General features: G+C 45.4%; 2 protein-coding genes and 1 pseudogene across 2 annotated transcripts; 2 read left to right on the forward strand and 1 right to left on the reverse strand.

Annotated features, from left to right (window-relative positions):
- The first annotated feature begins 30,947 nt into the window (after positions 1-30,947).
- Positions 30,948-35,529, forward strand: LOC127317061 (probable polyamine transporter At3g13620). The gene is made up of 2 exons (XM_051347586.2): positions 30,948-31,931; positions 34,811-35,529. The coding sequence occupies exons 1-2, from the start codon at positions 30,989-30,991 to the stop codon at positions 35,380-35,382; spliced, it is 1,515 nt and encodes a 504-aa protein (XP_051203546.1). The 5' UTR covers positions 30,948-30,988; the 3' UTR covers positions 35,383-35,529.
- A 50-nt stretch (positions 35,530-35,579) lies between these two features.
- LOC127315915 (glucan endo-1,3-beta-glucosidase 4-like) lies at positions 35,580-39,117 on the reverse strand (annotated as a pseudogene).
- A 1,209-nt stretch (positions 39,118-40,326) lies between these two features.
- Positions 40,327-41,669, forward strand: LOC127317060 (uncharacterized). The gene is made up of 2 exons (XM_051347585.2): positions 40,327-40,757; positions 40,828-41,669. Exons 1-2 carry the CDS (start codon positions 40,634-40,636, stop codon positions 41,475-41,477), a joined length of 774 nt encoding a protein of 257 aa, XP_051203545.1. The 5' UTR covers positions 40,327-40,633; the 3' UTR covers positions 41,478-41,669.
- Positions 41,670-72,089: the final 30,420 nt, after the last annotated feature.

Consider the following 72,089-nt stretch of genomic DNA (forward strand, 5'->3'; position numbering starts at 1 on the left):
TCTTGCTGGTTGGGCTCCAAGTCAGCCGACAACGTGATCGTGGCGGATGATTTTCCGACTGGCGCGGACGACTATTTGGTCACCACTTCAGCCGGCTTGTGCGGCATCGGCAGGAACCGGTCCTTGTTGGCTCGCTCGTGCGGGCTCGGCGTAGGCGGCTTCTGGATTACCCCGCTGCTGACGCAAGAAACCTCCATGGCGAATGGTATCAGCGGGTCTCGGCGCTTCGGGCAGTGCATCTCGTTGTAAGTTCTCCCAGTGAAATAGCCTGAAGTTTCACGATGGCCGCCGCGCCTGGCTTGTGCAGGATCGGCGCAGGCGACTTCTTTTGGATGACTGCTTCGGCTGCGTTGGAGATCGGCAGTTCCATGCCGGCAAAACGTTCGGGAGGCCAGCGGAAATCCCACAGATTGGATTGGATCTTGCCGCTAGGGTTTATGGAATAAAGAACAACCAACGTTCAACCAACAAATCAATCTCGGCGCATCGCCAACTCCTTCGTCTCGAGGGTTTCTACCGGTAAGCAACATGCTGCCTAGATCGCATCTTGCGATCTAGGCAGCACAAGCTCCACGTTGTTCATGCGTTGCTCGTACTGAAGCCTTGTTGATGGCGAGCAGCGTAGTTATCATAGATGTGTTAGGGTTAGCATAGTTCTTCGCGTAACATGCTATCGTAGTGCAACCCTTGCATGTCTAGCCGCCCTCACACCTATCTTAGGTGTGGGGGCGGCACCCCGCTTGATCATCATTTAGTAGATCTGATCCGTTGCGATTGCTCCTTGTTCTACAAGGATTAGTTTAATATCTGCAATAGTTAGGCCTTACAAAGGGGTGGAGGATCCAGCGGCACGTAGGGTGTCGTTCGCTGGCCCTAAACAGGATGTTCCGGGGATCAACCTTGTGTTGGTTTTTAGGCCTTGTTTAGGATCGGCTTACGATCACCGTGCGTGGCCGCGAGGCCCAATCCTGAGTAGGATGATCCGATTATGCGGTGAAAACCCTAAATCGTCGTAGATCTCATTAGCTTTATCTTGATCAAGCAGGACCACCATATATTCGTGCACCTCGTACGAATCATGGGTGGATCGGCTCCTTGAGCCGATTCACAGGATAACCTGAGAGCCGATCGAGGCTCGTATTTAATGTTTACGTGTGTGCCATGCAGGAAACTAAGCGAGGCATCTCCATCACCTTCCTGACCAGGTATAGGTCAGGTGGCACGCCCTTGCATCAGCATCAGACGTGTGACCAGAACGCTTTGCGAGCCGTCGCTCGGAGGGACCTCAGCCAGCCGCAACTCTAGGTTGTTCCCGGCTCTACGGTGTTGCCCGTCGCTGCCCGCCGGTGGGTTTCTGACGACAACACATTCTGGCACGCCCGGTGGGACCAGCTTCTACATCAACCACATCGCCATCTACATCTGAGATGGCGAACGGCACGCCAGTCACGTACGAGGATCTGACGGACGAGCTCAAGAAGAAGTATGACGAGATCAAAGTCATCCTCGAAACCGACCTCATCGGCTCTTTCCACAGAACCCGTTCACATGGCATCAAGTGGAAGGGGTTCTCGCCTAATGGTGCACTGGATGGGATAGACCTCTCTGCCCCGTCGGAAGAACGCACCAGGTCCCTGCGGAAGGAGATCAACTACTTGGTGGCTCACTCGCTACACCGCCACTCTGAGAACCTGGTCAACACGTTGGAGCGTGTCGCTCTTCGCGTGATCCAGGAGATCATGAGGCACCAGTACTCGCCGTCAGGACCAGCTCTCGGGACGCATCAAGGAGAGTTGCCACTCTAGTCCCGTCCACCGCTGCCATATGCGTTGGCAGCACCAGAAGTGCCGGCTACACCGGCATTCGTCGTCTACAAGATCGGTGGTGACCCTAGTGACTACCAGCTCTTGCCTGAGGCGCCTAAGGAGATCCCTCACGGGTACACGTGCACGTATGTGCCAGATTGTGGTAACTGGGCACTCACAAACCAGGCCACCGCATCAGGGACTTCTGGGAAAACAGGAGGGACGTCAACAACAGAGCTTGAGAAGCAGACGTGGCTGACTAAATATGCCACCCCGACGAACCTCCAGAGCTCAGCTCCTGCAGTTGGCTCAGAGCTGGAAAAGCAAGCATGGCTGGCTAAGTACGCCACCCCGGCGAATCTTCAGAATTCAACTCCTGCAGCTAGCACAGCGGATCAGATCGCACCATGCGAGAGACCAGTTCGGCATGGTGCCGAAAAGAAGGGCCATCGGCTATTCCAAGCCGTACCCCGACGACTACGAGATGATCCCGCTACCACCTAAATATCGGCTCCCTGACTTCTCCAAATTCAGTGGATCAGATGGTTCCAGCTCCATCGAGCACGTGGGCCGATATTTGGCGCAACTAGGACCGGCTTTAGTGTCGGATCAACTACGCGTGAGGCTCTTCTCACAGTCCCTCACGGGATCGGCTTTCGGATGGTACACCTCTTTGCCACCAGACTCCATCCGGACTTGGAAGCAGTTGGAAGAGCAGTTCCATATGCAGTACCATTCAGAGGCTTCCGAGTCTGGCATTGCCGATCTAGCACAACTACGTCAGAAGCGCGGAGAAACTGTGACAGAATACATCCAGCGCTTCAGGAATCTTAGGAACCGATGTTATTCGGTTCGTATAACTGAAAAAGAAGCAGTCGAGTTGGCAGTAGCAGGCCTTGCAACACAGCTCAAGGACATGGCCTCCCAAGCAGATTATCCCTCACTGGCGCACATGGTTCAAAAACTATCGGCATATGAACAGCGCCACCTGGACCTGTACCAAGACAAGTTCAAGCGTGCAGTAGTCCTGGTTGATGCAGAGGAAGACGAAGTTCCTGCGGGAGACCAAGAGGTAGCAGTGGCTGAATGGACTCGGGGAGGAACCCCCGTATCCTGCAAATGGGTAAAGCCACCAGGCCCGCCCAGGGGATTTGATTTTGACGTGACCAAGACTGAGCAAATCTTCGACCTCCTGCTCAAGGAGAAACAGTTGACGATTCCGGTAGGTCTCAAATTCCCCACGGTGCAAGAGCTGAACGGAAAGCCATACTGCAAATGGCACAACTCGCTCTCCCATGCCACCAACGACTGCAGGGTATGGCATCAGCACATCCAAGCGGCGATAGAAAAAGGGCGTCTAATTTTCAACCAATACGCCATGAAGGTCGACACCCAGCCCTTCCCCGCCGTTAACATGGTAGAGTGCACTTACCCTGAAGGTTGCCAGCCAGGACCCTCGTTCAGCATCAACATGGTAGGACCTGGGAACCACTCTGGCAAAGATGGAGACGAGGGCAGCTGCTCTCATAGCAAGGACACAGAAGAGGCCGCTCCACGCGATCGGCTCCGTCATGATGGCAAGCGCTACGTCACAGAGGGAGAAGTGAAGAACATGAGATATCAAAGACCCCTCTCTGATCACCTCCTCAACAAGTATGTGAGTCAGTATGACCAACGCCGACGATCCAGCGATGATGATGAGAGAGATCGTCTGGCTAGAGAAGCCAGGAGACATCGTCGGCACGATCGCGATGAGGAGGAGCACGAGCGCCATGCCACGGAAAAATCAAGGGAGCAAGACGACAACGACAGGCACTGGGACTGCCCCTTCTTCAGACACTGCTGGGATTCAGGAATGAGCCGATTGCCCACAATCGGCAATTGCCCAGAATGCAACAAGAAGAAGAAGGAGGCAGCCAACGTGTCTGTGTTCAAGCGCTTAGGGCCTCTCCCGCCACAAAGCAAACGCGCTGAGTCCCCTCGCTGGGCAGATCTCAAGGATTCAGAAGACGAGGGACAAGAAGAGGAAGAAGACAGGTACCACCGGCCAAGGTGGTGCCCTGATGGACTCAGCCGTTCACAAAAGCGCAGGGTTCAGCGATTGCGCGGCCTGGAGGAAGCCGAAAGGTTATACTTGCATACGTTAAGGAAGGCACGACCTGATCTGGCTGCGAAAGTTCAGCGAACCCTGGACGAAGAGGGTCGTCCACGGAAAATGGAGTGGCGCCCCAAGCAAAGGAAAGCCGATGATGAAACATCGGCTGGCACAAACATGGTGTTCATCCTCCCTTCGGAGTTCAGTGCTCCAGGATTAGACGAGGCACCTGTTGCACAACTTGATTGTGGCCCGAGGCCGGTTATCTTTGAGAAGCCACGAGAAAGAAGCTACAGACATCTGAAGGCCTTGTATTTGCGAGGTTATATCGATGGGAGGCCTGTAAATAAGATGCTGGTGGACACCGGAGCGGCAGTCAACATCATGCCGTACTCTATGCTACGTCGGCTGGGACGCTCTAGCTCAGATCTAATCAAGACCAACGTGACATTGAGCGATTTCAACGGCCAAGCGTCTGACGCACAAGGTGTTCTGAACGTGGATCTGACCGTAGGAAGGAAAACTATCCCTACAACGTTCTTCATCGTCGATAGCACGAGCACTTATGCTGTTCTGCTAGGAAGAGATTGGATCCACGCCAACTGCTGCATTCCCTCCACGATGCACCAATGCATAATACAGTGGGATGGAGATGAGGTAGAAGTCGTCCAGGCCGATGATTCAGCCGAAATTTCAACGGCTGGCATGAATGCATGGGAAGCAGCAGGCCAAGAACCCCTCTCAGGTATCAATTTGGACGACTGCGAGCGCATCGACGTGACGAAGGGGAGGGTTAAGCTGGTTTTATCCACTGGCCTGACCATGTAGCTGAGGCAACGCAATGAGCAAACGCGGCGAGGCTGATCCTTGTGATCGGACCCAAAAATTGTGAAGGAGCATTACAGAACCTTCAGCCAGCGCTCCAATCAATATGGAGGCCGATTCCAGCAATCGGCCAAAATTATCCTAATCACATGTTCTGCCTGTATGCAACGTCAATCTACTGGGCAGCGGCCACATCGGCAGATGAAAGTCAGCACGAATCCTCGCGGAGCCGACGTGCAAGTGCAATGCCCTAGCTAACCATAAAAGCCGATATCTGCAGTCACCTGGCAGATTCGGCTCGGGGGGCATATAGTCAGATAGACATGCATGTGTAGCAAACATGTGTACAATGAAACATTAGGGGCCGATTAGAGAGAAATCGGCCAGTAAAAAAAAAAATTCATAACAGACAGCCGATGCAAGGGCATCGACTTTAGAATTATACGAGGATTTTCACCAAGGGGATCTCCACCAAGTCTAGTTCAGCTATCGAGGATTTCCAACCTTTGATACTAGTTTAGCCGTGTTGACAGAAGGGATATATCGGCTTTCTAAAGGAGAAAGGTGATCGGCTTTGGCGCATCTTCTCTGACATTCTCGCCTCGAGTAAGGCTCGGGGGGCAGCAGGCCTGGTGGATACTCTGTTTAAGAGCCGATGGGGGTACCATCGGCTGGTCTTTCATCGCCACCTTCTTCACAAATGACGAGTATTAAAGAAGACCATTAGGTTTGGTTGGAAGAATTCAAAGACCTCCCTGAAGGATCTATATTATCCACCAGATTTCAAGATCATCGGTTGAAGAATGGAAGGGCGAATTTTTAAAGGACTGATGCATTGCTATCGGCTCATTACGCATTGGCAAAGGGGACAAATCGGCAAGGTCAGTAGAAGAGGAAATCGGCTAAATTGAACTCAAAGGAAATCGGCAAGATCAAATTGGGGAAAAGTTCTTCATTGATAGATTTCTTACATAAAGAGCTGATTGCTCTCAAAAGGAGGTACTAGGGGATACATTGCCCCATCTACTACTACTGGTCCTATGCTAGAGGTCCTATCTATGGGCCGTCGCTGCCCTCGTCGTCGCCGTCGTCGCCGCTGTCGGCGCTGCTCCCGGCGGGCTCGTCGTCGCTCCAATGGCCGCCGACCGGGCCTTCATCGTCCTCGTCCTCTTCGTCAGCGTCGTCGTCGTCGCTGTCGAAGTCGCTGAGGTTCCCCGGCTAGGGGCAGAACCGCTTGGCCGGTGGCTCGTCGGAGGAGGTGTCGTCCTCCTCCTCCTCCTCTTCTTCCTCCTCCACCTCCTCGGAAGAGGTGAAGTCGCAGGAGAAGCGGTCGTCGTCGCTCTCCTCCTCCGTTTCTCCGCTGGCGAGGAAGCGGAGGTCGCTCTCCCCGTCGGTCAGGGACTTGTCATCCTCCGACCAGATGGAGAAGTCATGGCTAGACTCCTCCCCGGCCTCAATGGCGCGGCGGGTGTTGGCTGCGTGGACCTCCGCCGGGTTCGGCTCCGGTGTCGGCTCGCGAGAGGAAGAGGACGGGATGGAGAGATCCGATGAAGCAGAGGAGGAAGAAGGCATGGTGGCACAGGAGGGCTTTTGGAGTGCTAGTGCGAAGAAGATACGGAAATAAACTGTGCGGAGCGGTTAAATAAAGGGGATATAGTGGAAATTCAATGCCACAGCAGTTTCCGAGGAAGTGGTGCCTAAAAAAAAACTGCCAGGTCACGCGGAGAAGTTGAGAAGGCAAGGCATCATGATGACGGATACTGCGACGGTTCTGCCACGACATGACCCGACGAGGAAAAGCAGAGTGATTTTGGAATTACCAATTCCAAAACCAGGGGGGCATGTGTTATCACCAGAATTTGACCGAGTCAGAGGTGGGCCGCGATCAAGATGAAGTTAAAGAATTTATACATGGAAGAAATACGTGAATCGGCCTTATGTACCAAGTTGGGCGAATTGCCCGTGTATCTGTAACATATTAGGATACGTGTCGGTTAGTTAGAGTTTTACCCGTGCACGGTTAGGTGCACGCCTAAATTAGAAAGTCCCCTGGACTATAAATATGTATCTAGGGTTTATGGAATAAAGAACAACCAACGTTCAACCAACAAATCAATCTCGGCGCATCGCCAACTCCTTCGTCTCGAGGGTTTCTACCGGTAAGCAACATGCTGCCTAGATCGCATCTTGCGATCTAGGCAGCACAAGCTCCACGTTGTTCATGCGTTGCTAAATGCTGAAGCCTTGTTGATGGCGAGCAGCGTAGTTATCATAGATGTGTTAGGGTTAGCATAGTTCTTCGCGTAACATGCTATCGTAGTGCAACCCTTGCATGTCTAGCCGCCCTCACACCTATCTTAGGTGTGGGGGCGGCACCCCGCTTGATCATCATTTAGTAGATCTGATCCGTTGCGATTGCTCCTTGTTCTACAAGGATTAGTTTAATATCTGCAATAGTTAGGCCTTACAAAGGGGTGGAGGATCCAGCGGCACGTAGGGTGTCGTTCGCTGGCCCTAAACAGGATGTTCCGGGGATCAACCTTGTGTTGGTTTTTAGGCCTTGTTTAGGATCGGCTTACGATCACCGTGCGTGGCCGCGAGGCCCAATCCTGAGTAGGATGATCCGATTATGCGGTGAAAACCCTAAATCGTCGTAGATCTCATTAGCTTTATCTTGATCAAGCAGGACCACCATATATTCGTGCACCTCGTACGAATCATGGGTGGATCGGCTCCTTGAGCCGATTCACAGGATAACCTGAGAGCCGATCGAGGCTCGTATTTAATGTTTACGTGTGTGCCATGCAGGAAACTAAGCGAGGCATCTCCATCACCTTCCTGACCAGGTATAGGTCAGGTGGCACGCCCTTGCATCAGCATCGGACGTGTGACCAGAACGCTTTGCGGGCCGTCGCTCGGAGGGACCTCAGCCAGCCGCAGCTCTAGGTTGTTCCCGGCTCTACGGTGTTGCCCGTCGCTGCCCGCCGGTGGGTTTCTGACGACAACACCAGAACAACAACAATGGCCGCCTCTACCACATGACTGCCACTGAAGCTCAGGAAGCACCCCAGACCATGCCAAGTATGTCTTCCTGTTAATAAAATGCTCAATCTCTCTTAGGAACCTAACTTTTCTTAAAATCTCGGGACGAGATTTGTTTAAGGGGGAAGGGTTTGTAACATCCCAAAATTTCAAAACAAAACAAATGAATTTCTCTATTTCCAAATTTTGGAACTAACAAAAACTTTTATTCAATTAAGTTTGATACATAATGATCTTGCTTAATTCTTGTGCTTTTGCCATGATTGCTTGTTAAAGTATTTTGAAATGATCTTAAACCCTAAACCTCACCCCTCTTTTCATCATCCTAGTAAAATAAAATAAAAGGAAATTAAATAAGAAAAAGGCATATGTGCCTATGGCTATATTTATAAATCTTTACCCTAGAACTTTCTACTTTGTTTAGAGGTTTGGAAAACCTTCATACACCTTACCTAGTACTTATCAAACCTAATCCAAGTTGTTTCCAAAGAAAATAAAAAGAAACTAAAAATGCCATAGAGGCATATGAGAGTAAAATAGCAAATATGTGAATTTAAGAATATTGACCCTAATACATGTTGTGAATGGTTGGATCACTCCTATATACCATTTCAACCCTCAACCACACCAATTGGGTCAAGCCAAGTCAAATTAAAACTCAAATGCAACATATGCATAGAGGCATATGTGACACATAGCCATAATACCCAAATCTTTCCCTATGACTTTAAACCTTGACCAAATGATGTGAAACCATCTCTAAACCTAATCTAATGCTAAATTAACCCTAACCCATGCCCAAGTAAAGCAAGAGGAACAATTTACAAGAATAATAAAATTTGACACATCACCTCTTATGGGTTATGGCCATTTTTGCAAATCTTTGAACTGGACTATTTGGAATGGTTTTAATAGTTTGTAAATGTTTCTAAACTAATAAGAATCACATTTGCGTCAAGAAAAGTCAAATCAAAAAGAGAGAAATCAAATAGGGAGAAAATCCCATTTTCACTCACATACACACTTAGCCAATTTTGCAAATCTTCAATCAAGGCCACTTTGGCTTGTGCCATTGTTTGCAAAACACTTATATATCAATAACACATCCATTTGAATCAAAGAAACCCAAATCAAAGCAAAGAAGAATTCAAATGCAACTTATATATGATAATGGTCATATGGCCACTTTATAATATCTTACCCACTTGGAGCCCTTCTATTAAGAAATTTTCAAACCAAACCCTGCCAACTCTTTGCACCTCATCCAAGACCTCATCAAGATGAACATTTTTAGTGTTGACCACTTTGACCAAAGCTTTGACCATTGCTCTAATTATTCAAGCCAAGATGCCACCTTGAAACAAATTCTAGATTTCCTCCACTATTTGAATTTTCACAAAACCTCTCCAAATTTCAAACCAATGCCACACATTGTTGCCCAACATCATTTAGAACACAACCATGCAGCCATTTGTCCAAAATTACACACAAGGGAGGTCATTGCTTTGGAGATGAGAAGTACACATAAAGTGAAAAGGGGGTACAATTCACTTTAATCATCACTTTCTCACTTTCTCTCTCTCTCTCTCTTTCCATCATTGATAGTACACCATTGTACTCTGAAAGCACCTCAATGAAGTGACACCACCTTGGCCATGATCACCACCTCAAGCATGCCACTCATTTGCATGTACCACATATGCTTTTCACTTTAATCAATGGTGCACACCTCTAGCCCTCTCCCACCTTGCACCCTGTGTAAAATACCATCATCACACCTCAACCAAGCTTGCAGCACTCATAGACCAAGAAAATGATGCAAAGAGGACCATGCCAAGCCCATGCCATTGATGTAGACCTCACCATGCCACCACTTGTCCTCCTCCTTCTCTGAAGCCTATATAAACCCCGCCCCTCGCCTTGGACAGCCTCACAACACCCAGCACCATCCCTTTCCTCCTCCTAGCGCCTCCCTCTCGCCCTCCTCGCAGCTCACCGGAGCAAAAGCTCACCGGCGGCATCCCTCAAAAACCGCCCAGTTTTTCATCACCATAGCCACCGAGCCCTACACCAAAGTTGTAGCCCTTGAAAATACCTTTCCAACGCACCTAACCACACCTCAATCCGAGCTCCGAGGTGAGAGATATGGCCCCCGCAAGCTTGCAGCATCGGGAGGAAGACGACGGCCCAGCGCCGTCGGATCGTCATCCGACGATCTGCGCGCTCCATGCGTGCCCGACGTGCATGCGCCATGCACGCCAGGCCCGGGCAGCAGCTGGGCCGGCCCACTTCGTTTCCCGCCCCCGTTTGATTTCAAATTTCGTTTAATTCTTTTTCAGTTAAATTGCTATCAGATGCTTTGCTAGAAATCAAATATCTCCAAATCTACTTGGCCATTTTTAGTGAATTTCATATGGTTGGAAAGCCTGTGAAATTATCTATCGAATGCCACTGGATTCAAACCAATATCTGTTGTAGAATTAAAGTAGAAAAATAAACAAGACATGGACTTTTCTGATTTAGAATAATTATTAAAAATCAACCCTTTTGAATTTTGAGGTGATTCCACCTCTCATAATTCAAATTTCACAAACTCTAATTGTTTATGTAAAAATATGATATAGGTACTGTGTATGATCATGGGCTAGAAGCAAAATATTGGCTATGTAGTCAATAACTAGCCCATTTAAACCATTTCAAAAATAGTATTTAAATTATATGAGGTATAGCATCTCATTTAAATATTTATTCCAAGTGATTCAATGTGAGGTAATGTCATTAGTCTTCATGACCCCATAGGATTCTTCTTGAGAATATTAAATCACCTCAATAGTAGTTTTTAAATTAGTTACAACTATGTGTTAAATCATATGAGAGGTATTCCTCTCATTTAAATCTTGTTCTCAAGTAATTCAACATGAGGTAGTGACCATGGTCTATATAATCTCATATTGAGTTATTTGGTGACATTAAATCACTACCATGTTAGTATTAAATTGCATGAGGTATGGAACCTCATTTAAATCATTTTCTCAAATGATAAGTATGAAGAGGTTGACTTTGGTCAACCTAGGTCATATATTACTCATAAGAGAAATTAAATCCTAATAAGATAATGAGAGGAAATTATTTCTCTAAGTAATTAAAAGTAACACCTAAGTTAGTATGAGAGGAAATTATTTTTCTTAAATAAGAAAAACACATCCACCAACTTAATAGTAATGTGTGATGCTAGTTTAAGTTGTGTGAATCATGTGTGTGCTTAGTTTAGTAAATAAGTTTGGTATGATGATTGTGTACCCCGTATTCGTATTTTAGACGCTAGGACCGGAGACTATCAGGAGGAGGAGGTCTTCTACCAAGAGGAAGGAGAAGAGAACTTTGACCACCACCTCAACCAAGGCAAGATAATACTCTTGCAAAGTGCAAAGCTCACCATGAGCAAGGCATCCCCCATTTATTTTATGTTCATGATCCTATTTCCCAGTTTTACTTTACAAGCTTTACTTACTTTTGTTTTATCAAAGTATTTCTTGATTTATGTTTCACTTGGTTAGTAGTGGATTAGTACAAAAGTATCAAGGTTAGCCTAGAAGCAAAGCAAATTACTTAGCACCCCTCATACTTAGATGCTAGTGCTAAACCCTAAAAGTGACGACTCTAGTTGGGAACTTGTGAATTGAAATGACTTTGAAAACCTTGGAATGATGAGTCATTCTATTGAAAGATTTTCAAGGTGAATATGACTGGTGAATGACTTGGTGAATTTTACAAAACTGATGGTTGGGTTCGGATGCGATACCATTCCAATTTTACAAGTACCCCCACAATACCTGAATCTGGGTAAGGCTTAGCTGGAAATTTATGTGTCTTAGTATGGGTTCCCTCTAAAACAAGCGTCATCGGGGTTATGCCGGAGGCTGCCTCTACAACAAAAGGAATGATGTGAAATGACGTGAAATGAGGTGAATGTCCGGCCCAAGCCCTGTGTAGTTCCCAGGCTGACTGTTTGTCTTCACTGGGAGGCCAAGCTCATGGGGAGAGGTGCCTATACTAGGGTATGTAAATGAAAGGTTAGGATTGGTAGTTCGCGTACTGCGTACGATAAATCAGGGCCAGTTACCCCTGACGAACTATTGCAATTGTTGTGGGCACAAGTGTACAACCTCTGCAGAGTTTAACCTATTCGAATAGCCGCGTCCGCGGTTATGGACAGTTGGAAAGGCCATACTGTTCCGTCATCAGAAATTTTCTAAAAATATGAATGGTGACTTGTGATTTGAATTGAAAGGTGACTTTGACTTTGAATCACAACTGAGTTGTGGGAATGACACTAATGTTCCCACTTGAGTTAGTTAAATGAAGAGGCTTTGATTATTAAAGTGCTTATGAAATAAAACTGGCTTTATGCAAATAAAACTAGAGCTTAGAACCCCCTTACTATAGTTGATAGTGTTTACCTTAGTATTAGTTTGCGAGTACTTTAAAGTACTCATGGCTGTGTCCCTGGCTATTCAAATGGCCAGACTATGAAGACGAGTACCAGAACCCGGAAGAAGGACAGCAGGACGTCTACGACAACTAGGATCACTCCTGACGTCAACAGTTGCCTGTGGAATAGATGGACTACTACTACGCTATTTCGCTTCCGCTATGTGTTATGTAATGGATCATTAGAACTTCTATTATTGTAATGAGACTGGATCATGTGATCCTTTATTTGTAAGACGATTATGTGTTCTAATAAATGATGTGTTGTGATATCAATCTATTATGTCTCGCAAAAACAATATTCCTGGGATTGCGAGGAATGGCATAATAGGCATCTGGACTTAAAAATCCGGGTGTTGACAAGTGGCCCCCTGACCTATCTCCTCCACCTACTTAAAGCCTTCGTCGCGAAACCCCCAGTACCGAGAGCCACGATACGGAAAACCTTCCAGAGACGCCGCCGCCGCCAATCCCATCTCGGGGGATTCAGGGGATCGCCTCCGGCACCCTTCCGTAGAGGGGAATCATCTCCCGGAGGACTCTTCACCGCCATGGTCGCCTCCGGAGTGATGAGTGAGTAGTTCACCCCTGGACCATGGGTCCATAGCAGTAGCTAGATGGTCGTCTTCTCCTAATTGTGCTATCATTGTTGGATCTTGTGAGCTGCCTAACATGATCAAGATCATCTATCTGTAATGCTATATGTTGTGTTTGTTGGGATCCGATGGATAGAGAATACTATGTTATGTGGATTATCAATCTATTACCTATGTGTTGTTTATGATCTTGCATGCTCTCCGTTATTAGTAGAGGCTCTGGCCAAGTTTTTACTCTTAACTCCAAGAGGGAGTATTTATGCTCGATAGTGGGTTCATGTCTCCATTAAATCTGGGGGAGTGACAGCAACCCCTAAGGTTGTGGATGTGTTGTTGCCACTAGGGATAAAACATTGATGCTATGTCCGAGGATGTAGTTATTGATTACATTACGCACCATACTTAATGCAATTGTCTGTTGTTTGCAACTTAATACTGGAAGGGGTTCGGATGATAACCTGAAGGTGGACTTTTTAGGCATAGATGCATGCTGGATAGCGGTCTATGTACTTTGTCGTAATGCCCAATTAAATCTCACAATACTCATCATATCATGTATGTGCATTGTCATGCCCTCTCTATTTGTCAATTGCCCAACTGTAATTTTTTCACCCAACATGCTATTTATCTTATGGGAGAGACACCTCTAGTGAACTGTGGACCCCGGTCCATTCTTTTAATCGAATACAATCTACTGCAATACTTGTTCTACTGTTTTCTGCAAACAATCATCATCTACACTATACATCTAATCCTTTGTTACAGCAAGCCGGTGAGATTGACAACCTCACTGTTTCGTTGGGGCAAAGTACTTTGGTTGTGTTGTGCAGGTTCCACGTTGGCGCCGGAATCCCTGGTGTTGCACCGCACTACATCTCGCCGCCATCAACCTTCAATGTGCTTCTTGGCTCCTACTGGTTCGATAAACCTTGGTTTCTTACTGAGGGAAAACTTGCCGATGTACGCATCACACCTTCCTCTTGGGGTTCCCAACGGACGCGTGCTTTACGCGTATCAAAAGGGTTATCCACCACCTCGATGCTTGCGATGGTAGCACACGGGTATGCGCGCGAGTCTTCCTCCACTTCTTCTTCATCTTCTTCCTTGACGCTCTCGTCCACCTCTTCCCACTCGGGATCTTGAGTATCCTCATCCGGAAACCCCTTGCCCTTGTTCTTGGAGACCATGGTGCTTCTAGATTGAAAACAGATCCTGGCAGAAACAGCTCGAAACAAAACACGTCGAGAAAACGATATACGGACCTCCAGGGGTCCGGGAGATTATATAGCAGGAATTTTCATGGCAAAAGGAAAGTACCAGGTCGAACCAGAGTCGGAGAGAGGCGACGAGGTGGCCAGCTCATAGGGCGGCGCGGCCAGGCTGGGGCCCGCGCCGGCCTATGAGGGTACGCCCTCGTGCGTCTCCTCCACTCCGTTTCAATCTCGTAATTTTTCATATTTTCCAAAAACAGCAAAAACATTGTTCGGAAAGTAAATTGCGAACTTTTTATTACCAGTACTGTTACCTATTCAAAGTCGAGTTCTGGCGGACTGTCAATTTGACCTTTAATGAAAGCCTCCGGTGTTTCCACTCGAATGACATCAACATCTACGTTGTAAGAATCACCTGAGATATAATGCTTGAGTCTTTGTCCATTCACCACTTGTGTGGCATTGCCTTGGAGAGAGCTAATTTTAATTGCTCCTGAACGATACACCTCCTCAACAACATATGGTCCTTCCCATTTCGAGAGTAATTTCCCTGCAAAGAATCTGAGACGAGACCGATACAACAGGACTTTATCTCCAATATTAAATTCTCTTTTGATAATCCTTCTATCATGCCATTTTTTAACTTTCTCTTTAAAGAGTTTAGCATTTTCATAAGCTTCACTTCTCCATTCATCTAGAGAACTCAATTGCAGCAACCTCTTCTTACCGGCAAGTTTAGGATCTTTATTTAGTTCTCTAACAGCCCAATAAGCTTTGTGCTCTAGTTCTAGAGGTAAATGACAAGCTTTTCCATAAACCATTTTATAAGGTGACATTCCTATGGGATTTTTATAAGCAGTTATATAAGCCCATAGTGTTCCTTCAATTTACTAGCCCAATTCTTTCTAGTTTTATTAACAGTCTTTTGCAAGATAGATTTAATTTCTCTATTTGATAGTTCTACTTGCCCACTAGTTTAAGGATGATAAGCGGAAGCAATTCTATGATTAATACCATATTTAGCAAGAGTTTTTCTAAAACCACCATGAATGAAATGAGAACCTCCATCAGTCATAATATATCTAGGAACTCCAAATCGAGGAAAAATAATATCAAAAAGCATTCTTAAAGAGGTCTCACCATCAGCACTTTTTGTGGGTATGGCTTCCGCCCATTTAGTAACATAATCAACAGCAACAAGTATATGAGTGTTACCTTCTGAAGAGGGAAAGGGTCCCATGAAGTCAAATCCCCAACAATCAAATGGTTCAATAACAAGAGTATAATTCATAGGCATTTCATTGCGTCTGGAGATATTACCAACCCTTTGACATTCATCACAAGATAAAATAAACTTCCTTGCATCCTTGAAGAGAGTTGGCCAATAAAAACCTGATTGTAGAACCTTTTGCGTGGTTCTATCTCTGGCGTGATGTCCTCCATAAGCACTACCATGACACTTACTCAATATCTCTTGCTGTTCATATTCGGGAACACATCTTCGCAGAATACCATTCACTCCTTCTTTATATAAGTGTGGGTCATCCCAGAAATAATGCCTCAAGTCATAAAAGAATTTCCTCCTTTGCTGAGCTGAAAAGGTTGGAGGCAAGTACTTGGAAACAATAAAGTTAGCATAATCAGCATACCAAGGACTGTCTCGCGAGCTCACCTTTATTACAGCCAATTATTCATTCGGAAAACTATCATTAACAGGAACAGGATCATAAGCAATATTTTCCAATCTAGATAAATTATCAGCAACAGGATTATCAGCACCTTTCCTATCTACAATATGTAAATCAAATTTTTGTAACAGAAGTACCCATCTAATAAGCCTTGGCTTAGCATCTTGTTATCACCGGAATTTGACCGAGTCAGAGGTGGGCCGCGATCAAGATGGGCTTGAAGATTATATAATGAAGAAATATGTGAATCGGCCTTATATGCAAAGTTTGGGCTAGTTTGCCCTTGTATCTGTAATATAGTAGATCGCATCTTAGATTAGAAGATAGAGTTTGACCCGTGCACGGTTAGGTGCACGCCTGAATTAGAAAGTCCCCTGGACTATAAATATGTATCTAGGGTTTATGGAATAAACAACAACCAACGTTCAACCACAAATCAATCTCGGCGCATCGCCAACTCCTTCGTCTCGAGGGTTTCTACCGGTAAGCATCATGCTGCCTAGATCGCATCTTGCGATCTAGGCAGCACAAGCTTTATGTTGTTCACGCGTTGCTCGTACTGAAGCCTTTTTGATGGCGAGCAACGTAGTTATCTTAGATGTGTTAGGGTTAGCATTGTTCTTCGTATCATATGCTGTTGTAGTGCAACCCTTGCATATCTAGCCGCCCTTACACCTATCTTAGGTGTAGGGACGGCACCCCGCTTGATCATTATTTAGTAGATCCGATCCGTTACGGTTGCTCCTTGTTTCTTCAAGGATTAGTTTAATATCTGCAATAGTTAGGCCTTACAAAGGGTTGGAGGATCCAGCGGCACGTAGGGTGTCGTTTGCTAGTCCTAGACAGGATGTTCCGGGGATCAACCTCGTGTTGGTTTTTAGGCCCTATCTAGGATCGGCTTACGATCACCGTGCGTGGCCGCGAGGCCCAATCGTGAGTAGGATGTTCCGATTATGCGGTGAAAACCCTAAATCGTCGTAGATCGTTGTAGCTTTATCTTGATCAAGCAGGACCACAATATATTCGTGCACCTCGTACGAATCATGGGTGGATCGGCTCTTTGAGCCGATTCACAGGATATCCTGAGAGCCGATCGAGGCTCGTATTTAATGTTTACGTGTATGCCATGCAGGAAACTAAGCGAGGCATCTCCATCACCTTCCTGACCAGGTATAGGTCAGGTGGCACGCCCTTGCACCAGCATCGGACGTGTGTACCAGAGGCTTTGCGGGCCGTCGCTCGGAGGGACCAGGGCCAGCCGCAGCCCTAAGTTGTTCCCGGCTCTACTGTGTTGCCCGTCGCTGCCCGCCGGTGGGTTTCTGACGACAACACATTCTGGCACGCCCGGTGGGACGCCAAGCAAAGGAAAGCCGATGACGAGACATCGGCTGGCACAAACACGGTGCTCGTCCTCCCGACGGAGCTTAGTGCTCTAGGATTACACGAGGTACCCAATTTGGACGACGGCAAGCGCATCAACGTGACAAATTGATGAGCGAACGTGGTGAGGCCGATCCTTGGGATCGGCCCCCGAAGATCTATGAAGGGACATTACAGAACCCTCATTGAGCGCTTCGATCGATATGGAGGCCGGTTCCAGCTAACGACCAAAATTATCCTCACCACACGTTCTGCTTGTGTTCAACGATGATCTAATGAACAGCGGCCACGTCGGCTACACGAATCCTAACGGAGCCGACGTACAAATGCAGTGCCTTGGCCTACTACAGAGCCGATATCTGCAGTCACCTGACAGATTCGGCTCGGGGGGCACATAATCAGCAGGCAGACGCATGGGCAATAAAATGTTAGGAGCCGATGGAAAATCGGCCAGTAAACAAAAAAAAAATGTAGCAAGTACAGCCGAAGCTGCGTCATCGACTTCAGAAAGATCAAGTTCAGCGAAACATCTATCTCTATAGGCCCTACTGAAGAAACGCGCCGAGGGCGAGAAGGGCGTCAACACGGATGCGATCCACCTCAGCGATCTCAGCCTCGTCGTCCTCGTCTTTGCCCGTCACCAACTGACTGCTCAGAGTACGAATTTCAGCCAGATCGGTCTTCAGATCGGCTGTGAGACCTTTTGCTTCATCTTGAGAACGGGCAATAAGGGCTTCCTTGTCTTGGATAAGCTGCTTGGTCACCCTAACCCTCTCTTCAAGGCTCTCCAGCTCCTTGCGCAGGGTCTCGAGTTCGGCGCGATTGGCAGAAGTGTCCATCTTGGCGTCCAGAGCAGCCTTTTTCTCGTTGAGCCGTTGACACTTTTCCGCAATATCGGCTCTCAATGGAAGCTGGGTGTGGCGAAGAGTAATCCTTTGTCGAGCCGATTGCACCCTTGACTTGAAGACCGACAGAGTAACAGCTGGCCAGAGTTTCACTTGCAGTGTCATAGGGAGATGGGGCTGGATATCTTCAAGGATGCCTTTGACTTCCTCGGAATTTTCGATCAAGGTCTCAATTGAGGAAGAGAGCAAATCCTTGAGACGCTGGAGTGGACCATGGACCATGCTAGGACTCGGCTCTCCACTCACCTTGGAAAAAGTTGGTTCGATGGATTCTGGATCGAACGTCAGCAACCTCGAGAGATCACAACCCTGATAAGGCAAACAAAGCGAGTTTAGCATACAATGAAGAAGGTGATAGAGCCAAGGAGAGGGGGTATACCTCTCCCAAGGTAGGAGGAACAGCCGATGTAGTGATGATCGGCTTTTCTGTGGACTTGGCTAGGTCAGCCACTTGGTCGGCCACGATCGTCGAGGTGGCTAGGTCCAGGGTAGTGGACGGCCTCGGTACCTCCTCGACGTCTCCGCTAGAAGTTTCTTTGGTCTACAGGAGGAAGTGGTTAGCCGATCCAAACGACGATGGGTTAGCACGAAGTGTGACCGGGGAGAGAATTACATTTGAGACCTCCTGGCTTGATGGAGAGGTTCGTGGGTCTTTACGAGCCCTTTTGACGCATCGACGCTTCGTGCGTGACCCCGATCTGGTCGGGGCTTGGGGAGCAGGAGGCTCGGGGATCGACCTTTGCTTAGAAGCCGGCGCTGGTGAGGCCGTCTGGCTCTGAGTGGTGGACCTCTCAGAATTGCCCGAGCTCGAGTCCCCCTGGCTGGATTCTACGGCCCCGCTCGAGGTTTCTTCCGTGGAAGTCTGTGGAGAAGAATACGAGCGTGTTGTAAAAGACTGGGAAAGCGGATAAATGTGGACAGGGCATGAACCAACTTACATGCAAGCTTTCTTGGGCAGGAGCTTTACGCTTCAGGGTCTTCCTGGCAGCTACCTTCCTCACTGCCGTCCTCGCCTGAGTCGAGGCTCGGGGGGCAACTGGCCCTGAAGATGCTTTATTCTTGGGAGCCAATTTCGGTGAAATCGGCTGACTCTGCATTATGACTTTCTTCAGGGGTGGCGAGCTCTGGCAGAAGAGGACCACTGGTGCCGGAGGGAGAAATACGAAGGGGGAACCATCGGCTTGCGTAGGAGCCGGGCCATCTTGTTGCTGCCAGGAGATGGAGTCAGGTCACAGGCAATCACCATAATGCTGTTACAAGAAATGTTAAGTAATGATACCTGGTCTGCAGGAATGTCATACTCGGCATCAAGTTGTCTCAACAGCGGTCCCAGAGCTCTTCTGAAGACATGGGTCTTCCACATGGACCACCAAGTCTCGAAGCCATCGGTGGTGGAGGAGAAACGGAGGTCGTGGGGAATTGGAATGGCCAAAGCATCGAAGAAGGTATAACATCTTTGGCCAGTAAGAATGTCAGGCAGTTCAGCTCTGCTTGCTGCCAGGTGGTGTAAGAAGAAGTGTGGAGGCACCTGCCCGAGGCCAAGCTGTCGGGCTACCACTACCGGTTGGTAACACTCATAACCAGGCTTGATGATCCGGTTCGAGGTACTCATACCAACAGGGAGGAAGCAAGGACGGATCATGATAGAATACAGATGCTGGGTGCTAGCGTCATCGGCAAAGTCATCCAATCGAAAGGAGATTGGGTTTTCAAAGTTCGCCGATTCGGTATAAGGAAAGAACAGGGGGTTGTCCAAACCTTGGAAGAAAATCTTGAACCACCCTGCTGCTTCCTTGGGGATCAGCCTGCTGCCTGGGAGACCATACAAAGCTTGGCCATAGCTGGTGCATCGGATATCCTTTCCATTAACATCTGGAAAGGTGCAGGTGGTCAAAGGTGGGAAGTCTGGGATCTGGTTCTGAAAATATAGCTGCGCCCATAACTGAATAAACCACCAAGGGCCGCCAGTTTTAACTGTCTTTTGAGAGAACAGTTTGACAGACATCAGTTGAAGAGATCGATAGACTTCTCCAAGAAACAGTTTGCCTAGGCCGAGTTGGGTGCCTTTGGCAAGTTCATAGGCCAGGGAAAGGTAATTCTTGGTAGGGGCAAGTGATGGGCCGCAGAAAATAAAGTGCTCCAGCCAGAAATTCAGGAAGGCTGTATGCTCTCTCTCTGTCACAGGGCCCTTGGTCTTCATATAACGATTGAGGTAGGCACCCCAGCTGGTACATTCTTTCTTAGAAGACAGGGTGAAAGGGACCTTCGGCAGTTTGAATGCAGAAGGGCTTGGGGATGCAATGTCTAGGCCTGTGATCATGGCCACATCTAGCAGAGTTGGTGTCATGGGGCCATGGCCGAACATGAAGCAGTTCAGTGCGTCAGACCAGAAGTAGCCGATGGTTTTCAGAATGTTTTCATTCTTCTCAAGGGGAGACAAGGATAATGATAAGGCATCGGCTATCCCTATGGCTTCCCAGGTGGCATAATGGGTTTTGGATACTCTAGTGTACCATGCCACCCAACCCTCAGGGGGATTAGGCCAGGCTCGCAGGCAGTCGGCCCAGGAAGTCAGATCTAAGTTCTGATTCACAAAGGGGATTCTGTTAGCTTCGCATGAAATTAAAAGGGCGGGACTCTCGGAAGAACGAGGACCGAGGCACATAGAATTTGCGAGAGAAGGATGTGGCAGTAGGATGTCTGGAACCTAAAATGAGTAACGGAGCAAAACATTAATTCAGGTGCTTGCTATTAATCATAACGTCAATTCGGATGGCCAGAGGAGATTAAGGGTTACCTTCAGATCGGAGACCATGGCGTTGGTGTTGGATGATTCCGCCATTAGACGCGCTGAAGAGTTGCAGGCGGCGCGGTCGAGATCTGAGACGAAGGGGGCCGTGAGTGGGAACTGCTCAGGCGGCGATTTGGGGATCTGAGTTTTGCTTTCTCAGACGAAGGTCGCAGGTTACCGTTTGGAAGGGCGGCTAGGGCGACCTTACTCGTGTTTTTATGGTAGAGACCGATGCGATGCCATCGGCTCTTTTAGGGAAGTCGTTTGACTTTGACTATCGGCAAAAGGCTGACGGGAAATACTTCTTCATTAACAAAAGGAGGGTTTTTTACAATGAAGAGCCGATTACTCAAAGAAAAGGGGAATAAAAGAAGAGCCGATTGCTCGCATGCTACTGATTCTATTCTACTGATCCTCGCTGCCCTCGTCGTCGGCGTCATAGCTGCCGCCGGCGCTGCTTCCAGAGAACTCCTCGTCACTGCTATCCCAGTCTTCGATTGGAGCTTCTTCCTCTTCATCATCATCGTCATTTTCACTGTCCGCCCAAGCACGGAAGCGCTTCGCCGGCGGGTACCCAGCGGAGGAGGAGGAGGAGTCGTCTTCTTTTTCTTCTTCCTCTTCCTCTTCGTTCCTCCATGAGTGGAGGTCATCCTCGCTCTCGCTCTCCAGTTCCCTTTCAATGAGGAACTGGAGGTCGTCCTCCCCGTCAGTCAGGGGCTTGTCGCCATCTGACAAGAGGTCGAAGTCCCACTCGGGCTCTGACATCGGCTCACTCGAGGAAGAAGATTGGAAAGAGAGGCCGGAGGAGACAGAGGAAGAAGAAGACATGGCTACAGGGAAAGAGGGTTTTGGGGTGCCGATAGATCAATCGGCACGGTTAAATAAGAAGGAGCCTAGTGGAGATTTAATGCCATTGCAGTTTCCAAGGAAGTGATGCTGAAGCTATCAAATTCAGCAGAGAAGTTGAGAGGACAAGCATCATGATGAAGGATACTGCGACGATTCTGCTCTGCCACAACATGACCCGACGAAGAAAAAGCAGAGTGATTTTGGAATTATCAATTCCAAAACCAGGGGGGCATGTGTTATCACTGGAATTTGACCGAGTCAGAGGTGGGCCGCGATCAAGATGGGCTTGAAGATTATATAATGAAGAAATATGTGAATCGGCCTTATATGCAAAGTTTGGGCTAGTTTGCCCTTGTATCTGTAATATAGTAGATCGCATCTTAGATTAGAAGATAGAGTTTGACCCGTGCACGGTTAGGTGCACGCCTGAATTAGAAAGTCCCCTGGACTATAAATATGTATCTAGGGTTTATGGAATAAACAACAACCAACGTTCAACCACAAATCAATCTCGGCGCATCGCCAACTCCTTCGTCTCGAGGGTTTCTACCGGTAAGCATCATGCTGCCTAGATCGCATCTTGCGATCTAGGCAGCACAAGCTTTATGTTGTTCACGCGTTGCTCGTACTGAAGCCTTTTTGATGGCGAGCAACGTAGTTATCTTAGATGTGTTAGGGTTAGCATTGTTCTTCGTATCATATGCTGTCGTAGTGCAACCCTTGCATATCTAGCCGCCCTTACACCTATCTTAGGTGTAGGGGCGGCACCCCGCTTGATCATTATTTAGTAGATCCGATCCGTTACGGTTGCTCCTTGTTTCTTCAAGGATTAGTTTAATATCTGCAATAGTTAGGCCTTACAAAGGGTTGGAGGATCCAGCGGCACGTAGGGTGTCGTTTGCTAGTCCTAGACAGGATGTTCCGGGGATCAACCTCGTGTTGGTTTTTAGGCCCTATCTAGGATCGGCTTACGATCACCGTGCGTGGCCGCGAGGCCCAATCGTGAGTAGGATGTTCCGATTATGCGGTGAAAACCCTAAATCGTCGTAGATCGTTGTAGCTTTATCTTGATCAAGCAGGACCACAATATATTCGTGCACCTCGTAGGAATCATGGGTGGATCGGCTCTTTGAGCCGATTCACAGGATATCCTGAGAGCCGATCGAGGCTCGTATTTAATGTTTACGTGTATGCCATGCAGGAAACTAAGCGAGGCATCTCCATCACCTTCCTGACCAGGTATAGGTCAGGTGGCACGCCCTTGCACCAGCATCGGACGTGTGTACCAGAGGCTTTGCGGGCCGTCACTCGGAGGGACCAGGGCCAGCCGCAGCCCTAAGTTGTTCCCGGCTCTACTGTGTTGCCCGTCGCTGCCCGCCGGTGGGTTTCTGACGACAACACATCTTTCTTTTGCATTAGGTATCTGATTGCGGCATGATCAGTATGTATAGTAACTTTTGAATCAACAATATAGGATCTAAACTTATCACAGGCAAAGACTACAGCTAACAATTCTTTTTCAGTAGTAGCATAATTTCTTTGAGTAGCATCAAGAGTTTTACTAGCATAATGAATAACATTCAATTTTTTATTTACTCGCTGTCCAAGAACAGCGCCTACAGCAAAATCACTAGCACCACACATAATTTCAAAAGGTAAGTTCCAATCAGGAGGTTCAACTATAGGAGCAGTTGTCAATGCTTTCTTTAGAGTTTCAAAAGCTTCCTTACAATCATCATCAAAAATAAAAGGTACATCTTTTTGAAGAAGATTAGTAAGAGGCTTTGAAATCTTGGAGAAATCTTTAATAAACCTCCTATAAAACCCAGCATGACCAAGAACACTACGAATACCTTTAACATCCCTAGGGTCGGGCATCTTCTCAATTGCTTCAACTTTAGCTCTATCAACTTCAATACCTCTCTCGGAAATTTTATGTCCCAATACAATTCCTTCATTAACCATAAAGTGGCATTTCTCCCAATTAAGAACAAGGTTAGTCTCTTCACATCTCTGCAAAACTTTATCAAGGTTCCGCAAGCAATTATCAAAAGAATTCCCATAGACAGAAAAATCATCCATGAATACCTCTACAATACTCTTGCAAAAGCCATGAAAAATAGCAGACATGCATCTTTGAAAAGTAGTAGGGGCATTACATAAACCAAAAGGCATACGTCTATAAGCATAAGTTCCATAGGGACAAGTGAAAGTGGTTTTCTCTTGATCCTTAGTTTTAACAGCAATTTGTGAAAACCCAGAATAACCATCAAGAAAGCAAAAGTGAGTATTCTTAGACAACCTTTCTAACATTTGATCAATAAAAGGTAAAGGGTAATGATCTTTCTTAGTAACTTTATTAACTTTTCGATAATCAATGCACATTCTATACCCTACAACTACTCTTTGAGGTATGAGCTCATCATTATCATTAGGCACAACAGTCATTCCTCCTTTCTTAGGAACACAATGCACAGGACTAACCCATCTACTATCAGCAATAGGATATATAATACCAGCTTCAAGAAATCTTAATACCTCATTTCTTACCACATCCTTCATCTTAGGAATTAGACGACGCTGAGGTTCAACAACAGGCTTCGCATCATCTTCCATATTAATGGCATGTTGGCAAATAGAGGGAGAAACCCCCTTCAAGTCATCAAGAGTGTAGCCAATAGCACCTCGATGTTTCTTCAATATTTCCAATAACCTTTCTTCTTCAAACTCTGTAAGCTTAGAACTAATAATAACAGGATATATTTTCTTATCATCAATATGAGCATATTTAAGATTATCAGGCAATGGTTTTAAATCAAAGACAGGATCTTCCTTTGGTGGTGGTGTTGTACCCAGATCTTCTACCGGTAAATCATGCTTAAGAATAGGTTGACGAAGGAAAATTTCATCAAGCTCATCTCTTTCTTCCCTAAAAACTTCACTCTCACTATTCTCCAAATGTTGCTGCAAAGGATTATTAGGAGCAAGAGCAATAGATGCACACTGTTCAACTCTAAAATCATTATTAGGCGAATCAGCTTTGTAAGGAGTTTTGGCAAATTTAGAGAAGTTAAACTCATAAGATTCACCAGCAAATTTAGTCAAAATGTTCTCTTTCTTGCAATCTATAACAGCTCCACAAGTATTTAGAAAAGGTCTACCAAAAATGATAGGACAATATTTACTAGCAGCAGAACCAAGTACCAAAAAGTCAGCAGGATATTTAATCTTACCGCATAGAACTTCCACATCTCGAACAATACCAATTGGAGAGATAGTTTCTCTATTAGCCAGCCGAATAACCACATTAATATCTTCAAGTTCACAAGAACCAATTTCGTGCATAATCTCCGTGTAAAGCTCATAAGGAATAGCACTAATACTTGCACCAATATCACATAAACCATAATAACAATGATCTTCAATTCTAACAGATAGCATAGGAACACTAGCTTTCTTAGACTTATTAGGATGTGAAACAATATTAGAAGCATCTTCACAGAAAATAATATGACCATCCTCCACATTTTCAGTCACAAGATCTTTAACTATTGAAACAGCAGGTTCAACTTTTATTTGTTCTTCAGGTTCTATAGGTTTCTTTTCACTTTTATGAACCGCACTATTTATAACCGAGTACTCCTTTATTTTAGCAGGGAAAGGAGTTTTTTCAATATAAGCTTCAGGAATAACATGATCAACAGTTTCAACTACAACACATTTATTTATAGATGAATCAATTTTATCTTTATACGGTTCATGATACTTATCAAAGTTCTTCTTAGGCAATTCATAATGAGAGGCAAAAGCTTTATAAAGATTTGCAGCAACTTGAGAATCAAGACCATAAGTAGCACTCATATTACGAAATTTATCAGTATCCATAAAAGCTTCAATGCATTTGTAATCATAATTTATACCTGATTCTCTATCTTTGTCGTTCTCCCATCATTCAGTATTTTCCTGGATCCGATTAAGAAGGTCCCTTTTAAACTCTTCTTTGTTGCGCATGAATGATCCAGAACAAGAAGTATCCAGCAAGGTCTTGTCTTGAAAAGAAAGTCTTGCATAGAAATTATCAACAATAACATTACTAGGAAGCTCATGAATGGGGCATTTGAGCATTAAAGACTTCAATCTCCCCCACGCTTAGGCAATACTCTCTCCATCATGAGGCCAAAAATTATATATGCGGTTCCGATCCTTATGAATTTCACTTGGAGGATAGAACTTAGAATAAAACCGGGGCACAATATCATTCCATTCAAGAGAATCCCCATTATCCAGTAATTTATACCAATGCGCCGCTTTACCAGACAGCGATATAGAGAATAGTTTCTTCCTCACTTCATCCATAGCAATACCTGCACAATTGAATAAACCGCATAATTCATGTAAGAACAGTAAATGATCTCCAGGGTGGACAGTTCCATCCCCTGTATAACGGTTATCCACTACACGTTCAATAATTTTCATAGGTATTTTGTATAGTATTTCTTCCTCACCTGGCGCCTCATCCACTACCTTTGCAGTAGTAGTAGATTTTCCAAATAAAAACTCAAGAGAAGATCTCTCCATAATGAAATATGGCAACAGGCAGAAATAAAATCAGCACAAACAGTAGAAATTTCCCTTACCAATTCCACTTACCAATAGCGCTTCACTCCCCGGCAACGGCGCTAGAAAATAGTCTTGATGACCCACAAGTATAGGGGGTGTATCGTAGTATCTTCGATAAGTAAGAATGTCGATCCCAACGAGGAGCAGAAGGTGTTGACAAGCAGTTTCGATGAAGGATTCACTGTAAATGCTCACAGACAAGTATTCAGGGGGTTTTGATGTAGCAGATGAATAAAGTACGAGTAAGTAAAGTGCGAGAGTAATAATTGCAGCGAGTGGCCCAATCCTTTTTAGCACAAAGGACAAGCCGGTTTGTTTACTTATAATGACCAAACGTTCTCGAGGACACACGGGATTTTAGTCTAGTGCTTTCGCTACATACGGCTAATTAATCTTCATTGTTTTGATAAGTGTTGTGTGGGTGAACCTATGCTAATGTACCGCCCTTCCTAGGACTAATACATACTTGTGATTATACCCCTTGCAAGCATCCGCAACTACAAGAAAGTAATTAAGATAAATCTAACCACAGCCTTAAACTCTGAGATCCTGCTATCCCTCCTGCATCGATATACCAACGTGGGTTCAGGTTTCTGTCACTCCGGCAACCCCGCAATTGGCAAACGAGTACAAGATGCATTCCCCTAGGCCCATAAAGGTGAAGTGTCGTGTAGTCGACGTTCACACGACACCACTACAAGAATAACACCACAACTTAAATATCATAATATTGAATATTACTCAATCATACTTCACTACTAACATTTAGACTTCACCCATGTCCTCAAGAACTAAACGAACTACTCACGAGACATCATATGGAACATGATCAGAGGTGATATGATGATGAATAACAATCTGAACATAAACCTTGGTCCAACGGTTTCACTCAATAGCATCAATAACAAGTAGAAGTCAACACCGGGAGAGTTTCCCATATCAAACAATCAAGATCAAACCCAAATTGTTACAGCGGTGACGATGTGCAGCGGTGGAGACGGCGGTGATGACGATGGAGATGATGATGATGGTGATGGAGATGATGTCCAGCTCGATGGCGGTGACGATGGCGTCGATTTCCCCCTCCGAGAGGGAATTTCCCCGGCGGATCTCAGCCTGCCGGAGAGCTCTTTTCTCTCTGGTGTTCTCCGCCTCGCAGAGGCGGCTGTAACCCTTCGCGACTTACTCCCTGGAGCTTAGGTTTTCGGGACGAAGAAATACGCGAAGGAGAGGAGGCCAGAGGGGGCTATGGGCCCCCTCCCCACAAGGCGGCGCGGCCAGGGCAGGGCCCGCGCCGGCCTGTGAGGGGGGCCCATGGTGGCCCTCCTCGGCTCCTCCTTCTGGCTCTCGTCATCTTCTGGAAAAATAGGATTTTTCATATAACTTTCGTCAATTGTTGATCTTCCGAAATATTGCATTCTGACGGCGCTTTTTCCAGCAGAATCCTGACTCCGGTGCGCGATCCTCCAATAATCATGAATCATGCAAAATAGATGAAATAACATAAGTATCATCTCCAAATATGAAATATATCAATGAATAACAGCTAATTATGATATAAAATAGTGATGCAAATTGGACGTATCAGTCCTTCAGAGCCGATATGGATAAGGACATGGAACTATTGGACCCCGCTATCCTAGCAGCTGCTAGCGCACATGAAATGACTGTAACGGCGGCCAAAGAAAGAGCGTCCGAGTTCGGTATGACTCTTCGTGCATTGTTAGGGCCGGCTTGAGGATGCGCCAATAAGTGAGGTAGCATTTACATATAAACTGAATGGGCCTCTCGTCGAGCCTGCACAAGAAGCGAGTCTACCAACACAAATGCGAAATCTGCTACTCTGGTACAAGGATTTCATAAAAAATAAGGACAACAAAGAATATATTTATGCAGAAGTTAGAGAGGAGCATCACTTCAAACATTACTATGTACAAGTTCATATGAGTGAATTGTTCCAGTTATTCAATCTGCGCGAGCTCGACAAATCTCTCCTGAGTTGCTACGTTCTGTAAGTGGTTTATTTTTATAATTAAATCTCTACCTCATCTCGTTCATTGCCTGCACTATACTGTCATAACTATATTAATTCTTGTGTACACTATTATGCATAATGAAGCTTGGGGAATGCAAAATAAGGAACATCCATGATGTTGGGTTCATTGACCCACATATCATTAATGAATATGCGTTAGAAAATCACCCCAAGACGTGGAGAGAGACATGTACAAATTTCTTACAAAGCAGGAACTCAAAAGTGAAATTCTATTTCCTTACCATTTTTGGTGAGTGTTTCCGTCTTGTTCACATTCTCTTTTGTTTGCTCCATGTTATGTCTAATCGATGAGTTATGCATGACTATGCATGTAACGGGTCCGCAGGTTCCACTGGATTCTTCTAATAATTCAATTTGACAACTTCAGAGTTGAAGTCATGGACTCTCTGAATATGGACCCAAAGCATTGAACCGGCATAAGATTAATGTTGCAAAAGTAATTATTTTAAATCATTTGTGCACTATATCGGCCTCTTTCGTTCATTTCCTGATATCAAGTAACTAATAACTCACTTGTTCATTTAATTTCTTTGCCCTGCAGGGTTTGGAAACGGTTCAAAGATAACATAACCGGTGAATTCAAAGTTCAGCTAACATTTAGAAGGTTATCTAATGTTCCAACTCAGCCAAAGGGGACCAATCTATGTTGATACTATGTTTGTGAGTTCATTCGGGGTCACACCTCTGAGCGGAGGGCTCAGGATATCAACTTGCGGAGGAGTGACTAGCGGGAGAAGCTTAATCCAGAAGCTCGCTTCCGACTAGTTCAAGAGGAATTAGCAGGATTTTTTATGAGGGGGGTCCTCCATCCTAATGAACAACACTATTACGAGGACGAAGAACTTCTAATGTCGTAAATTGTATATGGAAACTTGTTTGAAGTTGTATATGGTCACCCGAGATTGAATATTATATATTCCTTTTGAATTCTTCTTGTTTAAAATTTCAAACTTGTTTGAAATTATATATTCATATGCATCAACGTGTAACGAGTATATAGTAGCGTAAAATATGTGTACTAAAACTTCTTTGAAACTAAAATAAAACACAAAATAAAATATAAAAAATAAAAACACAACAAAATAAAACCAGATTTAGGGGTTTAAACCCTAAACCTGCAGAGACCTTTAGTCCCGGTTGGTCTCACCAACCGGACTAAAGGTACTTCGCCCCGACGCACGTCTGCAGCCCACGTGGATGGGCCTTTAATCGGGTCTTTAGTCTCGCATATTTAGTCCCGGTTGCGAATCCGGGATTAATGCCCGTTACCAACCGGGACCGATGCCCCTTTTTCTACTAATGCTGGAATTTCTTATTACAACCCCATTGATCTGGCCTTGAGGATTTGTCAGCGAGCAAAGATGCTCTAATTAATTCTATCAACTTCCACCCCCATAATTGGTGCCTCTAGATGAGGGAGATCAATTTGTTCATTAAAATTATCCTGTAGATTAAAGTGCGTCTGTGGTTGGTTTGAACATCACATTCTATCCTTGAAGTTATTCTACAACATAGCAGAAGCCTTGTAATCATAACCACAAGTTTCCACCTTATCAGAATTCTTTAATGAAGAAATATAATTGCATCTGTACCTGACAGAACTTTATATTTGCAGCTGTAATACGGATATTCATAACGTAGGTGTAATAGAAATAGAGTCCCTTTAATTTGTATCCTAATTCTTTCATGGAAGAGCTTAGGAGGAATTTTCGGAACCAGGTCACATCTGAACCCACCTGCTGGTCAATAGGAAGAGAGGAGTGGTTAAAACAAAGAAAAGACAAAGCTTTTCGTATCTAAAAAAATTTACTCGTGCATAGCATGTGCAGGTATGTGGGTGTGAAGTTTGAAACTTAAATACGTGCGTTCATCTATGGTGTACAGAAAAAATGTATTATGCAAAACTAAGTTTACAAACACTGTAGCTTACTCAAAAAACTGATCTGACTCGCAAAGTGCGTGGCTTAGTGTAGGTTCACTTCAGTTCATGATGACACCCTTATATATGATGCATGCTTCCAGTATGTCTTTCGCCGGTGACGTAAACACCGTAATTAAGTGGTATTTTGAAACATATCCACGGTTCCATCAATCTCGATAACAGCATGTAATCAAAGATATCCAGCATATATAATAATGTATTCTAAAATCTAAATAGTGACGGAAGAGTTGGATAGGTCCTTTGTGTGTTTATGTATGCGTGAGGACAAACGAGTTCATTTTCTTAATACGCCCCCCATGTTTTGTCTTGTGACGATCAAGCAGGTCAGGATTAATAGGCAACAATAATGTCATTCGACAGGCCGCAGACAAGTATTTATTAGTGAATTAGGTGAATACTACACGAAAGCAACCGAACAAAAAGAATTTGATCCGACAAGCTGACGGTAGCTAAGTAAGCTACCTCGCAGCGCACAGCAAGTATACCTGATATGTAAGAATCACAGTGCCCGAAATGGCTAAGAATCACAGGTCAGCTCGTCATACCGGTTGGGAGTTAGCACCAACAACTTGACCTAACTAATGGCCGCACTCCCTTCACCTATATAGTAGCACAATGCATGCCCACACGAATGGACGACACACTAGCTACAGCTTTGCTCCTCTACACTCTAGCGATCGAGTAACCTTACTATGAACCAAGAAATCCTAATAATGACCAAACAGCCATCACAGAGTCAGGAAGAAAATGCACGATCGCATGGCACCACCGCGCAGGAACATGACACGCAACAAGACCAAGAGCTGCAGCACGGCTACAACGCGCAACAAGGCGTTGGCACGACGTCGTCCAGGTCCAGCCACCAGCGCAAGATCACGCTGATTCCACTCGTCTTCCTCATCTACTTCGAGGTGGCCGGCGGGCCGTACGGGTCCGAGAAGGCGGTCCGCGCGGCGGGGCCGCTCTTCACGCTGCTCGGCTTCCTCATCTTCCCATTCGCGTGGGGCGTCCCGGAGTCGCTCGTCACCGCCGAGCTCGCCTCCGCGTTCCCGGGCAACGGCGGCTTCGTCCTGTGGGCCGACCACGCCTTCGGCCCGCTCGCCGGATCCCTCATCGGCACGTGGAAGTACCTCAGCATCGTCATCAACATCGCCGCCTATCCGGCCCTCGTCGCCGACTACGTCGGCAGCGTCGCCCCCGCGATCGCGGAGCCCGGCAGGGCGCGCACGGGCACGGTGGTCGGCATGACGCTCTTCCTCTCCTTCATGAACTACGCTGGACTGAGCATCGTCGGGTGGGGCGCCGTGACGCTAGGCATAGTGTCGTTGGCCCCGTTCGCGCTGATGACGGCCATGTCGGTGCCCAAGTTGCGGCCGCGGCGGTGGGCGTCGCAGGTGAAGGGGAGGAAGGACTGGAGGATGTTCTTCAACACCCTTTTCTGGAACCTCAACTACTGGGACAGCGCGAGCACGATGGCCGGAGAGGTGGACCGGCCAGAGCGGACGTTCCCGAGGGCGCTGGCAGTGGCGGTTGTTCTGATCGCCGTCAGCTATCTGCTGCCGCTTATGGCGGCGACGGGCGCCACGGACGCACCGCCGGATGCGTGGGTGAACGGCTACCTGGCCGATGCCGCAGGTATATATACGTACAAACACTTACATTACTACTAGCTATCAGCTAGCCAGAATCATTATAGTAGCACTACGTAGTATACGTACCTTGTGTCCATTAGGAACAGAAACGTCTGCCTTGTGTTAGCATCTCCGTTTTTGTCGCTCACACTTAATTCCCAAGTTAATATTTCTTGGTAGTACAAGTGATACTCTTGTGCATCCACCTTAATATTACCAATGGCAGCCTATTGCAGTATATTAATCATTAAGCAAGTATCTCTGTTTCCATCTTCCCAAGTTGGACTAAGGCAGACCATGGGGCAAATGTATTCGTACTTCCTCGATTATAATGTTAAGACTTACATTATTAATGAAAAGTTAAACCATCTATTTTTTACAAAAAACTGCTAACATGCCAAATACAAAATCAATATCATTAGATATATTAACATGAATTATATTTTCATACATTATATATGTATAATTATATTTGTTGATATTAAAAAAAAGGTCTGGACAGACTTTATATATCTTGACTTAAGAAAACATATAAGATTTATTCATGAAAACAGATGTGGTATATTTTAAAATCTTTCTATTTTTAGCTGCATTGCATAAAGGACTGCTCATAATCGTGAGGTGTCCCTCTTAACATATACCTCCTCCGTCCACAAATATGTCGCATATAAGTTGTCAATGTTTTCTAAGTTTAGGCAAGTATATGTACGACAATATGAAAACTCACAATATCAATAGATTTACAAAAAAAAGATGGGAGGGAGGAGGGGGCGCGCGAGCCCGGCGGCTAGGGTTTCCCTCTGGTCGCTCGCGGGAGCGGCGCGGGAGGTCTCGGGTCAGTTTCCTCTTGAGCTCAATCCACTCACAAGTGCAAAAAATAATCGTCGCAACCCACTCACAACTCAAATATCTCTGTTGCAACTTACATGCAACTTGAAAATTCTAAGTTGGAATTGAAAACTATTTGTCGCTCCATTGCGGGAGCTAATTTTGTCTCCCGGTTGGGCTGGACCAGGTAACATGTAACGGTTTGCTTTCTACAGATTTTTCCTTTTTTGTTATTTCGTTTTTCATATTTTCTTTGAAAAACTTCCATGTTTCAAAATTTATTTGAATTTGAAATCTATTTAAAATATGAAAAAGTTCAATTCTGAGAAATGTTGTAATTAGAAATTTTCAAATTTGAAAATGTTTGAATTTTAGAAATTGTTCATACCAAAAAAAATCAAAATATGAAAAAAAATTAAAATTGAAAATTGTTTGAATTTAGACATTTTTCAAATTAAAAAATGCTCAATCAAAAAAGAGAAAAGAAAAATAGAAAACAAAAAATATCGAAAAAAACGCAAGAAAATCGGAAGGAAACGGACAGTACCAAAGAACCAGAAAAAAAATAGAAGAAATGTCAACCAAAACATTCTAGAAAGTTCCTAAAATAGGGGAAAACGAAGGCAAAACTCGCTCTGGCGTGTTGATGATCTGCGGCCCAAATCTAGAGAAAACACCCTCGGGCAACATCATCTTAAATTCTTCAGCATGTTAGACTTTGTGTTTGACGTGTCAGAATCGAGTTGGACCAAATCCAACCTACGCAACCCTCCCGTCCTCCTCCCGAGCTGCCCCCGCGTGGCAGCCGGGGGGAACTCTACCCCGTCGTCACTGCCTCCCCCCTCTCCCCCTCCCCTCCCTCGCCGCCGCCAGGGGGCGCGGTCTGGCAAAGGACGGCCGGCGGCGGGGATTCTTCGTCATCTCGCGCGAGGAGGTCGGGCGTGGGTCATCTTCCTCGGGCCGGAGCGCGGCCGTTTCGTGGGGGACCTCCATGGCGGCGCTTGGCCTTGGCTCGGTGACGCCATGCCTGATGACGAGGTGGTGGAGTGCCCTGCCGACGGCGGAGGGAGGGGTGGGGGCGGGCTGCAAGGGGAAACCCTAGGTCCCCTTCTCCTCGCCTCTCGGTGGCCGGCTGTGGAGGGCTGGCCTTCGGCTGCAGCGGTACCCAGGCGTGTGCGGTGTCTTCGGACTACGCAATCTGCTTCGTGTCTCCGGTGGCAACCATGGCCATTCTAGGATGGTCGCCGGCGTGGCGGCCCGACCTGAATAAAGGCGGCGGTCCTAGGGTCTCTCTTGGGCGAAGATGAAGATCTGCCGGAGGCCTGCCCTTCATGATCTGGCCGGAGTGTTGAGTTCCGGAAGGCGCCGTCGGGGAATGTAACAGTGCTTCTATTGCCTGGAGTTTGCTGGATCGGTGGTACTCGGTCGTGCGCGTCCATGCTTTTATTCCGACCGTTTGGTTTTAGAGGGTGTTGCGCGAAGCTCTTTTCTGTGTTGACACCAAGTGACAGCTGATCCATGGTGAAGTTAGAAGAAGAGAATATCATGAAGGTCGTTGCGCTGTTGAGGGGCTTGCTTGGTGTTCCGGACTTCGCAACAGTGGTATGAAAGTGGGGGCGACAGCACATGTGAAGTTTAGAGTCTTACCTTTCAGGGTGAAAACCCAAGATCTGGCCTTAACTGGTTGTTCCTGGCAATGTTTTGTTGAAGGCAATGTTTTGAGAGCGGAGAGGGTGAAAACCTAAGATCGTTGATCGGGCGACGATGGTGATGGTGCACTGTTTCCTTCTTGAAGGTGTTGCTTTGGTGTTGTCTTGGTGGTGGATGTATTATTGTTGCTAGGGCTGGGATAGTGTGCGAGACTTTTATTTCTTAGTTTTTTTTCTCTTTTTTTTGATGTGTGCATCCGTAATGTAATTAGGATATTGCATTGTTGCAGAGGACGGATATAAGTGGTATATTTTGATATTAATATATTCTCTTTATTTAAAAAGGTTACAATGCAGATTATTATATTTCTCTAAAGAAAAAGTCAATTTTGCTGTGTCCAAACAGGCATCATTGGGGGCCGGTGGCTCAAGTACTGGACGGGCGCCGGCGCGGTTATCTCCTCTATCGGTATGTTCGAGGCCCAGATGAGCAGCGGCGCGTTCCAGCTACTGGGCATGGCTGACCTGGGCCTCCTCCCGGCCGTCTTCGCCCGCCGCGCCGCCCGCACCGGTACCCCGTGGGTGGCCATTGTTGCGTCGACGGCAGTGGCGATTGCCGTCTCCTTCCTCGGCTTCGACGACGTGATTGCCACAGCCAACTTCCTCTACAGCCTCGGTACGCTGCTGGAGTTCGCCTCCTTCCTCTGGCTCCGCGCCAAGCACCCGGAGCTGAAGCGCCCCTACCGTGTGCCGCTGCCGCTGCCCGCGCTGGTGGCCATGTGCGCCGTGCCGTCGGCGTTCCTGGCCTACGTGTGCGTCGTGGCCGGGTGGAGGGTGTTCGTCATGGCCGCAGGGCTGACAGCGCTCGGCGTCGGGTGGCACGGTGTCATGAGGGTGTGCAGGGCCAAGAAGCTGCTCAGGTTCAGCAACGCGGTTGCTGCCGACTATCGAGAGGCAGATGCTAGAGACACCGTCTGAAGCTAAGTTGATCCGATTCGGCCGGGAATTGACAGAAATATTATCGATTGGTTCGGGAGTTGGCATGTCTCATGTAGTTGTTGCACTGAAAATCCTGAGCATGCAGTGAGCGATTAAGATGAAAGAATCTGAGATTATAAGCAGCGATCCATGATGGTGGTACAGAATACGAAGGTTATCCAAATCTAAATGGCTGCTTACTGGGGTCCGGACGTGCCTGTGGTGGTAGCGGTGCCATTGAAGGAGCAGGTAGCGCCGGTGTTGGCGTTCTTCTGGTACTAGTCATTGTAGGCCTAGGAGGCCAGCGCCGCCACGTTGTTATGCTTGTAGTCGTGGAGCAGTCGGCGTGGCCCTGCTCGCACGCCCAGCTCAGCCCCGCCTGCAGCGCCGTCGGGTCCGCGTTCTGGAGCGCCACGCAGAACGTCCCCGTCGCCAGCGACCTCCGCGCGCTCTCGCCACGGCGGCCTCCATACATGTAGCTGTAGCTGTGGTACACCAGCTTCGCTCCGCCACCGAGCTCCTCCCCCGCTTCCGCCGCGATCACCGGGATCCCCGAGAACCCCAGCACGCGCATCACGGCATACGCGTCGTTGACCCTGGCGTCGGTAGCTTCCGACGGGCGAGCCGCCGTCAGAAAGAGCTGAGAGCCTGTATCCCTCATGGACCGCAGGAGGCGCCCCGTGACGGCCGACGGAGCGCTTGCGAGCGACACCCCGGACAGCGCGGTGGACACCCTGACGCGGCCGTCGAGCTGCGCGGCGACGAGCGCGGTGTGCAGGTTCAGCATCGCGGGGACCAGCGAGTACCTAGCGTCCCCGGAGGAGCTGGTCATCAGGACGTCGCTGCCGGCCAGGACGTGGGTGATCCTGGTCGCCGGGAGGAACGGCACGACGTTCGTGGCGACCCAGAGCTCGGCCTCTTCCCGGAACTCGGCGATGTGCTGAGTGACCGCAGAAGCCGGTGGTCTGCCCCGCTACACACGCGCGCTTGCCTGGTCTGCTTACACTGCACGATCTTCGCGAAGTCTGACGGTGAATTCTTCGATGGGAGGATCGCGCTGCCTGTCCACGGTGAAACGCAAGAAAGTACAGTTCAGTGACTTCAGTTCAGTTGTTAGCTTGATTAAGGTGTAGATATTTCGTGCTACTAGTATAATTCAGATCAATAGACTATGTCCTACGTAGACGAAACAGCCACGGCCCCCCTTGCTCAACCTTCATCCAATGCCCAAGACATGAACACTGGATTATGAATAAATTTTCTTCCAATGGAGTGAATATGATTTCCTTCGCGGGCTCCATACAATGCGCATGTGCTGCTCAAAAGTCTGATTACTGAAATACTTTGTCATATGAACCCTAGCTAGGGCAGTCCACTTCATACTTTCTTTTGGCACGTTCATCTCATCCTCGAAGACCAGATCATCGATTTCATCATTCTCAGCAGATGCCTCAGCATATCATCCAACATCTCTCCTTTATTTTTTCCCAATCCACCCGGTGCCGAGCTCAATTCACCGGTAGCCTGGAGTTGCAGTTTCTGGAGATACTAGAAAATCTTTACAGTTAGAGGCTGCGCCATGTCTGCGGGGAGTTACGGTCACACCATATTGGCGTCTACAAATAATAATTTGCCATAATCTCACCACTTAGGCCTTTCGTTATATTTATATATAGACTAATATACAAGAGATCAATCTACAGAATACAATCCGATCATAATCCGATTATGTATACAATGAATGACCCTATGGTCGTTTTCATATATACTCGCCAGCCGTGTACTTGGATTAGAAGTTTACAACGTATAGTTGGCAAGCAGAAAACAACAAGTTGCAGTTAACAAATAAATAGCGGTACAAAAAATAAGCAAGGATCTCAAACCATTTATTCGATCACTAGTAAATGTGTAATCTTTTGAATTGATTCGCACATCCTAATTAGCATGTTCTCTCTTACAACTTACAGCTGATACACTATTATAAAATACATAAGAAATGGGCCAATCTTGATCAGATATTGAATGACATCTTCTATATCCTCATAAAAGGTCAGACCACCTCGCCTCAAACCGATCTATACCACTTAAAAAGAGAGGAAACAAGTACAGGTGAACAAATTGCATACATAAAGCCTAGCAACTATGTTATGTATTGCTTTTGTATCATGTGGTTGTAGTTGAATCAACAACTTACTTTTGTTTTACTAACTCTGTTGTATTACTTTTGTATCTCTCTTGAGCTGCATTATGTGCCTTCGAACCCATATGTTTGAAAAGTGATTTCTATCCAATATTTCAATTTCTCCATCCATCAACAGTAAATCTATCTAACCCAGTACCCAGGGGCGGAGCCAGGAAAGAATTTTAGAGGGGGCAAAGATGTGCTAATTGGAGCAATTTTCTTTTTTAAGTGGGGGCAAAGGACTATTTGGCATGGCATATTACAAACAAAGTGAAAATTGAGTGGGGGCAGCTGCCCCCCTTGGCTTACACGCTGGATCCGCCCCTGCCAGTACCCCTCTTGAACAAGTAGCATACGAAGCAAAACACAAAACGCAGAATCCTTCGTGATACTATATTCAAGCCACTCATGATTATTTAACCATACAAAATTATTGACGTATCTTCCTGAAATATTTCTTCTTGGAAAAACATGTGCATACCGTTTGAATGGCCCCGTAAGAACATATGCTCTTCTAATTGCATCTTGATCATAACAATATAGCTTTGAATCGGCTGCCTTTCACCTGGATCACGTGGAAGGGTGTTGATGTTATTTACCGGTGGTGGTGATGACAGCGGTGGTGATGATGGGGGCATATCATTCACAACATATTAAACTACAGTCTCTTTTTCTAGAGTGTGCTTTCTCACCATAGTTTCAACTTGAGAAGGACTTGAAGCAACGGCAGCCTTCTTCGTTGCGTGTATCTCAAAAAGGAGTGCAATGTCTCCACCTCTCTTCATAACTGAATAATTCACCAAGAAAAAATGTATAAGTATGGCAATTGGCTACTCATATGGGGTGATAGAATAATAGTTCATGGTCATAGATACTGCAATCTCTTAACATAATAAAAAATACAAACAATCAAAAATATGTTTGCAATTTATTTTGTTTGTCTGTTTTATCCAAAGATAAAGGACGGCCTACCGTTCGACCTGACGGAGTGCGGTGAGCGGCGTGCCGGTCTGATGGCGTCCAGGCGTCTAAAATCCGATCCCAATGAGGTGCTTGGCTCCTTTCCGGGCGTCGGTGAGAGGCAAAGTTTCGGTTGCGGCAACGCCTGCTAGTCGCAGATGCGTGGAATAGGAGTAATCAATGAGGGGCCCGTGCTTCAGTGTCCCCCCCTCAAAATAAAAGTTGAAGGGGTAAATGTGTGTTTGGTTCATGACCAAAAAATATGGATGATCCCATCCCAAGAGCTGAATATTTCTTAGAAAAGTTGGACTAGATGATCCGCCAATTTCATGACTAATCTCACCAACCGCCACGACCGCGCATGAGAGTCCATGGCCGTCGACACGACTCCGACACCCGTCATCATCGTCTGTGTGGCTCCACAGCTCGGCGACGGCCACCACGTCACGGCGAGCGGCATCGGCGGCCTCCACGACGCGGTGAGCGGTGGGCTTGATTTTCAACGTGGCTCCCCAGCTCGGCGTCGGCAGCCTCCATGGCGTGGCGAGCAACGAGCTTGCTACGTCTGCGCGGCACCTAGTCGATAGCGACATCCTCGCAAAATACGTGTGGGTGGTGACCTTGCTAAGCCCGGGCAGGCGGCAGCCCCGCTAGGTCCGGCCTCCGCCACAAAGGGAAAACGACCCGTTAATTACATATTAACCGTTGTGTTAATGGCATATTTATCTTTTTCTATCAAACGTTAATAAAACATATTTTCATCTCATCCCATCCCATACCGTACATGTTTATCCAGGAACCAAACACACACATTAAGTTAATCAACGAAGGGGTATCAGAAGATCCTAGCCGTCCAAACAGACCAAAGTTCAGAGGGGGGGGGGGGGGGGGGGGGACACCGGAGCAAAAGCCATCAATGAGGTTTCTTAATTTTCTTGATTTGTTGTTTCACACCGCACGGGCCGCACGACTTGCAGGAATCAATCAGTTTTCTTTATTCCTTGAAAAAAAAAATTCCTCGAAAAAAAATCAGTTTTCTTTTCCTAATACTAGTATTGCTAAATAGTTTTGCATGAGATCCTCGATTGACATCTTTTTTTCCAAGTACCACTACTGCATGTAACGGCTAGAGTACTCCAGGGTATACACGGGCATACCCGGCATACCCTGTGCGTCTGCCACAGCCTTGTGAATACTATCACACTCGGATGTCTAGACAAATGTTTTAGATCATTCTTCGGGTTATTCCAATAGGTACCAAACCTTTCCGAAAAGGGGTTGGACTGTTGGAGTCTCTACGCCTCCATCCAAACTAGTGACGGACACCTAAAATAAGAGCCGGGGCCGTCGAAACAAGCCCCCGTGTTCTCATTTTTATATGCATCTCCTAAATCCCGTCAACTGTGTATATTACCTCTAACAAGCTTCGTGTCTGTCAGCGATGACTACGTCATTTCTGACTAACACGTTCTGACGGCGCGAAACGTGCCAACAAGGGCATTGTGTTAATGTGTTATTCACTGTTTGTCTCTGCTGATTACGGATCTAAATGTAGCACACAACTCCTAACTTATTCGTCCCAAATATTCGAACACATCGTAACATTGGTTTCGGCTACACAACTGCAATGTCGCAGAAGCCGCTTCAGACATCTCGTTTTTTATTTGCAAAGTCGCTTTTCTCGGATGAATTGACATTTCTCCCGAAGCATATATTCTGACGCCACTCACTCTCGCTGGAGCTCGTCGTCTGCTCTGCATATATCCATCCACACGACAAGACGATGGACCGTTCTTGTGCGATTTACATTTGCGGCTCAGATGCTGAACTCTTTTCGCTGGACATACAGTGTGCTATCCATGGTAATTGTGGTAGATAACGTGCATTAGGTTGGTGAACTATCCATTTTCGTTATTCGATTCTCACTACCTAACCTAGCTCGCTTTAGTACACTTTCGTGCACCAGCCAAGAGGAGACGACTATTCTCGTTCAAAAGATCATTCGTTTCAATCCATGCATTAAGAGTGAGGGAGAGGGAGAGATAAAGAGAAAGAGAGACGTAATTAAGCTGATGGGGCTGGTAATCAAACTTGTACGCCAGTAAGACCATGAGTTCACATATATATGCAGATGAGAGAGCAAGAGAGATGGAGTTGGCAGCAGGTTCAGAGAGGCAAATGGGTTGCTCTCCCTTGGGCAGGATGATATCTAGAGTCATCAAGAAATGCAACGGTAAGTTGTTATACTCACACAGAAATCAAGTCCTATGTGTGCATCTCAGTTTTGTTGCACCGTATCGCAGGGCGCAGACGACGGATGAGGAACGAGGGGCTGGACTATGCCATGGCATACCCCCAAGCTCAAACATGCTACGTACGTCCAACGGCACACACCGTCGCCTACGCCGCCAGCGCCCACCCTCCCAACACCCACGCGATCTCAGCCGCGCAGCCACCGCAAGTCCACGGTCCGTTCGGCCCAACCGCCGCCGCGCCGCCTCGAGCAGGCGGCAAGCCGCGCAAGCGCAAGAAGTCCAAGTCCAAGAACGTCCGGTTCAGCACGGCGGCTGGGCCGGTATACCCCGGGTCAGCGCCACCGCCGAACGCTGCCGATGCATACCAGCATGCATCGGCGGCAGGGACGAGCGGCGACGCGGCGTACGGCGGCCAACGCCATCACCACCACGCGGCCGCCGCCTCCCACGCGTACTCGTCGGCGCAGCACGGGCACGGCCAGGAGTACGGCTACGCCAGGTACGCGCCGTCGCCGCTAACGCGGTGGGAGATGCTCGGCTCCTCCGGCACGCCAAGGCGGCACGAGTACTTCTCCGGCGAGTACAGGTGGTCCTACCCGACGCCGGTGCGCGAGGGCATCTACAGCATGGCCACGGACGCCAACCGGCTCACGGCCATCTTCAGCGAGGAGAATCCCAACGCCTGTACCATAGTCTGATCCACTGGTGGCCAGCAGTGGTCAGGGAATAAATTTGTATGATTTTTAGGGAAATTTTGCGGTAATTACTTACGCAGAGTGCGATGCTTGTAAAACTTGTGTAGAACAGTAGAAAAAGCTTAGTGAAGACAATAGTGTGTTTTGTAGTACTTTTATTGATGTGGTCCGAAATATTGTGATTTGTTCTGCTCATATTCTCTTTGTCCCAAAACTCAAAAAAATATTCTCCTTGTCCCATAGGTATTACACTTTTTCAGAGAAGTTGGCAGAAGTAACCAGTTCCAAAAGTAGATTCTCCACATTAACAACTCTTCGTGAGAATGATTACTTGATATCACTCCTGAAACACAATATTTATCCCCTGTTTCCAAATGTAAAATGAAAAGTATTTCTGCTGAACTTTCTGACATTTGGAGAAATGAGGAGATTAAGGCTTGACAGAGATATAGGGAACGTTATATTTTAGAAGAAGATCGTAATCCTGCTTTTTTCCACTATGTAGCAAATCAAAGGAAGAGGGAGAAGCAAATCTCTCAATTGCAGGGTGAAAATGGCATAGTGGAGGATAACAAAGGTGTGCTTGATATTGCTATAGATTACTACAAGAAACTCTTTAGCCAGGAACCTTATTTAGACATTGATCTTTGTGATGATTTTTGGGATCCTGAGGATATGGTCTCTTAGGATCATAATAATATGCTCAATGCTGATTTGTCTGAAAACGAGGTGAAAGAGGCTATTTTTAGGTCATATGCTGAGGATGCTCCTGGCCTGATGGTTTATCTTTTTTATCAACACTTTTGGGAGCTCATTAGAGCTGATTTTATGTCTATGGTTAAATACTGAAATGAGGGGAAGTTGGACCTCTTCAGGTTAAACTTCTCCCTTTTGACCTTGATTCCAAAAGAGGCTGAAGTTGTTATTATATAGAAATTTAGGCCTATTGCCTTGACCAATTGTAGTTTTAAAATATTTTCTATGTGTGCTACTAATAGGCTGGGTGTGGTTAGTGAAAAACTTATTTCACCAAACCAGAAAACTTTAATTAAAGGGAGGTATATTTTGGAGAGTGTGGTCTGTGCCCAAGAGATCATTCATAATGCAGCTCATAATGGGAAGTCTGGTTTTATTTTCAAGCTAGAGTAGGAGAAAACCTATGATAGGGTAGACATAGATTTTCTCTTAAAATAATGAACATGAGGGGCTTTAGCCCAAGATGGATGGCCATTATTGAAGGGCTCCTACATAATGGTTCTGTGGGGGTTAGGATTAATGGTATTAAGAGTGACATTTTCCTAACCAATAGAGGTGTGAGGCAGGGAATCCTATTTCCCCAATTCTTTTCAATTCTATGGTTGATGTTTTCACCAAGATTATGGTTAAGGCTGCTGCTAATAGGCAGTTAGTTGGTTTGATACAAGAACTGGGGGTGGGGGCGTCATAAGCATGCAATATGTTGATGATACCCTACTCTTCCTGGAAAATGATATTTGTTCTGCTATAAATTTAAAATGGATTTTGGCTTGCTTTGAACAAATGTCTGGGATGAGAATTAACTTCCACAAGTGTGACTTAGTCCACATTAATGTTTTGCAAGGTGATGCACAGCTTTTTGTTCAAGCATTAAGTTGTAAATTGGGTGAATTCTCTTTCGAGTACATAGGGGTTCCCATGCATCATAGTAAGTTGAGTAAAGAGGATATTCAACCTGTGGTTGATAAGATTTTGAAAAAAGCAGCATGATGGAGGGGGAAGCTTCTAAACCATGCTGCCAAATTGTAGATGGTGAGAAGTGTCTGATACGTCTCCAACGTATCGATAATTTCTTATGTTCCATGCTACTTTATTGATGATACCTACATGTTTTATACATACTTTATGTCATATTTATGCATTTTCCGGCACGAACCTATTAACGAGATGCCGAAGAGCCAGTTGCTATTTTCTGCTGTTTTTGGTTTCAGAAATCCTAGTAAGGAAATATTCTCGGAATTGGACGAAATCAACGTCCAGGATCTTATTTTTCCACGAAGCTTCCAGAACACCGGGGGAGATACGAAGTGGGGCGACGAGGCGACGCCACAATAGGGCGGCGCGGCCCAGGCCCTGGCCGCGCGGCCCTAGCGTGTGGGCCCCTCGTGGCGCCCCCTGACCTACCCTTCCGCCTACTTAAGCCTTCGTCGATAATAGTTCCAGTACCGAGAGCCACGATACGGAAAACCTTCCAGAGACGCCGCCGCCGCCAATCCCATCTCGGGGGATTCAGGAGATCGCCTCCGGCACCCTGCCGGAGAGGGGAATCATCTTCCGGGGGACTCTTCACCGCCATGGTCGCCTTCGGAGTGATGTGTGAGTAGTTCACCCCTGGACTATGGGTCCATAGCAGTAGCTAGATGTAGGATAACGTTGCATAGAAAACAAAAATTTTCCTACCGCGAACACGCAATCCAAGCCAAGATGCAATCTAGAAGACGGTAGCAACGAGGGGGTATCGAGTCTCACCCTTGAAGAGATTCCAAAGCCTACAAGATGAGGCTCTTGTTGCTGCGGTAGACGATCACTTGCCGCTTGCAAAAGCGCGTAGAAGATCTTGATCACGATCGGTTCCGGCGCCACGAACGGGCAGCACCTCCGTACTCGGTCACACGTTCGGTTGTTGATGAAGACGACGTCCACCTCCCCGTTCCAGCGGGCAGCGGAAGTAGTAGCTCCTCTTGAATCCGACAGCACGACGGCGTGGTGTCGGTGGCGGTGTAGAAGTCCGGCGGAGCTTCGCTAAGCAAACCGGACAATATGAAGTGGAGGAGCAAAGCTAGGGTTTGGGAGGGGGTGGCCGGCCACTCAAGGGGGGCGGCCAAGCTATGGTCTTGGGGTGGCCGGCCCCCTCCCTTGGCCCCTCATTATATAGGTGGATCCCAAGTGTTGGTGTCCAAGTCTTCGAATAAGACCCGAAACCAAAACCTTCCATAGGAGGGGGCAAACCTAGCCCAACTAGGACTCCCACCCAAAGGTGGGATTCCCACCTCCCATGTGGGGGGGTGGCCGGCCCCCTATGGTGGAGTCCACTTGGGACTCCACCCCCACTAGGGCTGGCCGGCCATGGAGGTGGAGTCCCTTGTGGACTCCACCTTCCTTGGTGGTTTCTTCCGGACTTTTCTAGAACCTTCTAGAACCTTCCATAGAACCTTCCGCGACATTTTATTTCACATAAAATGACATCCTATATATGAATCTTATTCTCCGGACCATTCCGGAACTCCTCGTGATGTCCGGGATCTCATCCGGGACTCCGAACAAATATTCGAACTTCATTCCATAATTCAAGAACTACCATTTCAACATCCAACTTTAAGTGTGTCACCCTACGGTTCGAGAACTATGCGGACATGGTTGAGTACTCACTCCGACCAATAACCAATAGCGGGATCTGGAGATCCATAATGGCTCCCACATATTCAACGATGACTTTAGTGATCGAATGAACCATACACATATATTACCAATTCCCTTTGTCTCGCGATATTTTACTTGTCCGAGGTTTGATCTTCGGTATCACTCTATACCTTGTTCAACCTCGTCTCCTGACAAGTACTCTTTACTCGTACCGTGGTATGTGGTCTCTTATGAACTCATTCATATGCTTGCAAGACATTAGACGACATTCCACCGAGAGGGCCCAGAGTATATCTATCCGTCATCGGGATGGACAAATCCCACTGTTGATCCATATGCCTCAACTCATACTTTCGGATACTTAATCCCACCTTTATAGCCACCCATTTACGCAGTGGTGTTTGGTGTAATCAAAGTACCTTTCCGGTATAAGTGATTTACATGATCTCATGGTCATAAGGACTAGGTAACTATGTATCGAAAGCTTATAGCAAATAACTTAATGACGAGATCTTATGCTACGCTTAATTGGGTGTGTCCATTACATCATTCATACAATGACATAACCTTGTTATTAATAACATCCAATGTTCATGATTATGAAACTAATCATCCATTAATCAACAAGCTAGTTTAAGAGGCATACTAGGGACTTCTTGTTTGTCTACATATCACACATGTACTAATGTTTCGGTTAATACAATTCTAGCATGATATATAAACATTTATCATAAACATAAAGATATAAATAATAACCACTTTATTATTGCCTCTAGGGCATATCTCCTTCAGTCTCCCACTTGCACTAGAGTCAATAATCTAGATTACATTGTAATATACCTAACACCCATGGCATTCTGGTGTTGGTCATGCTTTGCCCTAGGGAGAGCTTTAGTCAACGGATCTGCTACATTCAGATCAGTGTGTACTTTGCAAATCTTTACTTCTCCATCTTCGATGTACTCGCGAATCGAGTGGTAACGCAGCTTGATATGCTTCAGCCTCTTGTGTGACCTTGGCTCTTGTGCATTGGCGATGGCACCCATGTTATCACATTAAATGATTAAAGGGTCCAATGCACTCGGAACCACACCGAGCTCTACAATGAACCTCTTCATCCATACCGCTTCGATGAAGCCTACGAAGCCGCTATGTACTCGATTCTGTTGAAGACTTCGCCACCGTGCAATCGCTTCGAGCTTGCCCAGCTTATCGCAGCACCATTCAATATAAACACGTACCTGCATTGTGACTTAGAGTCATCGGGATCGGTGTTCCAACTTGCATCGGTGTAACCGTTTACAACGAGCTCTTGGTCACCTCCATAACAAAGAAACATATCCTTAGTTCTTTTCAAGTACTTCAGGATATTCTTGACCGCTGTCCGATGTTCCATTCTGGATCACTTTGATATCTCGCTAGTCAAACTAACAGCATGTGCTATATCCGGTCTAGTACATAGCATGGCATACATGATAGATCCTATCGCCGAGGCAAAGGGGAAGTTACACAACCATTCACATTCTTCAGCCGTAGACCGTCATTGAGTTTTACTCAATACCTTGCACAGTAACATAGGTAAGAACCCTTTCTTACTTTCGTCCATTCTAAACTTCTTTAGAATCTTGTCCAGATATGTACTCTGTGATAGCCCTATTAGACGTCTTGATCTATCTCTATAAATCTTGATGCCTAATATATACGATGCTTCACCAAGGTCTTTCATTGAAAAACTATTATTCAAATAACCCTTAACACTGCTTAATAGTTCTATATCATTCCCGATCAATAATATGTCATCTACATATAATATCAGGAATGCTACAGAGCTCCCACTCACTTTCTTGTAAATACAGGCCTCTCCATGACACTGTATAAACCCGAAGTCTTTGATCACCTTATCAAAGCGTCGGTTCCAACTTCTCGATGCTTGCTTCAGTCCATAGATTGAACGCTGAAGTTTGCATACTTTGTCAGCATTTTTAGGATCGACAAAACCTTTGGGTTGTACCATATACAACTCTTCCTCAATGTCTCCATTAAGGAACGCCGTTTTGACATCCATCTGCCAAATCTCATAATCGAAAAATGCAGCTATTGCTAACAAAATCCTCACAGATTTCAGCTTCGCTACAGGTGAGAAAGTCTCATCGTAGTCAACTCCTTGAATTTGTCGGAAACCCTTTGCGACAAGTCGAGCTTTATAGACAGTAATATTACCATCAGCATCTGTTTTTCTCTTGAAGATCCATTTATTTTCGACAGCCTTTCGGCTATCAGGTAAGTCTACCAAAGTCCATACTTTGTTATCATACATGGATCCCATTTCGGATTTCATGGCTTCTTGCCATTTGTTGGAATCTGGGCTCATCATCGCTTCTTCATACGTCGCAGGGTCCTCATCATTGTTATCCACAATCATGACATTTAGACAAGGATCATACCAATCAGGAGTGGCACGTTCCCTTGTCGATCTGCGAGGTTTTTCCTCGTTCGAAGTTTCATGATCATTATCATTAGCTTCCTCTGTTGCCGGTGTAGGCGGTACAGGTACAACTTCCGGTACTGCGCTACTCTGATCAACGAGTATAGATTCATCAATCTCATCGAGTTCTACTTTTCTTCCAGTCACTTCTTTAGTGAGAAATTCTTTCTCAAGAAAGGTTCCGTTCTTAGCAACAAAGATTTTGCCTTCGGATCTGTGATAGAAAGTGTATCCTATAGTTTCCTTAGGATAACCTATGAAGACGCATTTCTCCGCTTTGGGTTCTAGCTTGTCCGGTTGTAACTTCTTTACATAGGCTTCGCAACCCCAAACTTTCAGGAACGACAGCTTAGGTTTCTTATTAAACCATAATTCATACGGTGTCGTTTCTACGGATTTTGATGGTGCTCTATTTAAAGTGAATGCGGCTGTCTCTAATGCATAACTCCAAAATGATAACGGCAAATCAGTAAGAGACATCATACTACGAACCATATCTAAGAGAGTTCGATTACGACGTTCGGACACACCGTTTCGTTGAGGTGTTCCCGGCGGTGTCAATTGTGAAAGTATTCCGTATTTCTTTAAATGCATGCCAAACTCATAACTCAGATATTCACCTCCACGATCAGATCGTAGAAATTTGATCTTCTTGTTACGTTGATTTTCTACTTCACTTTGAAATTCCTTAAACTTCTCGAAAGTTTCGGATTTATGTTTCATGAAATAGATATACCCATATCTACTCAGATCATCTGTGAAGGTTAGAACATAACGATAACCACCGCGATGCTACGCTCATTGGTCCACATACATCGGTATGTATGATTTCCAATAAGTCGGTAGCTCGCTCCATCATACCGAGAGAATGGAGTCTTTGTCATTTTTCCCATTAGACATGCTTCGCATCTCCCAAGGGCCTCAAAGTCAAGTGAATCAAGTAATCCATCTGTATGGAGTTTCTTCATGCGTTTCACTCCAATATGACCAAGGCAGCGAGTGCCACATCGAAGTAGAATTATCATTTAGTTTAATTCGCTTAGCATCAATGTTATGTATATGTGTATCACTACTATCGAGATCTAACAGAAATAAGCCATTCTTTTGTGGTGCTCGACCATAAAAGATATTATTCATAAAAATAGAACAACCATTATTCTCAGATTTGAATGAATAACCGTCTTGCATTAAACAAGATCCAGATATAATGTTCATGCTCAACGCAGGTACATAATAACAATTATTTAGGCTTAAAACTAATCCCGAAGGTAGATGTAGAGGAAGTGTCCCGACTGCGATCACATTGACCTTGGATCCGTTTCCAACGCAGCATCGTCACTTCATCTTTCAGCGGTTGTCGTTTATTCTTTAGTTCCTGTTTCGAGTTACAAATATGAGCAACCGAACCAGTATCAAATACCCAGTGTACTAGAACGAGAACTAGTGAGATAAACATCTATAACATGTATATCAGATATACCTTCTTTCTTCTTCTTGACAAGGCCGCTCTTTAGATCAGCCAGATACTTGGAGCAATTACGCTTCCGGTGTCCCTTCTCCTTGCGAGTAATAGCACTCAGCATCGGGCTTAGGGCCGTTCTTCGGTTTCATAGGAGGCGTGGCCGCTGTCTTGCCACCCTTCTTGAATTTTCCCTTAGACTTGCCCTGTTTCTTGAAATCGGTGGTCTTGTTGACCATCAACACTTGGTGCTCTTTCTTGATCTCAATCTCAAGACTTTTAGCATGCCAAAGAGTTCAGGTAACTCCTTGTTCATGTTCTCGCATATTGTAGTTCATCACAAAGTTCTTGTAACTTGGTGGCGGTGATTGAAGGACACGATTAATCCCGGTCTGTTAGGAATCACTATTCCCAAGTCACCGAGTTTCTTCGCATGCCTGGTCATGGCGAGCATGTGCTCACTAACGGAGCTGCCTTCTTCCATCATACAATTTGAAGAAATGTTTTGATGCTTCATAGCATTCCATCGCCGCATGAGTCTCGAATATAGCTTTCAGCTCATTCATCAACTCATGAGGATCATGGTGCTCAAAACGTTTTGAAGATCGGATTCAGACTGCACGGGATGGCACACTGAACTTGAGAGTACCGAGTTTTCCGAGTTGCGTAAACAGCTTTTACTTCATCGGATTCATCTTCTGCGGGAGGGTCACCTAGCGGTGCATCAAGCACAAATTGCAGATTTCCGCCGAGAGGAAGATCCTCACATGACGGAACCGATCGGTGAAGTTGCTACCGTTGCTCTTAAGTTTCTCTTTCTCTAGGAACTGATTAAAATTGATTGAGGACGCCATCTCTACAACATATATTTGCAATAGTTTAGACTAAGTTTATGACAAATTGAGTTCAAATTTTAATTCAACATAATTAAAACCCTAGGTGAACTCCCACTCAAAACAATATCCCTCGCATTGTCTTAGTGATCACACGAACCAAATCCACCGCACCTAAACCCGATCATCACGAGAAAAGGTGTGATTTCAATGGCGAACACTCATAGTGTTCATCATATCAACCATATGATTCATGCTCTACCTTTCGGTATCACGTGTTCCGAGACCATGTCCGTACATGCTAGGCTCGTCAAGGCCACCTTAGTATCCGCATGTGCAAAACTGTCTTGCACCCGTTGTATGTACTTATCGAATCTATCACACCCGATCATCACGAGATGCTTCAAACGATAAGACTTAATAACGGTGCTACTAAGGATGAACACTTTATTATCTTGAGATTTTAGTGAGGGATCATCTTATAATGCTACCGTCGCGATCTAAGCAAAATAAGATGCATAAAAAGGATTAACATCACATGCAGTTCATATGTGATATGATATGGCCCTTTTGTTCTTGTGCCTTTGATCTTCATCTCCAAAGCACGGATATGATCTCCATCATCTTCGGGCATGATCTCCATCATCGTCGGCGTAGCACCAAGGTCAATGGCACCGTCTTCATGTTTGTCCTCCATGTAGCAACTATTACAACTACTTTGAAATACTACTCAACATGAAATTTAAAGACAACCATAAGGCTCCTGCCGGTTGCCACAATACAATAATGATCATCTCATACATATTCATCATCATATCATGGCCATATCACATCACCAAACCCTGCAAAAACAAGTTAGACGTCTCTAATTTGGTTTGCATATTTTACGTGGTTTAGGGTTTTCGAGAGAGATCTAATCTACCTACGAACATGAACCACAACGTTGATACTAATGTTTTCAATAGAAGAGTAAATTGAATCTTTACTATAGTAGGAGAGACAGACACCCGCAAAGCCTCTTATGCAATACAAGTTGCATGTCGAACGAGGAACAAGTCTCATGAACGCGGTCATGTAAAGTTAGTCCGAGCCGCTTCATCCCACTATGCCATAAAGATGCAAAGTACTCAAACTAAAGATAACAAGAGCATCAACGCCCACAAACCATTGTGTTCTACTCGTGCAACCATCTATGCATAGACACGGCTCTGATACCACTGTAGGATAACGTTGCATAGAAAACAAAAATTTTCCTACCGCGAACACGCAATCCAAGCCAAGATGCAATCTAGAAGACGGTAGCAACGAGGGGGTATCGAGTCTCACCCTTGAAGAGATTCCAAAGCCTACAAGATGAGGCTCTTGTTGCTGCGGTAGACGATCACTTGCCGCTTGCAAAAGCGCGTAGAAGATCTTGATCACGATCGGTTCCGGCGCCACGAACGGGCAGCACCTCCGTACTCGGTCACACGTTCGGTTGTTGATGAAGACGACGTCCACCTCCCCGTTCCAGCGGGCAGCGGAAGTAGTAGCTCCTCTTGAATCCGACAGCACGACGGCGTGGTGTCGGTGGCGGTGTAGAAGTCCGGCGGAGCTTCGCTAAGCAAACCGGACAATATGAAGTGGAGGAGCAAAGCTAGGGTTTGGGAGGGGGTGGCCGGCCACTCAAGGGGGGCGGCCAAGCTATGGTCTTGGGGTGGCCGGCCCCCTCCCTTGGCCCCTCATTATATAGGTGGATCCCAAGTGTTGGTGTCCAAGTCTTCGAATAAGACCCGAAACCAAAACCTTCCATAGGAGGGGCAAACCTAGCCCAACTAGGACTCCCACCCAAAGGTGGGATTCCCACCTCCCATGTGGGGGGGTGGCCGGCCCCCTATGGTGGAGTCCACTTGGGACTCCACCCCCACTAGGGCTGGCCGGCCATGGAGGTGGAGTCCACATGGACTCCACCTTCCTTGGTGGTTTCTTCCGGACTTTTCTAGAACCTTCTAGAACCTTCCATAGAACCTTCCGCGACATTTTATTTCACATAAAATGACATCCTATATATGAATCTTATTCTCCGGACCATTCCGGAACTCCTCGTGATGTCCGGGATCTCATCCGGGACTCCGAACAAATATTCGAACTTCATTCCATAATTCAAGAACTACCATTTCAACATCCAACTTTAAGTGTGTCACCCTACGGTTCGAGAACTATGCGGACATGGTTGAGTACTCACTCCGACCAATAACCAATAGCGGGATCTGGAGATCCATAATGGCTCCCACATATTCAACGATGACTTTAGTGATCGAATGAACCATACACATATATTACCAATTCCCTTTGTCTCGCGATATTTTACTTGTCCGAGGTTTGATCTTCGGTATCACTCTATACCTTGTTCAACCTCGTCTCCTGACAAGTACTCTTTACTCGTACCGTGGTATGTGGTCTCTTATGAACTCATTCATATGCTTGCAAGACATTAGACGACATTCCACCGAGAGGGCCCAGAGTATATCTATCCGTCATCGGGATGGACAAATCCCACTGTTGATCCATATGCCTCAACTCATACTTTCCGGATACTTAATCCCACCTTTATAGCCACCCATTTACGCAGTGGTGTTTGGTGTAATCAAAGTACCTTTCCGGTATAAGTGATTTACATGATCTCATGGTCATAAGGACTAGGTAACTATGTATCGAAAGCTTATAGCAAATAACTTAATGACGAGATCTTATGCTACGCTTAATTGGGTGTGTCCATTACATCATTCATACAATGACATAACCTTGTTATTAATAACATCCAATGTTCATGATTATGAAACTAATCATCCATTAATCAACAAGCTAGTTTAAGAGGCATACTAGGGACTTCTTGTTTGTCTACATATCACACATGTACTAATGTTTCGGTTAATACAATTCTAGCATGATATATAAACATTTATCATAAACATAAAGATATAAATAATAACCACTTTATTATTGCCTCTAGGGCATATCTCCTTCACTAGATGGTCGTCTTCTCCTAATTGTGCTATCATTGTTGGATCTTGTGAGCTGCCTAACATGATCAAGATCATCTATCTGTAATACTATATGTTGCGTTTGTTGGGATCCGATGAATAGTGAATGCTATATTATGTTGATTATCAATCTATCATCTATGTGTTGTTTATGATCTTGCATGCTCTCCGTTGCTAGTAGAGGCTCTGGCCAAGTTTTTGCTTGTAACTCCAAGAGGGAGTATTTATGCTCGATAGTGGGTTCATGCCTCCATTAAATGCGGGACGATGTGAGAAAGTTCTAAGGTTGTGGATGTGTTGTTGCCACTAGGGATAAAACATCAATGCTATGTCTAAGGATATATTTGTTGATTACATTACGCACCATACTTAATGCAATTGTCTGTTGTTTGCAACTTAATACTGGAGGGGGTTCGGATGATAACCTGAAGGTGGACTTTTTAGGCATAGATGCATGCTGGATAGCGGTCTATGTACTTTGTCGTAATGCCCAATTAAATCTCACACTACTCATCATAACATGTATGTGCATGGCCATGCCCTCTTTATTTGTCAACTGCCCAACTGTAATTTGTTCACCCAACATGCTTATTCTTATGGGAGAGACACCTCTAGTGAACTGTGGACCCCGGTCCATTATTTTACATCGATTATAATCTACTGCAATACTCGTTCTACTGTTTTCTGCAAACATCATCATCCACACTATACATCTAATCCTTTGTTACAGCAAGCCGGTGAGATTGACAACCTCACTGTTAAGTTGGGGCAAAGTATCTTGGTTGTGTTGTGCAGGTTCCACGTTGGCGCCGGAATCCCTGGTGTTGCGCCGCACTACACTCCGCCGCCATCAACCTTCAACGTGCTTCTTGGCTCCTACTGGTTCGATAAACCTTGATTTCTTACTGAGGGAAAACTTGCCGCTGTACGCATCACACCTTCCTCTTGGGGTTCCCAACGGGCACGGCAACTGTGCGCCAGCATCAAGATTTTCTAGCGCCGTTGTCGGGGAGATCAAGACACGCTGCAAGGGGAGTCTCCTCTTCCAATCTCTTTACTTTGTTTTTGTCTTGCTTTATTTTATTTGCTACTTTGTTTGCTGCACTAAAACAAAACACAAAAAAATTAGTTGCTAGCTTTACTTTATTTACTATCTTGTTTGCGTTCTCCATATTAAAAACACAAAAAAATTAGTTACTTGCATTTACTTTATCTAGTTTGCTTTATTTAGTGTTGCTAAAATGGGTACTCCTGAAAATACTAAGTTGTGTGACTTCACAAACACAAATAATAATAATTTCTTATGCATACCTATTGCTCCACCTGCTACTACAGCAGAATTCTTTGAAATTAAACCTGCTTTACTGAATCTTGTTATGAGAGAGCAATTTTCTGGTGTTATTTCTGATGATGCTGCTGCCCATCTCAATAATTTTGTTGAACTATGTGAAATGCAAAAGTATAAGGATGTAGATGGTGACATTATAAATTAAAATTTTTTCCTTTCTCATTAAGAGGAAGAGCTAAAGATTGGTTGCTATCTCTGCCTAAGAATAGTATTGATTCATGGACTAAATGCAAGGATGCTTTCATTAGTAGATATTATCCTCCTGCTAAAATTATATCTTTGAGAAGTAGCATAATGAATTTTAAGCAATTGGATAATGAGCATGTTGCCCAAGCATGGGAAAGAATGAAATCTTTGGTTAAAAATTGCCCAACCCATGGACTGACTACTTGGATGATCATCCAAACCTTTTATGCAGGACTGAATTTTTCTTCGCGGAACCTACTGGCTTCAGCTGCTGGAGGTACCTTTATGTCCATCACTCTAGGCGACGCAACAAAGCTTCTTGATAATATGATGATTAATTACTCTGAATGGCACACGGAAAGAGCTCCACAAGGTAAGAAGGTAAATTCTGTCGAAGAAACCTCCTCCTTGAGTGATAAGATTGATGCTATTATGTCTATGCTTGTGAATGGTAGGACAAATGTTGATCCTAATAATGTTCCGTTAGCTTCATTGGTTGCCCAAGAAGAACATGTTGATGTGAACTTCATTAAAAATAATAATTTCAACAACAATGCTTATCGGAACAATTCTAGTAACAACTATAGGCCATATCCTTATAATAATAGTAACGGTTATGGTAATTCTTATGGGAATTCTTACAACAATAATAGTAATACACCCCCTGGACTTGAAGCCATGCTTAAATAATTTATTAGTACACAAACTGCTTTTAACAAATCTGTTGAAGAAAAGCTTGGGAAAATTGATATACTTGCTTCTAAAGTCGATAGTCTTGCTGCTGATGTTGATCTTTTGAAATCGAAAGTTATTCCTAATGAAAATAAAGATATTAAGTCATTTTCTACAGCAAACGCCATCCAAGTTAGAATTAATGAGAATATAAGATTGATGGCCGAATTGCGTGCTAGGTGGGAGAAAGAAGAAAATGCTAAAGATAACAATGTAGCTAAAGTTTGGACTATTACCACCACTAGTAATGCTAATGCTTCACATGTTGCTACACCTCCTACTATTAATGGTAAAAGAATTGGTGTTGGCAATGTTTTCACTTCTAATGCAAAGCGTGAAAAACTGCCTGAAACTGCTAAAACTGCTGAAATTTTTTCTAATGTTGGGGATAATGATCCCATTGCTTTAGATCATAATGGTTTAGATTTTGATGATTGTCACATCTCTGAAGTTATAAAGTTCTTACAAAAACTTGCTAAAAGTCCTAATGCTAGTGCTATAAATTTGGCCTTTACGAAACATATTACAAATGCTCTCATAAAAGTTAGAGAAGAGAAATTAAGTCGTGAAGCTTCTATTCCTAGGAAGTTAGAGGATGGTTAGGATCCCATCATTAAGATGAAGGTCAATTACTTTGATTGTAATGCTTTATGTGATCTTGGTGCAAGTATTTCTGTTATGCCTAAGAAAATCTATAATATGCTTGACTTGCCACCATGGAAAAATTGTTATTTGGATGTTAATCTTGCTGATAATTCTACAAAGAAACCTTTGGGGAGGGTTGATAATGTTCGCATTACGGTTAACAATAACCTTGTCCCCGTTGATTTTGTTGTCTTGGATATTGAATGCAATGCATCTTGTCCCATTATATTGGGAAGACCTTTTCTTCGAACTGTTGGTGCTATTATTGATATGAAGGAAGGTAATATTAAATATCAATTTCCTCTCAAGAAAGGTATGGAACACTTCCCTAGAAAGAGAATGAAGCTACCTTTTGATTCTATCATTAGAACAAATTATGATGTTGATGCTTCGTCTCTTGATAATACTTGATTCGCACTTTCTGCGCCTAGCTGAAAGGCGTTAAAGAAAAGCGCTTATGGGAGACAACCCATGATTTTACTACAGCACTTTTGTTTTATATTTGAGTCTTGGAAGTTGTTACTACTGTAGCAACCTATCCTTATCTTAATTTTGTTGCAATGTTGTGCCAAGTAAAGTCTTTGATAGTAAGGTTCATACTAGATTTGGATTACTGCGCAGAAACAGATTTCTTACTGTCACGAATCTGGGTTGAATTCTCTGTAGGTAACTCAGAAAATCCTGCCAATTTACTTGAGTGATCCTCAGATATGTACGCAACTTTCATTCAATTTGAGCATTTTCATTTGAGCAAGTCTGGTGCCTCTTATCGTCTTTACGGACTGTTCTGTTTTGACAGATTCTACCTTTTATTTCACATTGCCTGTTTTGCTATGCTTGATGGATTTCTTTGTTCCATTAACTTTCAGTAGCTTTGTGCAATGTCCAGAAGTGTTAAAAATGATTATGTCACCTCTGAACATGTGAATTTTAATTATGCACTAACCCTCTAATGAGTTGTTTTGAGTTTGGTGTGGAGGAAGTTTTCAAGGATCAAGAGAGGGGGATGATTGACAAGGTATTAACTTGTCAATGCCTATGGATTATAGGCTAGGGTTTAGTTGGAAGTAGAGGGCAAGTAGATCTCGAAGGTTTCAGCCGAAAAGTACTCGACGATTATGAAACTAGGGTTTAGTAAAACAATGATTCGATCCTCTCTACGTCCCTCGACTCCCCCTTATATAGGAGGTGGAGCCGAGGGATTCGTGCTGTACAAGTTACAAAGTCCGGGAAGGTTTCTAACTCATCCCGCAAGATTACGAATAAGACTTTCTATTACAACTCTAGCTTTCCTTAATAATATCTTGGGCTTCCGAATCTTCTTATTCTTCGGGTAGTGGGCCTTCAGTAAACCCCGGGTACTATCTTCGGTAGGCCCATTTGGGATGCCTATGTCAATAGCCCCCGAGATTTTGCTTGAATCGCAGAGTTAAGGAAAATCTCCACTGTTTATTTTTATTCGACAGCCTCAACTTTTTCTATATTTCTTCTCATAAACTTCTATATTGTACAGGGATAATGGTAGTTGGGGCTAGTTCATCTGACGGATCAGGTACTAGTTAACTGCTCTAGTGGCAATCCGCAAAAACCTACTTCAAGATCACGTCCCAGGACATGACCTCGGGATACTGGTGTAAACTTCGACAGGTGCCGCTTAAGGTCTTACCATTCTGTCGAGTCCCGAAGAAATTTATCGGGTACCTAACGCGTCCGTTAGGATTTTTCTTCGTATCTGTTGATACGGATAAAAGTAGCAGACGCAGTCTTCGGCGATGCCACGCCCGGTGAACGGATCTGGGGTCTTACCTTCGCAAATTTGCGGCATTCAGAAATTGATCGCAACTTCGGCGTTCTGAGAATATATTGTCGAGTGCTTTTTCGGCTGTTGGAATGGCACATTTTATCGAGTCAAAAATGACTTATATTGCCCTCCCGATGGGAGTATATGTAGAGTTAATTATAACTCGAAATATACTTTTTTACTCTTCTATCTTTCTTTTTCTCTTTCTTTCTTTCTTTTTTATAATTTCATCGGGCACGCGAGCAGCGTTCCCGATGGGAGTAGCCCCCGAGGCTACAGCCAAGGACTTGTACTTGGGTGTAGGCTCCACGCCTTATGCCGTTATATCTTCTTTTATCTCCCGAAGTTTTATAATTTCTCGGGTGCGCGAACAGCGCTCCCGATGGGAGTAGCCCCCGAGGCTATGAACAAATATTTGTATTTGGTCATAGGCTCACGCCATTTCTATCTTGTCATTCTGGATCTTTTCCTTTTTTTCAAAGTAGCCCCCGAGCATTTGATCAAAAACTTGTATTTGATCAAAGGCTCAGCATTATTTTTCCGTGTCGCCTTTTATGAAGCTGTTCATTCGAATTTTTTCTTCTGCCAAGGTGACGTTATTGCTGACGATAGCCACGATTGCTAGTCAGAAATTTGCGACAAGTCTTTTCTCGCTGCCATGCGGGCCCAATTGATCCACTATGTTGACACGTCGTGCAAGTGGGGGACACACGTCCTCCGCTTTTTCTGGCGCACGCACCGTAACTTCCCCAACGCTGAATTACTTTTTACCCTTGTTGCAACGTGGGTATCATCTGCCACACATTTTCCTTATCCAACGGCTCGTCGTTTCACCGCACCCCTATATAAGATCGTCTTCTTCCTCCTTGAGCACTTCCGCTCGCACCGTCCTCCTGATCTCATCTGCAAACTTCTTCCTGCGATCCACAGCCACCTAAGCTCCTCGCCTCCAGGCTGCAAACCCTGCGCCATTGTTGATGCCACCTCGTCGATTGACAAGGCACAGCACGCCGGAGTCCTCCATGGCCGCCGTGGATCTTGGGGCGGCGGAGTGGGAAAGATCGAAAATTTCCACTCAAGACATCAACATGCTGAAGAAGCTGGGGATCAGCAAGAAACCCAAGGCATTGTGCTTCCCCAGTGAGGAGAGCTACCCAACCCCTCCAATGGGGTACCGGGTAAGTTTTGTCAATCACCTTATCCGCGGTCTGTCCGCCCCCATTCATCCTTTTCTCCGTGGACTGCTTTTTATCTATGGTCTGCAACTCCACCACCTCACGCCAAACTCCATTCTTCACATCTCCATTTTCATCACTCTTTGCGAGGCTTTCCTTGGCGTCCAGCCTAACTGGGCGCTATGGAAGCGCATTTTCTTCTGTCGCCGTAATGGCTCTCCCAATGTCGCCTATAATATAGGCGGCATTGTAATTTCTGTTCGGTCCACTATCGACTACTTCGATGTTAAACTCCCTGACTCAGTTCAAGGATGGCGCAAGAAGTGGTTGTACATTCAGGAGGAAAACCACGGATGTGCTGAGGACAACATCCCTCCTTTTGATGGTGCCGAGAAAATCTTTCGACGCCACTCCTGGGACGCAGAGGCTACCGATGAAAAAAAAGCGTCGACAGAAGCCTTGATGGCTCGCATCCACGAGTTACAAAATACTCGCGGCAAAGAATTATCGGGTATCCAAATCACTGCATACTTTCTTAGGACTAGAGTGTAGCCACTTCAAGCTCGCAAGTATCCTCTCTGGAAATATGCTGGCGAGAAGGATGAAGATCGGCTGTCGGTGGATTTGGAGGTCAAAGACTTGGAAAAGCTTGTCCGAAAAATCTCGTCTCTCAGCAAAAAAGATCCTGTCCCTTCTTCTTGTCGTGTAAAACCATTCAGCGCCACCAATCCACTCCCCAAGGTAACCTTTGTCGACTGTCTGGTTATTGCTTTGCTATTTTTATTGCAACTCCTTTTTTGACATCTTCCCCTATTGTATTTTTATGTTGTGCAGAACCATCCAGTCCTTGTCTCGCTTCCTCCTCTTCCTGAAGGTGGAGAAGTCGAAGAAAGGGCCATTGTCCCTGATGACAACCAAGAGGCTCCCTCTTTTGTGAATGAACCCGTGGATTCTCTAAAATCTGCGGCTTCTTCTGAAAAAGACGGTGCTTCCGAAGGTACTGCATCAGCGCAATCTCCTCCTCCTGCTGTTTCTCCAAGGAACAAAAGGAAGAGGAATGATGTCGAAGATTCCGGCACCTCCAAAGCCGAAGAAGTTGATCCTTCACACCAGAAGGCAACTTATGATCCATATCTCGCCTCCCTCGTCAGCTCGTAAGTCACCTTGATTTCCCCTTATTTCTGTACTCGAAGATTTTTATCTCATCTTGCTTTTTATGCTGTCGACCTTTAATCACAGTGACGATGAGGAAGAAGTACCCACTCGTGACGTGGCTCCTCGGACGAGCACGTCACATACTTTACTTGTCTCGGAGACACCAGTTGAGGGAGAAGAATCCTCGCCTCCTCAACAAAACGTCGTCACCACCACTTCTCCTTCAAGCCCCCTTGCTCCTTCACCAAAAAGGACAAGGGTTGAAACGATCGTTGAGCCTGCCCCTCAATTGGGTAGCTCTTCTACTCCGCTCTTGGATGATGTAAGTTTTTAATTTTCTTGCCAATATGTGTGTTTCCTCTGTTTGCTTCTTTATGCCTTCACGTTTTTCTTATACCGATGTTTTTTCTGCCTTCGTTTTTCTTTGACAGCCCATGATCAAAGAGCTTGTTCGCATCGGATCCCAATTTATTGGGTACCGTGAATATGCCAGCAGGACTGAAGGTAATAACTTTTTTTTTGCTGCCACTATTTCTAACTTCTTGCTCCTATTCTTGTCGCAATCTTGACTGTTCTTTTCTATTTTGTCAGAAAAACTTGCAGAGGCCAACAGGCTTGCCGACACTCTTGCTCAGAAACTGGAGCAAAGTGAAACGGCTCGCAAGAAAGCCAAACTTGATGCTAGCCAAGCCAAAGCAGAGGCTGATGAGGCCAAGGCAAAAGCTGCTAGTGTCGAAGAACTGCAGAAGAGACTTGAGGATGTCGAAACTGCTTTAAACGAGCACAAGGCCGCACAGGCTACTCGTGAAAAGGGAATCCTCAAGCGCTTGAGCACGCAAAATCGACGCTTCCTCGGTAACTTTGTTGATCCTTTCTATCTTTCTTAGGACTTGCTTCCTTTTGTTTTTACTTGCTGTTGACTAACATATATTTTTTATGGCAGGTCAAACAAGCCAAGAGTTTGATCTTGAGAATCCCACCAATGATCCTCTGCTTGACGCACTTTCTTATCTGGAGTTTCATGGCCAAGAAATTCGCGAAGGCGTGGTGAATGCTGACGCAGGATTGTCGAAGTTGTTCCCCTACTTCTTCCCGAAGAAAGAGGAGCCTAAGACCTTCCTTGCCCTTGCCAAGGACTTCAATCCACCGGAGGATCTTGGACTGAAGATGCGCCAAGAGAACATGAAGGTTGCTGTCGAGAACACTATTGCCTTGGTCGCTGACAGCCAACAAACTGTTGACTGGATGAAGGTTGGTGACACCGAGCAGATAGATCAAGCAAAATGGCGGTCGTTGATCAAGGCTGCCAAGCCCAACACGAAGAAAATCTTGGCCTATCTCGGGATCAAGCCATCTGCGACTCCTAGCTCATCAAGGCCGGAGGTCTAGTTGAATGCCTTTTCTTTTCCTTTCCTTTGCTTTCTCTATTTCTTTTGCTGTTGTCGCCATTTTAGCTTTGGCGACGATTATCCCGTTAGTCCCTTTGGAGAACTTCTTTTGTAATGTCCGTGTAAACTTTCTAGAAATCAATGAAATTCCTCTTGGTACTATCATTGATCCTGGGACTTTCTTTTCCAGTTGATATTTGATAATTATTCGACCAACCCTTGCTCTGCCGATGCTTCACCTGCTTCTTCCTTCTCGAAGAAAATACTAGTCGATGATAATCCCCTCGAAGGTTCTTCAAGCAAACATTTGTCGGAAGACTTGCAAGAACTTCGACAACAACTTCAATCCATGAAGAAACAGACTCTGGCAATGATGGAACAATCTCAGAAAGCATCCGAACAAGAAAAACTTGCTCTCCAACAAGCCAAAGAGGCTATGGCTGCCAAGGATACTGCTGTATTGGAAACAAAGGGAGCCACTACCCGAGAAAATAGCATGCTCGAGCTAATGTTGAAAGCTAGCACAGATATGTTAGGCATGTTTTTCCAACCTCACAATGCCTCCTCTTTATTTTGCTGTGCCCCCCTTCAAATTTCTTGCCTTGTCGCTTAATAGGCTCGGTTCTTGATGCTGCCGCCGAAGATCGAAGAGTAAACAAGAGAACAAATCTTCTTGTCAATCTTTCCCTTAACCATGGCTGTTTATTCTGGGCCACCCCTGAACGAACCCAGCAAATTGTCAGGTTCCAAGATCGTGCTTGCCAAGTGCGCGAATTTCTCAATTTTTGCACGACAACATTAACCCTTGTTTACAAGACTTTGTTTCCTCGAAATGAAGTTCCCAAAACTCTTCCTGAATTGCTGGAGATATTCAGAGATGCTCCCCGCATTCATAATTTTGTGCGAGCTCAATTGACTACTGGAGCAAGGTTCGCCATGATTATGATAAATATTTGTCATCCAAAATTAGACCTGACGAAGATTGTTGCTGATTGCCTGGCCAAGAAATCGCGGCGAAAAAATGATATTGATACAATCAATGAGATGGTAACTCCTGTGGCCGAGTCGATGATAGATCAGCTTCTTCGGATGGACTCAGAATTCTTCGTCAAGGGGTCCTATGCTGAACATAAAACAACCAGAGGCTTGTCCATAGATAGTATTTTAGGCTTTGACTGATTTGTACTATATTGCAAAACATTGTGTCTGTATCTTTTTTGATTTCTTTTTTATTTCCGAAGATATTTGTTGTATATTGTAAAGTGCTCTATATTGTTGGAGCCCCCGAGCCTTCTGGCTAGAGTTTGTATTTTTTTTTTCCATCTCGAAGATTTTTCCTCTTGTCGTAAGAAGATATCTTTTATTTTTTCCTCAAACAAGTTGCAAGCCCCTGAGTATCTTAGTGTCGAAGTTCTATATTTTTGCTGCGAGGTTTTTATACCAAAGCAATGAGTATGCTATATTTATAACTTGTTGGCTTCCGATGTTATATTTGGCGAGGTATTAGTGTACCAAGGCGAAATATTTCGGTAAGACTAGTTTATCTATATTGGACGTATTTTGTAACTTGAAGGCGTTGAGCCCCCGAGCATATCGAAGAATAAGAAATATATCTCCACTATCTTTATTATATTGCAGCACCGCGAGCCCGCCTCATTAAAAACCTTTCCGGCCCCACTCGGTGCCCCGAAAAGGAAAAGAGTGCGTCTGAAAACTCGCGGGCGTTTCAGTACATTGTATTTTTACAGAGAAGGACTATATTTTGACTCTAGGCGTAGAACCGCCTGAGCTGCGCCACGTTCCAGGGGTTTTTCTCGGGAGCCCCCGTCTTCTTGTCCTTGATCCTGTATGCTCCTCCGTCGATGACTTCCGTGACGACATAAGGACCTAGCCATGGTGATTCGAGCTTCTCAGTACTTTTTTGATTTAACCGCAAGACCAAATCCCCGACCTGAAAAGACCTTGGCCTTAACCGTCGACTGTGGTAGTTTTTGAGGTCTTGCTGGTATTTGGTGACTCGTGAAAGTACTTCATCTCGAGCTTCGTCGAGTGCATCCATATCATCCTCCCGAGCTCTTTGTGATGTTTCTTCGTCATACTTTGTTACTCTTGGAGAATCATGCTCTACTTCAATTGGTAGTACTGCTTCGGCTCCGTGGACGAGAAAAAACGGAGTTTCTTGTGTCGCCGTATTTGGTGTTGTTCGGATGCTCCACAAAACACTTGGCAGTTCCTCTGGCCAAGTATGTCGAGCTTTTTCAAGCGGTCCTAGCAGGCGCTTTTTGAGGCCGTTGCAGATGATTCCATTGGCTTTCTCGACTTGTCCGTTAGTTTGCGGGTGCCCAACTGACGCAAAGTGCAATTTAATGCCTACTTCTGCGCAGTATTCCTTGAATTCCTTGGATGTGAAGTTTGAACCATTATCTGTGACAATGCTATGAGGCACTCCAAACCGAAAAACGAGGCCTTTCACAAACTTTATTGCCGATGCTGCATCTGGTGAATTTATTGGCTTCGCTTCTACCCACTTGGTGAATTTGTCGACAGCGATCAGCAAGTACTCATACCCTCCTAGCGAAGCTTTGTGCAACTTGCCCACCATATCAAGTCCCCATTGGGCAAAGGGCCACGACAATGGTATTGGTGTTAATTCTGCCGCTGGAGAGTGAGGTTTTGCGGCAAATCTTTGACACGCGTCGCAGGTTCTTACTATTTCCTTGGTATCCTCGATTGTTGTCAACCAATAGAATCCTGCCCGAAAAACTTTGGCTGCAATAGCTCGACTACTTGCGTGGTGGCCACATATTCCTTCGTGTACATCCTTCAGAATTATTCTTCCTTCCTCGGGTGTGACACACCTTTGCAGAACGCCTGAAATACTTCGCTTGTATAACTCCCCCTTGATCACTGTGAAAGCTTTGGATCGTCGAATAATTCGCCTGGCCTCAACTGGATCGTCGGGTATTTCTTTCCTGAGGATATATGATATATACACTTGCATCCAAGGAACTTCTACCATCATCACAAGTTCTTGGTCCTCTTCATCCTCCGTGGTTTCTTTGAGGGGCGCCGAAGTTTTTTCTTCCTTTGCTTTTTTCTGCACCTTTTTCGGTTTCGTGGATCTCTCCGCTATTTCTTCCCAAAATACTCCTGGCGGGATTGGGAGGCACTGTGATCCGATGTTTGCGAGAACATCGGCTTCAGCATTGCTCAATCTACTGATGTGATTTACCTCACACCCATCAAACAGCTTCTCAAGCTCATTGTACACCTCCTTGTATGCCATCATGCTATCATTGACTGCGTCACATTGGTTCATAACTTGCTGAGCCACCAATTGTGAGTCGCCAAAGATTTTTAGTCGAGTTGCACCGCAAGCTTTCGCCATCTTCATCCCGTGTATGAGGGCTTCATATTCTGCTTCATTGTTGGATGCGTTAGAGAACGTCATCCGAAGGACGTACTTCAATTTGTCGCCTTCAGGTGATATAAGTACTACTCCTGCACCAGCTCCTTCTGCTCTCTTGGACCCATCGAAGTTCATGGTCCAAGTTCTCGACAAATCTGGGGGTCCCGTGTTTTGTAGCTCCATCCACTCTGCAATGAAATCTGGCAGAACTTGCGACTTGATTGCCTTTCTTTTTTCATACGTGATGTCCCGAGGGGAAAGTTCTATTCCCCAAAGGGAGACACGCCCTGTAGCTTCTGGATTGTTCAGTATATTTGAAAGAGGTGCTTCGTTGACTACTATTATCGGGTGTGCCGAAAAATAGTGGCGCAACTTCCTTGCCATTGTAATTACTCCATATGCTAGTTTCTGGTACTGCGGGTACCGCTGTTTGGAAGGCGATAAAACTTCACTGATGAAATATACTGGCCTTTGCACTCCATGGAGTTTTCCTTCTTCTTCTCTTTCAACAACTAGCACCGTGCTTACCACTTGGGGCGTGGCTGCAATATACAGCAGGAGAGGTTCCTTTTCCTTCAGCGCCACCAAGATTGGTGGTGTCGAGATTGTGCGCTTCAAATCCTCGAAAGCTCTATCGGCCTCTTCGTTCCACTGGAATTTCTCTCCTTGCTTTATCAGAGCGTAAAATGGTAACGCTTTTTCTCCCAGCCTGGCGACGAACCTGCTCAAAGCTGCGACTCGCCCAGTTAGCTGCTGTATTTCTTTCAACTTTGTTGGCTTCCTCATTGTTACGATAGCTTGTATTTTGTCGGGATTTGCTTCAATCCCTCTTGCTGAAACTAGAAACCCCAGAAGTTCTCCTGCTGGAACGCCAAAAGAACACTTCGTCGGGTTCAGCTTGAGGCAGAATTTGTCGAGGTTGTCAAAGGTTTCCTTGAGATCCTCGATCAGCGTTGCCCCCTTTTTTGACGTTATGACAACATCGTCGATGTATATTTGCACGTTTTTCCCAATCTGTGTCGCCAAACACTTCTGCATCATCCTCTGATATGTTGCTCCCGCGTTTTTCAGCCCAAAGGGCATTGTTCTGTAGCAAAACACGCCATAAGGTGTGATGAACGCTGTCTTTACTTCATCTTCTTCTTTCAATCTGATCTGGTTGTAAGCAGAATATGCGTCCAGGAAGGAAAGACGTTCACATCCAGCCGTGGAGTCGATAATTTGATCGATCCTCGGGAGGGGAAAGTGATCCTTTGGACAATGTTTATTGAGACACGTAAAGTCGACGCACATGCGAAGGACCTTAGTGTTTTTCTTCGGCACCAACACAGGATTTGCTACCCATGTGGCTTCTGTGTGCAACTCCTTGATAAAACCAGCTTCTCGTAGTCGATCGATTTCTGACAGCATAGCCTTGCGGTTTGGTTCCGAAAAACGCCGCAAAGGTTGTTTGATTGGTCTCGCTAGTGGATCCAAGTTTAGGTGGTGCTCGGCAAGTTCCCTGGGTACTCCTGGCATGTCAGCTGGACACCATGCGAAGATTTTCCAGTTCTCACGGAGGAACTCGACGAGCGCGCTTTCCTATGCGAGGTCCATGTCGTTTGCGATGGACGTCGTCTTTTTTGGGTCTGTCGGGTGAATCTGCACCTCCTTAGAATTTTTCTCGGTGTTGAAAGTTGATTCTTTATTTGGCCTTCCAATGTCTGGCAACACGTCGTAGTCAGTCATACTCCTTGACGCCAAATACTCAGCTTGCATCCCGAAAGTTTCTGATATCCGATGAAAATCCTTATCGCACTTATCGGCTAAGGCGAAGCTTCCTTTGACTGTGATTGGTCCCTTCGGTCCAGGCATCCTCCACAACAGGTATGTATAGTGTGGTACCGCCATAAATCTAGCATATGCTGGTCGTCCCAACAGAGCGTGGTACTGCGACGGAAAATCCACAACTTCAAATTCCAGCTTCTCGATTCTATAATTCTCTCGGGTTCCAAACTGAACGTCGAGATTGATCTTCCCCAATGGATAACTTGGTTTCTCCGGTGTGATACCATGGAACCTCGTGTCTGTTGGCTTCAAGTTTGCTAGGGATATGTTCATCTTCCTCAATGTATCTGCATACATAAGGTTTAAGCTGCTGCCGCCATCTATAAACACTCGAGAAACATCAAATCCCGCAATAACTGCTGGTAAGATAAGTGCTGACTGCCCTGGTCGTGGAACTTGCTGTGGATGATCTGCTATGGTGAAGCCAATATCTTGCCCTGACCAATTAAGATACTCGACTGTTGGTGGAGGCATTTTTTCTGCCATGAACACCTGTCGTGAGATTACTTTCTGAGCTCTATTGGATGGCCTTCCCTTCTGAATCATCGACACCGCTCCGTTGGAGTTAGGATCAATGTAAGGTGGTGGTGGAGGTGCTGCCGCTATTCTGAGCTGATGTCGATTATCTTCTGTAATCGCGGGAGGAGGTGGCAAGTGAATCTCGCTCCTGGGTTCTCGAGGATTTCTCTGTGCTGCCCGAGCGTTAGCGTGCTCTGCCCACCTTAACATTGCCTGGAAATTGCGACAATCTTTCTGCAGATGTCCTGACTGTCTTTTTCCGTTGCTGTCGAGGAAAAAGTGCATCTGACACGGCCCATTCATCATCTCTTCAGGAGACACGAAAGGCCTTGGGAACCTAGGTCCGCTATTTTGCCTGTTGTTTCGAGAATCGTCTCTATTATCGCCTCGCTGCTCATTGCTTCTCTGATAATCATCTCTGACGTTTCCTCCTGTGTTTGTCCGAAAACCTGCCGAAATTTGTCCTGGAGCATCATAGTTCGGGTACTGCCGAGGAAATCGTCGCCTCGGTTGATAATTTCGACCACGGTCCTCCTCTGGCGACCTGTGCCGTTTGTTGTGGACAGCATCTTCTCCATCTGCCCATCTGTTTGCTATTTCCATTAACGCGGATACTGTCTTTGGGTTGGTCCTTCCCAAGTTCTCGACAAAATCTCCACGCCTGATTCCTGCGACAAACGCATCTATCGCTCTCTCCTCAGATATATTTTCTGCCGAGTTTTTGATGATGTTCCACCTTTGGATATATTTTCTCATTGGCTCGTCTGGCTTTTGTCGACATGCTCTCAATTCCTCTAATGATGCAGGTTTTTTGCACGTGGACCTGAAGTTCTTGACGAACACGTCCTCGAAGCTTTCCCAACTGTCGATAGATCCTGGAGGTAGTTTCTTTATCCAAGACCGTGCGGCTCCACTCAAATGCACCTGGATGCTTTGCATAGCTGTTGCTCTGATTCCTCCTGTGAGTTTCACCGTCTCGAGATAATCAACTAGCCAATCTTCTGGATCTTGAAGGCCGTTGAATTTTTTGAAATTATCAGGCAACTTGAATCCCGAAGGTACTCGAGTTTTTCGCACTCTCCTCGTGAAGCACGGTAAACCGCACATATCCTCGTCGTTCAACTCTGGGGACTGCCGATGTTCTCTTCTGCTTTGTCGCGCTCTGTCGACCCTTGCTTGTGCTGCCGTATCTCTTGCTCCACTTGGTCCTTCAGGAGCTGTTGCTGCTACTGTCGCAGGTCGTGGACTATTTTGCCTTGCTGTTCCTTCGGGAGGTGTTGATACAAATGCCATCCCCATGGCTCCAACTCCTGCTATCGCCATGTTGTACAATGTTTCCCTTGGATCTCCTGGAGGTGGTTTAGATGCGAGGATAAAAGCATGTGTCGCCATATACCCAGCCTCTGGTGTCTTAGGGATGATGTTTCCTCTTGTGTCTATCGACATAAAGGACATGTCGAGGTTTTGGACCAGGTGCTCTCTTTCTGCTTCGGGTATGTGTTGTAACCTTGATCTTGCTCTGTTCCGAGCTTCCCTGTGGCTATCACCCGAAGTTCTAGATTGTCGACTCAACTCTGCCCTTCTCCTGCTGGATGCAGAAGCTGCCTCCTTTCTTCTGTTTAACTCAGCTGCCTGTTTTTCCAATTCTCTTGCAGCTCGTGCGAGCCTATATTGATATGCTTGTAATTCCTCTGGCGTGGCTGTGGTGGCCATTGGTTCTGATCCATCCATAGCTCTCGCGGCTCTATCCCACGCTGCTTGTGGGAGTCGAACTCTGTGTCGCGGCTGTGGCCCGACGTATTTATTGCCTAGGCCTCGTCGCAGATCGGAGAGATCGACGTATGGATTTCCCAGATCGTCGAAAGCCTCAGATGCTTCCTCTTGGTCATTGCTTGGCTCTCCAATGACATAAATCTGATGATATTTTGTGTTCAGACCTATGTTGGGTTTGGTGACACCATCGTTGAGATTGGTGAAGACCTCGCCCACTGTAGTAGATTTGTCGATGAAGTCGTAACTGTGGACACTGTTTGAGCCATCGCTTATATATGAGTCCGCAGATGACTCAAACGACATGTCGCTGAAGATCTTGGCGAGTTTCTCTCTTGCCCTGATGCTGATGTATCGTGACGACGAAGTTTCTTCTTCTCCTGATTCGGTTGACGATGTATAGCTTGAAAAATCGGAATCGACCGCCGACGATCCCGACGAAATCGGAATTTCGACACGATACGATCCTTCCTTCTCGACGCGAAAGCGAAACCTTCCGAACTTCATCTCCATAGGCTCCGCCAGATACGCATATGCATCCAAACGGGAGGGTGGGTGAGGAACAAAATCGACAGGACCAGCAGCGATCTGTTTACCTCGATCCATTGCGTTGCTTGCAGTTGATGATGTCGAAGATCTTGAACGTGCCATCGAGATCAGATCCTTACGCCTCTAGTTCCCACAGACGGTGCCAATTGACAAGGTATTAACTTGTCAATGCCTATGGATTGTAGGCTAGGGTTTAGTTGGAAGTAGAGGGCAAGTAGATCTCGAAGGTTTCAGCCGAAAAGTACTCGACGATTATGAAACTAGGGTTTAGTAAAATAATGATTCGATCCTCTCTACGTCCCTCGACTCCCCCTTATATAGGAGGTGGAGCCGAGGGATTCGTGCTGTACAAGTTACAAAGTCCGGGAAGGTTTCTAACTCATCCCGCAAGATTACGAATAAGACTTTCTATTACAACTCTAGCTTTCCTTAATAATATCTTGGGCTTCCGAATCTTCTTATTCTTCGGGTAGTGGGCCTTCAGTAAACCCCGGGTACTATCTTCGGCAGGCCCATTTGGGATGCCTATGTCAATGATACAATATGATCAAGGAGAGTGAAAGCTCTAAGCTTGGGGATGCCCCGGTGGTTCATCCCTGCATATTTCAATAAGACTCAAGCATCTAAGCTTGGGGATGCCCAAGGCATCCCCTTCTTCATCGACAACATTATCAGGTTCCTCTAGTGAAACTATATTTTTATTCTGTCACATCTTAAGTACTTTGCTTGGAGCGTCTGTATGTTTTTGTTTTGTTTTGTTTGAATAAAGTTGGATCCTAGCATTCATTGTGTGGGAGAGAGACACGCTCCGCTGTTGCATATGGACAAATATGTCCTTGGCTTTACTCATAATGTTCTTGGCGAAGGTTGAAACTGCTTCGTTAATTGTTATATGGTTGGAAACGGGAAATGCTACATGTGGTAATTGGTAGAATGTCTTGAATAATTTGATACTTGGCAATTGTTATGCTCATAAAGATCATGTTTAAGCTCTTGCATCATATACTTTGCACCTATTAGTGAAGAAATACATAGAGCTTGTTGAAATTTGGTTTGCATGATTGGTCTCTCTAAAGTCTAGATATTTTCTAGTAAGGGTTTGAGCAACATGGATGACGGTGTAGAGTCTTATAATGCTTGCAATATGTTTTTATGTGAGTTTTGCTGTACCGGTTCATACTTGTGTTTGCTTCAAATAACCTTGCTATCCTAAGCCTTGTATTGAGAGGGATTACTTCTCGTGCATCCAAATCCTTGAGCCAATAACTATGCCATTTGTGTCCACCATACCTACCTACTACATGGTATTTCTCCGCCATTCCAAAGTAAATTGCTTGAGTGCTACCTTTAAATTTCTATCCTTTATCTTTGCAATATATAGCTCATGGGACAAATATCCTAAAAACTATTGTGGTATTGAATATGTACTTATGTATTTTATTTCTTATTAAGTTGCTTGTTGTGCGATAACCATGTTCCTGGGGACGCCATCAACTACCTTTGTTGAATATCATGTGAGTTGCTATGCATATTCGTCTTGTCTGAAGTAAGGGCGATTTACCATGAGTTGAATGGTTTGAGCATGCATATTGTTAGAGAAGAACATTGGGCCGCTAACTAAAGCCATGATCCATGGTGGAAGTTTCAGTTTTGGACAACAATCCTCAATCTCTTATGAGAATATTATTTGTTGTTGAATGCTTAAGCATTAAAGAGGAGTCCATTATCTGTTGTCTATGTTGTCCCGGTATGGATGTCTAAGTTGAGAATAATCAAAAGCGAGAAATCCAATGCGAGCTTTCTCCTTAGACCTTTGTACAGGCGGCATAGAGGTACCCCTTTGTGATACTTGGTTAAAACATATGTATTGCGGTGATAATCCAGGTAATCTGAGCTAATTAGGACAAGGTGCGGGCACTATTGGTATACTATGCATGAGGCTTGCAACTTGTAGGATATAATTTACATAACACATATGCTTTATTACTACCATTGACAAAATTGTTTCTTGTTTTCAAAATAAAAGCTCTAGCAAAAATATATCAATCGATGCTTCCCTCTTTGAAGGGCCATTCTTTTACTTTTATGTTGAGTCTGTTTACCCACTTCTTTCTGTCTTAGAAGAAAACACTTGTGTTAACTGTGCATTGATTCTTACATACTTGCATATTTGCATTCATCATATTACTTTATGTTGACAACTATCCATGAGATATATATGTTACAAGTTGAAAGCAACCGCTGAAACTTAATCTTCCTTTGTGTTGCTTCAATACCTTTACTTTGAATTTATTGCTTTATGAGTTAACTCTTATGCAAGACTTATTGATGCTTGTCTTGAAAGTACTATTCATGAAAAGTCTTTGCTATATGATTCAGTTGTTTACTCATTGTATTTACCATTGCTTTGGATCGCTGCATTCATTACATGTGCTTACAATAGTATTGATCAAGATTATGATGGCATGTCACTTCAGAAATTATCTTTGTTATCGTTTACCTACTCGGGACGAGTAGGAACTAAGCTTGGGGATGCTGATACGTCTCCAACGTATCGATAATTTCTTATGTTCCATGCTACTTTATTGATGATACCTACATGTTTTATACATACTTTATGTCATATTTATGCATTTTCCGGCACTAACCTATTAACGAGATGCCGAAGAGCCGGTTGCTGTTTTCTGCTGTTTTTGGTTTCAGAAATCCTAGTAAGGAAATATTCTCGGAATTGGACGAAATCAACGCCCAGGATCTTATTTTTCCACGAAGCTTCCAGAACACCGGGGGAGATACGAAGTGGGGCGACGAGGCGACGCCACAATAGGGCGGCGCGGCCCAGGCCCTGGCCGCGCGGCCCTAGCGTGTGGGCCCCTCGTGGCGCCTCCTGACCTACCCTTCCGCCTACTTAAGCC

This window comes from Lolium perenne, chromosome 7 (genome assembly GCF_019359855.2).
Source record: "Lolium perenne isolate Kyuss_39 chromosome 7, Kyuss_2.0, whole genome shotgun sequence".
NCBI classification, from domain to species: Eukaryota; Viridiplantae; Streptophyta; class Magnoliopsida; order Poales; family Poaceae; genus Lolium; species Lolium perenne.

What these genes read in the sequence shown, in the direction of transcription:
- LOC127317061 (XM_051347586.2), top strand. Translation starts at nt 30,989, where the DNA reads ATGAACCAAGAAATCCTAATAATGACCAAACAGCCATCACAGAGTCAG. An exon ending in CTACCTGGCCGATGCCGCAG is followed by an intron (nt 31,932 to 34,810) that starts GTATATATACGT and finishes GTGTCCAAACAG; the next exon opens with GCATCATTGGGGGCCGGTGG.
- LOC127317060 (XM_051347585.2), top strand. Translation starts at nt 40,634, where the DNA reads ATGAGTTCACATATATATGCAGATGAGAGAGCAAGAGAGATGGAGTTG. An exon ending in AGTCATCAAGAAATGCAACG is followed by an intron (nt 40,758 to 40,827) that starts GTAAGTTGTTAT and finishes ACCGTATCGCAG; the next exon opens with GGCGCAGACGACGGATGAGG.